At 35.7% G+C, this 72089-nt stretch overlaps 4 protein-coding genes across 4 annotated transcripts; 2 read left to right on the forward strand and 2 right to left on the reverse strand.

Annotated features, from left to right (window-relative positions):
- The first annotated feature begins 1998 nt into the window (after positions 1-1998).
- Positions 1999-6882, forward strand: LOC109007638 (probable anion transporter 1, chloroplastic). Its single transcript, XM_035690289.1, has 10 exons — positions 1999-2022; positions 2175-2282; positions 2682-2837; positions 3019-3234; positions 3363-3572; positions 4344-4481; positions 4801-4902; positions 5226-5329; positions 5394-5455; positions 6785-6882. Exons 1-10 carry the CDS (start codon positions 2014-2016, stop codon positions 6880-6882), a joined length of 1203 nt encoding a protein of 400 aa, XP_035546182.1. The 5' UTR covers positions 1999-2013.
- Positions 6883-24545: 17663 nt separating this feature from the next.
- On the forward strand, positions 24546-26889 carry LOC109007640 (50S ribosomal protein L4, chloroplastic). Its single transcript, XM_018987398.2, has 2 exons — positions 24546-25513; positions 26551-26889. Exons 1-2 carry the CDS (start codon positions 24667-24669, stop codon positions 26586-26588), a joined length of 885 nt encoding a protein of 294 aa, XP_018842943.1. The 5' UTR covers positions 24546-24666; the 3' UTR covers positions 26589-26889.
- Positions 26890-31094: 4205 nt separating this feature from the next.
- Positions 31095-37913, reverse strand: LOC109007642 (ATP-dependent zinc metalloprotease FTSH 9, chloroplastic-like). Its single transcript, XM_018987399.2, has 13 exons — positions 36917-37913; positions 35974-36039; positions 35753-35887; positions 35521-35586; positions 35115-35300; positions 34894-34980; positions 34699-34812; positions 34465-34589; positions 34259-34367; positions 33460-33585; positions 32709-33032; positions 32508-32631; positions 31095-31677 (listed from the first exon to the last, which is right to left on the reverse strand). Exons 1-13 carry the CDS (start codon positions 37787-37789, stop codon positions 31553-31555), a joined length of 2460 nt encoding a protein of 819 aa, XP_018842944.2. The 5' UTR covers positions 37790-37913; the 3' UTR covers positions 31095-31552.
- A 30478-nt stretch (positions 37914-68391) lies between these two features.
- On the reverse strand, positions 68392-71423 carry LOC109007643 (sugar transport protein 8-like). Its single transcript, XM_018987400.2, has 4 exons — positions 71152-71423; positions 70685-71004; positions 69354-69980; positions 68392-69056 (listed from the first exon to the last, which is right to left on the reverse strand). Exons 1-4 carry the CDS (start codon positions 71282-71284, stop codon positions 68598-68600), a joined length of 1539 nt encoding a protein of 512 aa, XP_018842945.1. The 5' UTR covers positions 71285-71423; the 3' UTR covers positions 68392-68597.
- Between the last annotated feature and the right edge of the window lie 666 nt (positions 71424-72089).

A 72089-nucleotide genomic window follows, 5' to 3' on the forward strand; every position in this document is an offset into this window, starting at 1 on the left:
TGATATCGACGGATCAGTGGTACATAAAACAATGGAAAAAAAAAATAGAAGGAAAAAGAAATATTCACAATGACAACGACAGACAAACATTGGCGCTGAGTTTTTTCTGAGCTGTTAATTCATTATCACGGGATTTCCTTTTGGAAAGAATAATAATATATGTAATTCAACTGTCTAGGATACGACAGGGACGTGGGTCTGCAATTCTGCATGCATGTGCGGGTTCCACGTCGATCGGACGATCCATTTTAAAACGGGTGATGGGATACTCTCTCTCAAAACTTATTTGATTGTGTATATAAGTACGTACGTAGTGCCGTTTCTCCCCGCATTTCATGCAGAATCCAAAGCCTTCTCTTCTGTACGTTTATTATTTTTGAGTCCACTTGTTTTGTTCTTTGATATATATGAATGGGTGTTAAATTGTCATATGATGTTGCTAATTGCTCATTAATAGTTGGATGGCTTTCATCTGTCACTTATCAACAATTAAAGAAGTGCTACAGTTATAAAAAAAATTTACAAAAATAAATTTATAAGCTGATATGTATGATTTTATATGATATGTTAAATATATTTTATTATAAAAGTAATTTTATTATAAAAGTAATTTTATAATCTAACGTATCACATCAAATCATGTTAATTTATGAATTTATTTTTTTATAATTTTTTTGAGATTAAAACATTTCTCATAAAAGTTTACACTCGTCGCAACTATTATATGTTACATATTTTGGACCTAAAGTAGTACTTAATTGTCTCATTAATATAGGTGGGGACGAAATTCATTAAAAGTAGCATATAATATAAATTAATCCAAGACATAGCCTCCAATTTATAATTGCCATCCACCTTCCATGGACCATCATTAATATATTCATCTTGTTCTTAAGTAGCTAGGTGGCCGTTAGTGCCTGCTTTTAGAAGAATGCAGTTTTAATTTGGGCAGTGACATTTTAACTAAATATAGACAATACAGCTAATATATAATTACCAAGCAAATAACAAAGCAATTTAGGGTTCATGTATTTTACATATATATATATATATTTATATAAGAAGCGTTACAGTCACAAAAAAATCGTATAACTATAAAGAATTTATGTCATCACATAACAAAAACAAAAAGTAAAAAAAAAAAAATAATAATATTAGATATAGTTATAGAGTATGCAATTTTTTTTTTTTTAATGAATGAAACTTTTACAGTTTAAGATTGTAAATATCATTTTTCGTAAAAATTTATTAAAAAACAGAATAAAAAATCTTAACACGCCTAAGCACTCCTAAGTTGCGAAAGCCAGCCCAAGTATATATTTTGTGGGTTGCCCATCCAAGTCCAACCTAAATAAGCCCAACTCTTTCTTCGCTAGCCCAGAAGAGGGAATCACTCGAAAAGAAGTTTAATAACTAACTAAATTCCGTTTTCTGTTAATCGCCTTAACTAACAGATTCCCTTACCCATCCCAGTCCAATCCCCTCCGTGCAACCGACACGTGTTAAAACCAGAATCAATGCCCATAAATAGTTTCTGTCCCAAATATCTGTTTGGGAAAAGATCTCCTCTTCCCCCACTCTCTGTGCGCCATGAACTGTTCATTCTCTAACGCCATGGTAGCTAGAGCTCTTCTCTACTCTTCATCTCTCACGCCCAAAGCCCTTCCCGATGTTTCGTCGCAAATAAAATTTCCCGGTTCCGGTTCCAAACATAGTTGCCCATTTCATTTCCAGATTCGGATCCGCATATCCTCTTGAGAATGTTGTTCTGTACTTCGGGTCTCGGCGCTGCCAAGTTTCGGTAAGAGGGGAGGCGGGAAAGTCTGGGCTGATGTTAAATCCAAGCGTTACGATATACCAAGCTCCGGTTCGGATCCGGTGAAGTTGGAGGAGACTCTTGATAGTGTCGTGTTGGAGGAGGAAGAGTTGGACAGTTTAGTTGCCTGGTTGGATCAGTTTCCCAAACGATGGGTTATTGTCGTTTTATGTTTCTCGGCATTCCTGCTCTGTAATATGGATAGAGTAAGTTCTTTTACTAAGGAATGTCTATTCTCTTTGTTTTGTGTCCCTTTGTAGGATCATGAATGAAGTACCATAGCAATATTTATAAGAGCTTATTTGTGATATATAAATTGATATTCAGTGAGCAACTTTGAACAAACTATGTTTGGCAGGTAAATATGAGCATTGCCATACTTCCAATGTCAGCAGAGTTCAATTGGAACCCAGCGACAGTCGGCCTGATACAGTCTTCTTTTTTTTGGGGCTACCTTCTTACTCAGGTATGCTAACACAGCCTTCTCTTAATTGCATTATCTTTTAACTCGCATCTCTGAGTCTACTGTATATGTAACTGCGACGTTGAAGCCCGTCATCTAGAATTTGCAGAAACAACCACCTATACTTGTGATCAGAATTTGAGGCTAATCCATATTAGAATAAGGCTTAATGATTAGATTCACTGTAATTTAAGCTTTCCAGACAAGGAGTAATTTATCCTGGCAACAGAGAATGTGAAGCTGAATTAGTATCTGGACTATGCTCCATTCCATTTATACTTTCTTTGTTCATGGAAGGAAAAAAAATTTCCTATCGTGAATAGGGATGGAAGACCTTTGATACTTAATACATTGATCAAGATTGCTCTAGAGCTCCTTCTAACTTGTAATTTTATCTGGCAGGTTGCTGGTGGCATTTGGGCAGATACAGTAGGTGGCAAGCTGGTCCTGGGATTTGGTGTAGTTTGGTGGTCGATTGCTACAGCTCTCACTCCCATTGCTGCTAAACTTGGATTGCTTTTCCTTCTTGTTGTTCGTGCTTTCATGGGTATCGGTGAGGTTTGTGCTTCTCTGATTACTATTATTATCATTATTATTTTGTGGAAAGAAATGTCTTAAAATGTGTTTCCCATGAAGCGATCCATAGTGTATATATCATGACACTTTCCCTGTCTTGAATATGCCCATAAGTAATTTAAGATTCCCATGTTATGGCTTTGTTAATTTGGTTCTGTTTCAGGGTGTTGCTATGCCTGCCATGAATAACATTCTATCAAAATGGGTTCCAGTAGCAGAGAGAAGTAGATCATTAGCATTGGTGTACAGTGGAATGTACCTTGGATCAGTCACTGGCCTGGCCTTTTCACCGTTTTTAATCCACCAGTTTGGTTGGCCATCAGTCTTCTACTCCTTTGGTTCTCTAGGAACAGTTTGGATTTTTGTGTGGCTAAGTAAGGTAATGTTTGCTGCATTTATGGAAATATGTCTATGAACAGTGAAGTTTTGGATTCATTTGCTTGCTCTTAATATAGCTATATATGCTCATATGTCACCACTTCTCTTCCTTTGGGATTGTTCCTCCAGGCATATAGTTCTCCTCTTGAGGATCCTGAGCTGTTGTCTGAAAAGAAGAAGCTGATCCTTTCCAACAGCGTTTCCAAGGAACCTGTTAAAACAATACCTTGGGGACTAATTTTGTCAAAACCACCTGAATGGGCCCTAATAGTGTCTCACTTCTGTCACAATTGGGGAACATTTATTCTTCTGACATGGATGCCAACCTACTATAACCAAGTAAGTCTCTACTTATCTCTAGACCCCTACAATCGGGGCTGCTGGAACACCACGACTTCACTTTAGTGCATCATATCCAATATTTATTGCATTTAAAATTTCTAATGCAAACGTGGGCAATCAATAATCATGCCGGATGTGAGCAAATTATAAATATTGTGGCTTCAGGGTCCTTGTAGATAGGAATGAGGTGAGGACTCATAGGCCAACACATTTGACATTAATGAGAGAGGGAAAAGGAAGTCTTGTTGGTTTGTGTCATGTTGACTTGTCCATTGGCAAACAATGCGTATCTTTTGATATTAACCAAGTCATGTGCACTGGTATTTTTGTGAATGCTGTAAGAAAAATTGGGCAAGAGTTGCAGAAATAAAAACCTTGTTAACTTGAAATATTGCTTATATCAGTTAAAGGTCAGTCTCGAATTGGGCAAGATATAGTGAAGATGCTTACATGGGACTTCCTTAATGCACCATCGATAGCCTTAATCTTGCATTTTATTTTCTAGATGCTGGTTTTCTTGTTATACACTTGTAAAACAATGCTTGTTTGTTATGGATTGTGGTAGTCTTTAGCTTCACCAACTTGATGCTTGGATCTATGGGCGACTGCTTACTATTTAATTTTGGTAGTAAGTTGTTGAGACTTGGAACAACCGATATTATTCAAAGTTTGCAAAATTGAATAATCTTGTGGGTATCTTGGAGAAGGTATTTGCCGTTTGAATTCCTTGTAATGACGGAGAATATATTCCGTTTCTTGTCTGTATAGGTCCTGAAGTTCAATCTTACAGAATCAGGCCTTATTTGTGTTTTGCCTTGGCTTACAATGGCATTTTCTGCAAATCTTGGAGGCTGGATTGCAGACACGCTAGTTAGCAAAGGTTTATCTGTGACAAGGGTTCGTAAAGTATGAATCTTTTTTCCCGACAGTTAAATGCAATAGATTATTATGTCAAATAATTTTTTGATAAGTATCATTATGCCAAATATTACATCAATATTTACCATGATGTTTCTACGGGAATCACATTTTATTGAGATTAAAACAGAAAAAAAGGAACTGCTTCCCCAATTAGAGATTTTGAACAATTTTCCTGTTTGAGTCATCTTCCCTGTTCCCCTTCTCTTTCCTCTGAGTTATCTGCTTTGGTGTAGCATTTATAAACATAGTTTAGATTCACTTTTCTGTACTGATAATAAAAGGCTTTTTATGTTCTTCTCTGCAGATCATGCAAACAATTGGATTTCTTGGTCCTGCTTTCTTCCTAACTCAGTTGAGCCATGTTAATTCTCCTGCAATGGCTGTTTTGTGTATGGCACGCAGCCAGGTTTGCTTCTCATTATATTTTCAAACGGCAAATAAATATTATTTCCACTTGCTATTTCAGAAGGCTGCAGAATTCTGAATTCCATTTGGTCCACGCATTTTTCCTTTTCAAATTCCAATTTTCAACTTCACAACACTATTGTTTCCATTAATTTATATGGCTTGCTTGCTTGCTTGTACTTTATGTTCTCTTTAGTTTGTTTGATAATTGATAGAGCAACATGACTACTAAGCATAGTTATGTTCTATTTTTCTCTTCAGAAATTTTAATTCTATATTTCCTCTATTTTTTTTTCGACAAAGATCAGTTTCTTTCATTAATAGGGTACTGATGCATTCTCACAGTCTGGTTTATATTCAAATCATCAAGATATTGCCCCTCGATATTCCGTGAGTATTAATTCTTTAGTCTCAGATTTTGTTTGTATGTGCTTTCATTTTTGGAATTTGAATGGTGTTATATGATGGTGTAAATACGATGAAAAACAGAAGTACTGCCGGAGTACTGGCAGGTATGTTTGGAACTGCAGCAACGGGCTACATCTTGCAACATGGTTAGAACTTCTCTCTTGCACTCTTTTAGTAACTGTCAAGCCAATTTTGGAGAATATGGTAAAAAAATCAGAAGTAAAACATATTGATTTTGGTTCTTGGTACCAAAATAAATAAATAAATAAAAGATGTAGACCTTATTTAAAACTTTCAGACCATGTTGATTTCTAATTTGGGGTTAACTTGCAGTGGGATGTTTGGGGAATGAGATGAGATGAGAAATCTGTAAATAGTATTGAAATGGTTTGAATTAAGATGTTTTATTAGATTTTGGAAAATGAGAGAAAAAAAAGTTGAATAAAAATATTATAAAGTTAAAATATTGTTAGAATATAATTTTTTAATATTACTTTTGTTTTGAGATTTGAGAAAGTGTATGGTTTTTTGTGTTTTGTTTAGAAGTTTGAGAAAGTTATAATGATTAGGTAGTTATAATGATTAGGTACTGATTAGATGAAAAAGTTAAAAAGTTAAAAATTTGAAATTGAAAAGTGTTTGTGTTTTGAATGATGTTTGGGAAGGAAATTATGATAAATTTTGAGATGAGATGAGACGATTTGTGTTCCCAAACAAGCTGTATATATGGACACACCATGGCCAAAAATTTGTTGAATCAGGTCTACCTATTGAAAAAAAAAGAACTTGTTGAATCAGGTATGAAATCTGCTTATCTGATTGTGATTCTACAAATCTATTAATAACTCAAAGCTGGGTAGCTGGTCCTATCTCCCAAACTTTTTTTTTTTTTTTGAGAGACAAACTTGAGGTGTTTTAGCATAGTGAAGATTGAGTTTCTTAAGATTAGCTAAGAGTAAAAGAAAAAAAAAAAAGGATCTATGGCTTATTTATACTTTCATTTACTTACCCACAAGTAAATAGGATTGCTCTTTTTATTTATGAATTGTCATCTTCACGTAGTGGATGGTGTAAGTATGAGTTAATCATCATTGAAAATACCGATCAATGTCTGATATCATTAAAAGCAATCAAGTCACTTGAAGACGCAACATCTGAAAACTGAAGAATGATACTTTCCCAAACATGTTAAGTATTCTGGGAGTACGAGCACATGATTATCTCACAATATCACATTATGCATATAACTAGAAATTGTTGGTTCTATAGACAATTTTAATGATATATCAACATGTGATAGGGTGGTAGTATTACTTCGTCCGTACTCCGATACTACCTATTAATTAGTACTCTAACACATCACTTTCTTCTATTTCTGTGGCCTGGTCTACTCTCACCGGCCTTGTGTTTTTATTCAAGATACTGAACTTATTCTTATGCGTCTCCATGCGCTTTTCAATATTGACAATTCTCAGGTTCATGGGACGATGAATTCAAGGTTTCTGTTGGGCTATACTTAGTTGGCACTGTAGTTTGGAACCTTTTTTCAACTGGGGAGAAGATCTTGGATTAACTCAGATATTGAGATCCTTCACATGCGGCAGTTCAATCCTGAGATTATATAGAAGAGTTCAACTATAGGGAATAGTGGAAAGATGAAAAAGCAAGAGATATATAAATCATTTTTTCTGATATTCTTGGGACTAGGAGATTTTGCCCATTTTTTTTCCCATATGGAGCATGAAGCTTGAATTTAGTAGAACTAATGCCTCCCATCTCTTGTAATTAAGATAACTGGGCACACTTCGAGGCCATCTCAGTAGAGAAAGGATACATACATAATTGTAAATGCCGTATTTAGACTAACATATCAATGCAGAGATTATATTGCACAAAAAACTGTTCAACAATTGTTTTTTTGGATCGTTATAGCTCTAATGCTTTCATCATTACATTTGTTTCTTTCCAATATAAATGTTCTTCCACTAATATTATTTTTGTACATCATTACAACACTGTAAGAGACAAATTCAGAATCAATTGGGTTCAAGAGAAGCTAACATAATTGTTTCTCCAAGTCATATTTCCTCTTGAAATTCTCTCTCCGAGTTCCACAACAGGGTTAGATCCCGTTTGGATGGTGAGATTGTCACTAATGTAGTATTTAATCTGAGTTATTCTAACACCAGTTATTGTAAATAAACATAAAACCAGGAAACCTGGAGACATGGAACCAGGAAATCTGGCTCTGTAGTGTAAAAGCCAGGAAATCTAGAGACTGTTGCGTAAAAGTTTTTCTATATAATGGTATACAATCCCTATGGAAAGAGTATTCAGAGCAACTTTGACATGGTATCAGAGCTACTATGATTATCATTCTTCTGTAGTCTTAATCCTTGAGAGTTTCTGGGTTGCGACGATAAGAAATTTTTTTTCTCTGTTCTCGCACATTGGTGAGTGTCTGCATTCATAGTGTTCCCTGAGTGTTCTTCGCACGTCTGTGGGGTTCGGACTTGTGGGCTCGTCATCTTGGTGGCTGTCAGCAGTTGCGAGTGGTGTTCTGTGCCAGTCGGCACTTTCTGTGGTGGTTGCGGGCGTCTGTGGGGAGTTTTAAGGTGGTCGGCAGTTTCTGTGCAAGGCTGAGTGGTGCTCGACAGGCCACTTCTATTTTCGACGGTGGTGGCCGACGAAGGTGTTTGTGGTGTCTGTCGGCATTTCTCCGTTGTTCTCGGAGTTGTCTGTGTGTCTGTGCTGTTTTACCATGTGGGTTCGACCTTTGGTGTCTGTCGGCATCTTCTGAGGCCGTCGGAGTCGTCTGTAGGTGGCTTTGTGGCTGTCGGCAAATTCTGGTGGTGACCGGGTGGTGGTCGACCACTTCTGTGGTGGCTGACGTTCGTGAAGAACGTTTGCTGATTTTCTTCCTGCGTGATTCTGGTTGCCGAGTGTTTCTCTTGGAGCTTGCGCGGTGGTGGCGGCTCTCTCTTTGGCAGACGGCAAGTTCTGTGCCGTGATCTGTGGTGGTTCCGTAGAGACTTGGGATTTGTTCTCCTGGCACGGCTGGTAATTGTAATCACCGAAGGGAGCAACTTGGTGGTGCTATTGATCTGAGCAGGTATCTCTCGTGGGCCTTTCTATTTGGGATTAATTTGTTTGGGCTCATATTTCTCAATTGGGGCTTGTGTTACGTGACCTAGGCCTTCTTGTTTATGCTGGTGAATATTTATTGTGCTGCTTATTGACCGTGAGTCGTGCTGCTTATTAACCTGTGATATTAAGTGCCTTTTCATCATGTCTAACGAAAGTACTATTATTCGTTTAACTGAAAAGAATATTTTTACGTAAAAATTTCAATTTAAAATATTTTTGAAATGAAAAGAATTATCAAATCATATTAATAGTTTTGCTAAGATTTCTATTGAAGAAAAGAAATTTGCTCAATAAGAAGTTAAGGATGCTAAGATGATCTTTTGGCTGTTTGGGACAATTGAGTCTTACCTTATAACCACTATTTGTTGCTTTCCTATGGCTCAGGCTATGTGAGATTATCTTCATTGTATTTACCATCAAGATCACAGTGCTCGAAAGTTCCAATTAGAGTTGGAAATGAATAATTACAGTCAAGGTAATTTACCTATTGAACAATTTTATTTTGGTTTTATTAATCTTTGGAACGAATATTTTGCTATTGTTCATGCTAAGTTTCCCTCTGCAGCACTCGCGGCTCTTCAAGAGGTTCATGCTGAGAGTCAACACGATCAATTTTTGATAAAGCTTCGATATGAATTTGAGCATGTTCGAGCCGGTTTATTAAACCGTAACCCACTTCATTTTTTGGATATTTGTCTGGGAGAATTATTGTGTTAAGAATAGCGGTTATCTACTCAGATGTGTATGACTTCTGAGAACATCTTTTCTGAGACTGTGAATGTAGCCTATGCAACACAAGAGAGAGGGAGAAACAGGTTACAATGTTTTAGTTGTAAGGAGTTTGGTCATATTGCTCACAACTATTCTAAGAAAGTTTGTAACTATTTCAAGAAAGCAGACTATATCATTAAAGACTGTCGAGTGCGGCCTCAAAATCGTCAATCCCAAGCTTTTCAGGCTGTTGTTCAGCCCTCTTCTCCTTCTTCTTTCGCGCCACCCACTATAAGCTCTGATTCATCTATTCTCATACCAGCATTAGTCTAGCATATGATTATGTTTGCTTTTACTACCTTGGGCCTGCAAGGTACAAGTATTAACTCAACTTCTTAGATCGTTGATTTGGACGCTTCTAATCATATGACTGGTGATACGACGGGTCTCCAAGGTGTTCGTAAGTATAGAGGGACGCAAAATATTCAGATTGCTGATGTTAATACTCTTTCTATTATTGTTGTTGGTAATTTGGGCTCTTCATTTCGCGATTTTTTTGTCTCTCCTGACTTGTCTATCAATTTGATTTCTGTTGGACAATTGGTGGATAATAACTGTGATATTCATTTTTCTTGTGGTGGTTGACTTTTGCAGGATCAAGTGTCGGGGACGATAATCGCGAAGGGGCCTAAAGTCGGAGCTTTATTTCTTTTACAGTTTTCTATTTCTAATGTTATTTCTCTTGCTTATACGGTTACTGCCAATAAGGATGAAGTCTGGCATAAGAAATTGGATCATCCTAATTCTGTTGTCTTGACTCACCTTATGAAACACGATTTTTTGGGCAATACAGATTCCTTTTCTTCTTCTTCTACATCTTTTGATTGTGCTATTTGTCGTCTTAGTAAAAGTAAAACTTTATATTTTCCTGCGTATGGTAGTCGTATTTCTAATTGCTTTGACATTGTGCATACTGATGTTTGGGGTGAGTCATGTTATTTCTCATGGCCAGTATTGTTATTTTGTGACCTTTATCGATGACTATAGTCGGTTCACTTGGAAATATTTTCTTCGTTCTAAAACTGACGTGTCTTTTGTCTTTCAAGTCTTTGTTGCGCTTGTCAAGACATAGTTTAGTACCTATATCAAAATATTACGCTCCGACTAGGGGGGAGTACATGTCTATTATTTTCAGACTTTTCTTCAGCAAAAGGGAGGATTTGTTTGTTATGATGCTCATGCAAATAAATTCCGGATCTCCAGGAATGTGATTTTTTTTTAAATCAATATTTCTTTCAATCTCAAGTTGTTTATGATCCTTCTATTACTCTTCTACTCGTGTTTGATGATGTGAAGAATGTCTTCTTCTATTGAGCGATTTAAATAAGGTATGGTGTATCATTGACGCTGTCTCCCTTCTTCAATATCCCTTCTAGACACTGATCCGTCATCTGATTATGCAGTTCTCGTACCTCGGTGTTCCATGCGGGTTACACATCCACTGGATATGTATGGTTTTTCTCATACCTCGCTTACTACCACTCTCGATATTGTTTTTGTTCCTCACTCCTATACCTAGGTAGCCATCCAAGCATATTGGTAGCAGACCATGCAAGAAGAAGTCCAAACACTTCAAGAAAATCACACTTGGGATTTTGTGACTTATCCCTCTGGCGTCAAACCTATTAGTTGTAAATGGGTGTACTCTGTCAAGTTTCGATCTGATGGCTCACTGGACAGATATAAGGCTCATCTCGTGGCTTTTGGGAATCGGCAGAAGTATGATTTTGATTATGAAGAGACATTTGCACATGTTGCCAAAATGACTACCACAAAGAATATTTTGGCAATTGCTGCGTCACAAAGGTGGTCTCTCCGGCAGATGAATGTGAATAATGATTTTTTACATGGGGATCTGAATGAAGAAATCTATATCTCTCCATCTCCCAGCATGTTTGCTACACCTTCCTCAGAGGTTTGATAAATTTTGCTCTACACTGCTTGCTTTTCATTTTACTCAGAGTCAATTTGATTCCTCTATTTTTCTTCTCAAGACTTCTGCATGAATTGTATTGCTTTTGGTATATCTTGAAGACATTGTAATCACTGGCTCTAATACTGAATTAATTCAAAAAGTACAGCAAAATCTCAAGGCCTCTTTTCACACTTGGTCCTTTGCAGTACTTTCTTAGCCTTGAGGTGCAGATTACTCCGGTTGGTACATTGCTACACCAGCACAAATACACGTAGGAGGTGATTTTATTGGCTGGTCTCTAATCGGGTAACTCTGTTCTTACTCCATCGGAGGTAAATCTCAAGTTTCATCAGAAGAATGACAAGCTTATCTCATATCCATCCTTGTATCGACAGCTCGTTGGGAGTTTGAACTACCTGATGATTACTCGTCCTGACATTTCTTTTGTTGTGCAACAGGTTAATCAATTTATGCAAATCCCCCGAAATCTTCATTTAGCTGTTGTCTGATGTATTATCTTTTGTCTGAAGGGCACCTCTACACGTGAGTTGTTCTTTCCTAAAGAATATTCCTTACAGTTGGCAAGATATAATGATGTTGATTAGGCTAGATGTGCGGATACTCGTCATTCTATTACTGGGTGATGTATGTTTTTAGGCGATGCCCTCATTTCTTGGAAGAGTAAGAAGCAAGACAGAGTTTCCAAGTCCTCCATTAAGTCTGAGTATCATGCTATGTCTTCCGCTTGTTCTGAAATCACATGGCTTCGTGGATTATTCGGAGAACTTGGCTTTCCTCAATTTCATTGCACTCCTCTCCATGCTGATAATACCAGTGCTATCCAGATTGTTGCTAATCATGTTTTCCATGAATGCACAAAACAAATCGAAGTTGATTGTCATTCCATCTTTGAAGCTTTTGACAAGCATGTGATTACTTTTCCTCACATTTCAACCACACTTCAAACGATTGACATCTTCACTAAAACTATTTCTTGTCATAGACATCAGTTCTTGATTGACAAATTGATACTTCTAGATTTTTCTAGCATCAACTTAAGGGGGATGTCACTAAAATAGGATTTAATCTGAATTATTCTAACACTAGTTGTTGTAAATAAACATAAAACTAGAAACCTGGAGACATGGAACCAAGAAATAGGCCAGAAAACCTAGAGACGTAGAACCAGGAAATAGGTAAGGAAATCTAGCACTTTAGTGTAAAAGCCAAGAAATCTAGAGACCGTTGTGTAAAAGGTTTTTTTATATAATAGTATACAATCCCTATGGGAATGGAATTCAAACCAATTTTGATAGTGATGAGATTAGGTGATTTTAAATAAAAATTAAAAATTGAATAAATTATTATTAGAATATTATTTTTATTTTTATTTTTATTTTAAAATTTAAAAAAATTAAATTATTTATTATATTTTATATAAAAATTTTAAAAAATTATAATAACAAGATGAGATGAGAGAAAATAATTTTTATATTCAAATTTTATGTTAGAAAAACACAATATGTGAGTCCTGCTGCAAAATCTCTTTACAAGAGCTGCCACTCCTAGACTTCTTATTTTTGAAAAAAGAAAACCACTTATTATTTTTAATTTTGTTTTATTTAGATCATGCGGTTAAAGTGATGCCAAGTGTGAAATTCACAGCCAAACATGTCTGCCCAGTATGAGCCCCTCATCTTTTTATACACAATTTTCGTCGTAAAATTATACAGGAAAAATCAAATACAAGACAATCAGGATAAGCCACTTGTGGAGAGCTCGTGCAACGAGCACTTCCCATTTTCTCATTCACATCCAACGCCTCATATTCAGTCCCATCAAAGGGATATACCCAACACACTTTGCCACCCTTGCTGATCTGATCGGCTCCATATCTCTGACACACTGAGCAAATTAAGAGGAGGGACTACTATGGCTTCTATAACGATGTCATTTGCTCCGGTGGCAGCTGCAGGAAGAGTGTTTGCGGCAACGGCGGCAAAGGGTGCCGGCGGAAGCAAGGAGGAGAAAGGGATTCTGGACTGGATTCTGGGAGGTTTACAGAAGGAGGATCAGCTGCTTGAGACCGACCCAATCCTTAAGAAGGCAGAGGAGAAGAATGGTGGCGGCGCTGCCGCTGGGGGCAAGAACTCTGTGGCAATCCCGCAGAAGAAGAAGGGTGGCTTTGGAGGGCTCTTTGCTAAGAACGATTAAGAATCTTTCTGGCATGCATTTCTTCACGTAATCATGCGATCCATGCATGTTCATGTCTCTCTTTTTTGCTTTCAAAACTCTGGTGATTATGGAATGCTGAAGTTGTAACTTGTGTTTACTTCTTGGTATTCTGTATCTAAGGATCATTAATATTAATTATTAATTCATTTTGGGTCAGCTACCAGCTGCTAATTAATCTGTTTTTTATAATTAATTAATTAATCCCTGATCTTGATTCTTAAATATGGTGCTTTTCACTGATTATGAGAATCCATGAAATGGGAATTAAGAGTGATAAGGTCCCCAGAGCACTACCGTACCCAGTATATCTCACCAATAACCTCGTGTATATATATATATATATATATATAAAATAAATTTACAAATTAACGTGGTAGATTAAATTGTAAAATAGTTCTCTTTTTACAAAATCGAGTATATATAATAAAATAAAATCATGTCAATTTATAAATTTATTTTTATAAGATCTCTTTTTTAACTAACACTTCTCCGCACTTATATTCTGGAGGGTATATCTACTGCCTAGATTCAGATTATATCATTGGTGAATGGAAGGAAATGGATAAAAAAACATGGCCTATCAGCACCATATAATCAACATATTAAGCCATAGTGCCATTTAATTAGGATATTAGACTGCATATTTACTGTTTTCATGCTCACATTGATGAACTATACGAGCAACAATAATTTTATTTTACTATATATATATATATATATATATATATATATATTAACGTTCGAGTAACAGGAGTTTTCAACCTGAGAAAGTATCACCTTACAGTAAGACCATAACACCTTACATAAAAACTAGACGAGATGGCTGCCTTGTCTCTTCTTTTTGCCACGAAGAATAAAGGGCTGGCTAAATTCTTTCAATAGTCTGATCAGTACTCTTCAGGAGAAAGTTCTACGCTTTGCAGAACCCAATGAAAATGCTATTTGGAACATAAAAGGAGCACGCTATTAGAAAGAAACAGAATTCAGATAAACTAGGAGGCCCATAACATTAAATTCTTGAACAGAATGCTAAAATTTTGCAATATCAAGAGTTTGTAGTTACAGAATTTGATCTTGACAAAGAAGAATTGATAAACTCGATGCAATCCTCAATGGCTTCTGTTCTGTGAGAATCAACCGGAGCTACGTATGGCTTTGATCTTACTGATGAATAATCTTTAGGTGAGCGCCTCTTCCTCATAGACACTGAACGTAGAGCTCTTACTACCTTATCAGCAAGATCCTTGAGAAATCTGATAGGTGATTCAGACCCCTTAGGCAGTTTGAATCTGTAATGTCTAGTGAACCCACTGTTTCCAGAAACTCTTTTGCTGTAATTTTGTTTGTAATAAGAGTAAGGGTATGTGTTATCCATGGGAGAGAGAGAGAGAGAGAGAGAGAGAGATTTGCAAGCGGTATTGTAATAAATGTTGAGAGCTGCAGGAGAGAGGTGGTATCAAGCTGTGGGTGTAGTAGATGAAAGAGTGTGGAATAAATATATAGAAAACTAAGAAAAGTGCCTAAAGAATATGCCAAAAAGGTCGATCAGGGCGGTTAGAAAAGAGGGCATAAGCAGGAAAAGTAAATACTGCTTGCTTTCTCTACTTTCTGATGCGCTCCCGGCTACAACCTTGACTACATTTTTCTTTTCTTTTCTTTTCTTTTCTTGCATGTAGTGCAAGCGTAGAAAAGTGGGTACAACCAAACAAATAGAAATAAGAAGGGATAGATTTTGGTCGATTAGGTACTACTAAGTACTATCACCATCAATAATCATTCTAAACTAAAACAACAGAAAACATTATGCAGTAAGGAAAGACCATCACCAAGCTCTAAGTGATCATGCCATTTTGTCATTCTCACACAGGAAAATCATCCATGTTTAGTCCTCACTCTGAAGTTAAACAAACATGGTGCCCCTTTTTGTCCACGACTTCAATTTCATCTTCATCAATCATCACCACCATCAACAGAACTATAAGAACTTACTATAGTTCATTATCTGTAGAGATTGTATTGAAGATGTCTCCATCAAATTAAGGAACACTCATACTTTTATTATGGGGAAATGAAATCCCAAAACTGGTCTTGGTCCTGGTCCTGGTCCTAGGGTGGACAAGTCGAAGGAGTTGGCTTATCCACGGTTTTTGACTAAACTAAGAGAAAGTGAATGTGCTCAGCAGAGAGACAGAGAGGACAATAAAAAAAGGGGTAAAAGTTGACTCCAGAAACAGATAAAGAGGTGCAGAGGATCACTTTTACAGAAAAGAAGAAAAACCAAGCAGAATTCAATCATGCTTCTTGCTTTCCAAAGTGATTTTGGTTCTCTTTTAGAAATACTAGGAGATACAAAGGGGAGAGAAAAGTGGACAGGGAAGTGGACTGTGTATTTACTTTATTAAATTTCAATCATTAATCAAACTTTCGGTAATCTGTTGGTAATCCGTACCAAAACTTTACAGATTTTCCAAATGAACACAGAGGATCTTTAGTGAGGAATGCATCAGTATCTAACTAAAAATTCATACCACAAGAAGGGAATTAATACAAGTATTAACCATTAACTACAAAACTAAGTCAAGTCATGATATTATGAACCTGAACATTAATTCCAAACCATTATGAACATTTTTTCTTCCTTTTTGTATACAAAGAAGATATGAAAGAATTATCGGACAAGATACAGAAAAATTATCAATATGATGACAGATCTTATGCACCCAACCAAAGAAAGACGTACATGATGTAGTTGTTACATGAGACAGACAGATTACTTTGTTGGTAAAATTCAATATGATTATATGGCCTCAGTGTATTGATCACATCTTGATTCTGAGTTAGGTGCAACTTTTATCAGTAAGTAGTAGGTTAAAAGTTTCCAAATAAAATAAGGATTACTTGGAATTAAGAAAAACATGAGTGGGTTTAGATGCTCCACCAAGATGTTGCTCTTCTTCTGGAAAGGGGTCAAGCATAATATTTACTTGACCACAAAGGAAGACCAATATGTTGTAAATAAAGCCAAAGTCTTGGATCAACTGCTCCTTGTTGTAAATCATGCCACTTTCCATGCCATAAGACAACATCAGTAGCCAACTCCACTTCCAAGGTTAATGAAAGAAAGCCTTTAGGGAATCTAAAATCAACTCTGCACTTAAATTATGGTAAAATTTAGCTAAGATCATTACATTGAATACATAATTCTTCCGTCATAGCAGAAAGAAGCTTGTAAAGCAAAAGACCTGCGAAAAAGATCACAAATACATCATTCTCTGCATATTATCTTTTAAGCTAAATAAATGAAAATGAATTCCGTATGCAACATTGGAAGTTTGATATGCAAATGAATTTCTCTACAGCTTTCAGATGTATATTCATTCAAGGTCAGCACTGTATATAGAACCCAACACCCTCTTATATGTTATCAGATCAGATTGACATGTAAATCAGTCTATATGCTCACCTATTACCACATTTTTTTTTTCTCTTTTCATGCATGTTTAGCATGGTTTGGATTTTGTGAAATTCACTTATCCCAAAAGCTTAAGCTAATGCGAAAAAGTAGATTTAATTATTTGTATTATATTCTTAACACTCTTCCTCACTTATGCCAGACTCTCATTATAGAGTGTAGAGTTAGGATTTGAATTCAGGACCTCTGACATTGATGCTATGTAAAATCACCACTTGTCCCAAAAGCTTAAACTGATGGGAAAATGTAGATTTAATTATTTATATTTTATCTTTACACTCTCCCTCACATGTGGGCTAGACTCTCTCTCAATAAGTTGTTCTAACAAGTAAAATATTTAATTAAATAAAATAGAATGTAGAGTCAGGATTATTTTAACCGAGAATAATATAACAATTTTAGATTACGAAGTCTTGCCCAGTATGTCCTAGTTCTCTTGAGCAGTATTGACAACAATGCAAAAATTGAAACTCACAAGAACCATATTAACCCATCTCATTTCGTCTTATCTCATTATTACAATTTTTACAAATTTTCACATAAAATATAATAAACAATTCAACTTTTTCAAATCTCAAAATAATAATAATATTAAAAAATAATATTCTAACAATATTTTATTTAACTTTCAACTTTCATCTAAAACCATCTCATCTCACTATCCAAACCCTACCTAAGTTTTGTTTGGTACAACATATTGTCCTCACAAATTCGAAGTTCTATCAAAGAACTTGATTATGAGCAAACAAAGCTCATTGTTTATCATTAAACCTCCCCACCAAGGTCAATGATGTGATCTAAAAAACTCCCCAACTTTCTTCAGTATCTTTAGAAGTATCAAGAGCAACAAAATCACTCTCCAAATTATACAAAACCCCATCAATCCTTTTCAACTAGTACCAAAATGTTGGCTGTGATCTGATTTATGTATAAATAGTATATTTTTTGTGGGAAATTTTTAATCTCGAAAACACTGTTAGTCAAAGATCCCAACAACCCCAATTTTCAAAGACTTTCTGCGTAACTTTTTTAAAATTAATTATGAACAATCATGGCGTCATGTTTGATAGTTTTCCAAGTTCATGAGTATACCTACAATTCCTGATGCTAATATTAAAGCTGAAATTTTTGGTCAGAGGTAGGTGTTTTCGTTTTCAATTTCTTATACGTATTTGTTGTATGGTACCAAAGCTGTTTTTTAGTAATGAAATGATATTAAAAGATACGGCTCCGTCATTCAGTCGACCTTCTAACTAACCAATAGTAAATATGCAAAATCTAAATCAACTTTGCTGGGATGACTTCTGAAAGCATTTTATAAATCACGTTGTTTAGCAACACCTGATCTCGATTCCAAGTTCATGAGAAATTGGATTTGTTTTCCAAAATGATGGAAATTCATCTTTTGGTAGATGTTTTTGGGTCTCAACTTAAATTGATTTTTTTTTTCTTTTTTCTTGGGCGAAGCTTGATTTACCTTATATTGATAGTTTTGGGTATATCATTTGGAAATTTTGACCCTTTGATAAGATCATTTTGTAAGATTAGACAAGAAGTCATTGGATGGAAGGCAAAGATGAAGCCACCCAAGCCTTCTACATTGATTTCACCTACCTGGTATGATACATATTGGTCTTCGGAATATGTCATTGTGTCCGATATTTCTATTTATTTAATGTATTATTTATTTGTGTATTATATAGATATTATGGTCCCGAAAATTCATACAACCTGCCACATATGATGCTTCCAAATATATATCTAAATCCATATATGTACCATTGGGGTAGCTAGGTAGATGTCTTAAATTTTTTTAAAAAAGTTTTTTCATACGTGCATTTGAGTCTTTCTAACATCGTGCCTAGTGCAGCATCCACCAACTATGTCCTACCTTCCGGTCAGTAATTTGGAGGAGTCGAGACGATTTCGAGAGACTATTTAGGTAGATGCCTTTTATTTTTTAAAAAAGTTTTTTCATATGTGCAGTTTTGTCTTTCTAACATCTTTCCTAATTACAGCATCAGCCAACCATGCCCTACCCCCTAGTCAGTAATCCAGAGGAATTGAGACAATTTCAAGAGACTCTCCAGGTAGATGCCTTTATTTTTTTTAAAAAAAATTTCGTACGTGTAGTTGAGTCTTTTTAACACCGTTTCTAACTAAAGCATCTATCAACTATGCCCTACCCTCCAGTTAGTAATCTGGAGGAGTTGAGACAATTTCAAGAGACTATCTAGGTCGATGCCTTTAATTTTTTTTAAAAGATTTTCGTACGTACAGTTGAGTCTTTCTAATACTGTACCTAATTACAACATCCACCAACTATGCCCTACCCTTCATTCAGTAATCTGGAGGAGTTGAGACAATTTCAAGAGACCACCAACACGTAATTAATTCATCAACTAGAGGTACATCCCACACGACCGATTAAAGCTATCATATTACTAACGGTATTAGACTTTTAACCCAATGAGTTAACATCCAGGGTATACAATATAAATGATAATCCTAACCATATATTTGCATTTTCAGAAACTTCGAAGGCAGAGGAGACTAATGAAGTATTAAATGATGATGAACGAGTCGAAAAGCCAAAATCTGGTATAGAGTTTGCCACGGAAAAAGAGCTTCCAGCCTATTACAAATGATATGCCAAGCAATAAGATTTTGGTGTGAAGACATTTAAGACAAAGAAAGAGGCAGATGAGAGTGCTAAATATGTGACAATCGAGTGTGCGTGTGGCGACAAGTACCATCCTAGCTATAGTAATGTCTCGAGGCCAAGACCAACAATCATAATAGATTGTAAGGAGAAGATAAATGCTCACTTGGTGAATGAGGTATGAGTTTAGACCACTATTGAGGTTGCTCACAATCATAGTACTGTCAAACCTCATAAGTCCAGAGTTTTTAGATCTCACAAGTGTTTAGAGTAATACAGTCAAATGATGCTTAATTTGAATGACAGAGCAGGTATTCGAATGAACAAGAATTTCAATGCACTAGTTGTTGACATAGGGGGTTTGAGAATCTTGAATTTCAAGAGAAATATGCTTGAAATTTATTGACAAAGCAAGACGCTTAAGGCTAGGTAAAAGAGGTGGCAAAGCACTAATGAGTACTTTGAGAGAATGAGGGAGATGAATGATGGCTTTGTTTCTGTCATGGATGTGGATGACAAGTTTGAGTCAGAAATGTGTTATGGGCTGACGCATGAAGTCAAGCGGCATATGAGTATTTTGTAGATCTTATCACATTTGATAAGACGTGCCTAACAAATAGGTACGATATGCCTTTTGCTCCCTTTATTGGTGTAAACCATCATGGGCAATCCATACCATTAGATGCTAGCTTGATTTCAAGTGAGGATACAAGTAATTTTATCTAGTTGTTTCGAGTATGGTTGAGGTGCATGAATGGTTGAAATCCCAAAGCCATCATAATAGACCAAGATCGAGTAATGAAGAGTGTTATTGTCATTATATTCCTTGACAGCCGCCATAGAAATTGTTTCTGGCATATCATGTGGAAATTGCCAAAGAAATTGGGATTACACTCCCAATTCAATGCAGGGTTGAAGACTTTCATTCATTGTGTTTTATATGATTTACAGACTTGCACGGAATTTGAGGATAACTACTTCGAAAGTATAACTTTGGTGATAATGCATGGCTGCTAAGGTTGTACAATGAGAGGTCTTTTTAGGTATCAACTTACTTGAGGAGTGTATTTTAGACTGGTATGAGTACTACATAGCGGTCTGAAAGCACGAATGCTTTCTTCGACTAGTTTGTGCATTCAGATATGATATTAAAGAAATTTTTCGATCCATTTGACAATGCTCTAAAGAAGAAGGTCGAGATCTAGACGACATTTGATTTCAATTCTTGAAACTAGACCATCCCATGCATATCTCCATTCAGCATTGAGAAGCAATTTCAAATGTTGCATACAAATGCAAAGTTTAAACAGGTCCAAAGAGAGGTGTGGGAGATGATTTTATATAATTGCACACTTGTTAGCATGAATGGTTGCATTTCCACCTTCAATTTTTTGGATGAAATTTCCACTGATGACCATGTCAAAACCGTCTAGTACTCAATTTACTATAACGAGGAGGAATGCAAAGTTAATGCACCAATGCATTGTTTGAGATGAGGGAGATTCTCCGTAAGCATGCATTTAAAGTCTGTCAGATTATGAACATTCATGTGCCGCCAAAGAAATATGTCTTGGATCTATGGATAAAGGATTTAAATAGGAGATGCACACTGGTCAAAAGTAGTTATGATGACTTGCAGGACAATGCGAGTGCACGAATGTATGAGGATGTGGTGAAAAGATCTTTGAAATTAGCGACACATAAATCCCCAAGTAATGACCATGTCAATGCCTTCCTGAGCATTTTGGATGAGTTTGAGCACAAATTTAAGGATATTTGAGTCTAATTCAACCAAATTCAAAGAGAATATGGTTGCAGACAATAATAAGAAAATATTAAGCTTTCACGTTGTCTGAGGGAAAGAGAGACCTCCAACAAAAAGAAATATTTCAACTATGGAGAAGGCTTCAACCAAGAGAAAGAAGAAATAGGTAGTAAGTTTTTTTTTTCTAATAATTGTATATATATTGGAATACATACATATTCCTTTCTAATAGATGTGTTTTTGTATTTTGAAATTTAGACTTTTAGGAAAATATTTGATAAGGAATCACAATGAGGGGAGGGCCTGGATCCTCAACTTGGTGCTAGTGTTGACAATTTTATTATTGAAATCCAATATAGTTCTGTTACACAACCAAGGCCATTGGAGGATGAGGAGGTGTTAGCCTGTTAGTTTTCAAAACGATTTTCTTATTTAATTGCTACTGGTCAATTCTTAGTAAATTACTAACTATTGATCTGCTCATATTGTTTTCAGGGATGTGATGGTAATGATCCTATACAACTAAAGACATGTATGCAGGCTTGTTGTGTGTCATTCCATGGAGGATGAGAGACTCTGGTTCTAGACAACTTTGTAGCCCGGCGAAGCACTTAGTTTGTTTGTAATTGCGGGTTTTGAGGCCTTGTATGGGGATGTTGTGGTTGCAAAGACTGTTTGTAGCTTGTATTAATTGTTGTGAAAATTTGGTTTTGAGGCCATGTATAGGGAAGAAGTTGTGGAGATCCCATTGTGTAGCTTTTTGTAAATGTTTGGTGTGGATGTATGAGGATGAAATTATGTAGCCTATTCAAGATTATGTAAAATATTATATGCATGGTATAGTGATTATGGTATCAAGTCTTCATTTCCCAATATTTCTCAAATTGATAATTATATTTATGCCCACTTCATGTTGCACAAAGCAAAGTGAAATGTGACATGTCTTGTTTTTGTGCAAATTAATTAAGATAGACCTTAAAAGGGCATATTACCAATCATTGCCAACATGACATAGATTTGTGCCAGATAAAACCAAACACATCTAGTACCATTATCAACCATCTTAAAAGATTTAACATTCATTACCATACACTTCATAAAGAATTTAGCGTTACAATTAGGGTCCAAACAATCCATTTACAATTAATAGTAACACCATATATCTATAGTATGAACAAACTAAAAACTATTACAATAGATAACAACCAGTATAGACACAATAATATATGTGCACATCTATTCTCTCTGATCCACAAGAACATGTCTTCAACCCTTGGTGAAGATTTTGGAGTTGCCTTTTCAAATGTACAACTCGAGATTGTGACTGTGACACATGATTCGCCAAAGCAGTCCACACTTGCTTGGAGGTGTTGAGTCCATAGACAGTGGATAACACACTCTCAGACAAGGTGACATTAATCTAGCTAAGGATGCATTGATCCTTTTTGTTCCAAATGAGGTAAGCAGGATTAATGATGGTCTTCTCCTGATCATCAGGTAAGAATTTTGGAAGGCAGGACTTAGAACCGTCAACAATGCCCATGAGATCATTAGCCTGCAATATAGGCAAAAACTGAGAGAATCGAATGAGATAATTTTGACCTTCAAGTTTCATGGAAATGAGTTTAGAGGTTGAGTATTGAAAAGGTAGGACATGTAGTGGAGTTGGAGGAAGATATAGAAGCTATAGGGAAAGGATTAGCGTGAGCTAGGGCCTCTGGTATCATGAAAGAAATTTGAGTGAAATAGTATGGCAGACGGCCCAAAATTGGATAAATGAACACCAATCTTGGATATTTGTTGCTTTATGAGCTTTCAACAAACCCATGTTAGGAAAATTAATAAGGGATCTGACTCTGACTCCGATTTAATTAGAGTTCGATACCAACCTCTGACTTTGTGTCCAACAAGTACAAAAATCGATCCGACTCTGACTCCATTAAAATAGAGTAGAGTCAGATCGGATGTCAAATTTAGGCTAGACATGTTTTGAGCTTTTTTTAGTGGGCTCTGTTTTAAACTATGATCCAACCAATTTCCTAATCACAATTTTTTTTGCTGATACAATGGGCTTCATACAAAGTCCATATTTTGGGCCGAACCATTAGAAATGTTTTAAATATTTAAAGCCTATTTAGTTTTTAAGCTCTTACCTTTAGGCTTGTGCTCTATTTAAAGCCCATCTTTTGGGCTTAATTTATTATTTTTTGAACGTTAAACTTAATTGTTAGTATTGATTATTAACAATTGTTAATTTATTAATGACTAGTTACATGTTATTATATAATAATATTACATGTTATTATATTAGACTATCATCTAATTTTTATAATTACATATTATAATGCTAGACTATTATATTACTTATTATTAGTTAGTCAAGTAAATTATTTCTATACTTGACTATGTATGATAGTAATATTAGGATGTATATAGATATTAGCCTATTAGTTCTATTTATATTATAGTACAAACATATTATTCTATAATAATGAACATATACTATTATAGTATTGAATTTACTATATAAATTCTAGACTTCTTATATGAATATATGGTATTAAAATATAGATAATACATATAAGTTATAGACTTTTTATATTATATGAGTATATATGGATAAAATGAAAATTACCAAAACATGAAAAATATTTTTTATAATGCAATAAAAGAAATTAAAAAAAGGAAGAGAAAGACGAATGACATTGTATTTATTTTGTATTTATTTATTCAACTTCAAATGTTTCCAAAGATAATGGTTATAGAAAATCATGATTCTCCTAATTTGAAAAAACAAATCTCGATTTTCTTTCATTTTGGTTTAATTAAAGATGACGAGAATTACCAATTATCTTCACCTTGATAATTTTTTGATACAAGGGAATGAAGGGTTTTGAACTAGATTTTTTTATTCGAAAATTGAATCATATATTATCTGAATATTAGATTCTTGACTCTTTACATTGGTATCAACTCATTAGGTCTCGTTTGTTTTCAAAAAATATCTTATCTTATCTAATCATTACAACTTTCCTAAGTTCTAATATAAAATAAAATAAACAATTACACTTTTTTAAATCTTAAAATAAAAAATAATATTAAAAAATATATTTTAACAATACTTTATTTAATTTTTTAACTCTAATTTCATCTTATCTCAAAAAACAAACTAGCCTTAACTCTTATAAACCTTTTTTTAAAAGAAAAATAGGACTAATTTTTCGATTATTATTCATTTTATTTTATATTCTTGTTTTTATTATGAGTACATTTTTCAGGTTTATGAGGCTGAAGGAAATGAGAAAGGGATGCTTCCCAAAAGCCCAGGATAGGCTACTGGATAACACTCCCTCTGTCCTCTCTCTCTCTCTCTCTCTCTCTCTCTGAGACATGGCAACGTCCACAGCACTCCCATTGTTCTCATTCTTTTCCTCCTCGATATTCCTCTCCTCCTCCCACCAAACCCCAAAGCTGTCTTCTTTAACCTTCAGACCCACTTCGCTCAAAACCTCAACGAAACCCCTCTCGGTTACCTCCGAGCTCGCCACCCTCCCAGTCCTCTCCTTCAATGGCGAGAAGATTGGAGAGACCCACCTCGACCTCAGGTCTGCCCCACCTGACACCGCCAGAGCGGTTGTTCACAGAGCAATCGTCACGGACCTTCAGAACAAGCGTCGCGGCACAGCCTCCACGCTCACTCGCAGTGAGGTTAGAGGCGGCGGCAAGAAACCCTACCCACAGAAGAAGACGGGACGGGCCCGACGTGGGTCCACGCGGACCCCTCTAATGCCCGGTGGAGGCGTGGCCTTCGGGCCCAAGCCCAGAGACTGGAGCATCAAGATCAATCGGAAGGAGAAGAGGCTGGCAATATCGACGGCTATGTCGACCGCTGCTATTAACACGGTTGTGGTGGAAGATTTCGGGGACAAGTTCGAGTCGCCGAAGACGAAGGATTTCATCGCGGCGATGAAGAGGTGGGGAATCGACCCAAAGGAGAAATCGATGTTCTTGATGACCGAGGTCTCCGATAATCTGAGGCTTTCGAGCCGGAATATCGGTACGTTGAAGATGTTGACGCCGAGGACCTTGAATTTGTACGACATTCTGAATTCCGATAAGCTAGTGCTGACTCCGGCGGCGGTGGATTATTTGAACTCGAGATACGGTGTTGATGCATATGAGGGCGAGGGTGAGGATGAAGAGGACTATGAAGGAGATGAAGGAGAAGAAGGACGAGGTTAGTCAGTTATTATTTTATTATTAATGAAGAGACTGCGTTACAAAATCCTACTCCTAAGTCCTAACTCAGGCGGAAACACTGCGTAATACATGTGACAGGCACTTAAGCTAATATTCTACTCCTAACATATGTTATATTTGGTTTTATAAGTAGCATTATCTTTTGTGTTCTTCAAGTTTTGTTTGATTTTTGTGTAATTGAAATAACTATGATGTACGGTTATATTGATATGTTACATTGTCGACTAATGCGTCCCATTTTGGGAGGATTATTAGGTATGGTCAGTGAAAGGATGAACTATGGCTTTCAACTAGGGGGTTTGGATGTATATTGTTTTGCTTTTCTTCTTGGTTCTTTTTTCTTTCTTCAGTTGATGCACAGTGGTTGATAAGTTTGAGAGTGTATGCGCGGTATTGGGATTTTGGGCTTGAAATTTAGCTTGTTATGGAAGTTTCTGAGCTAGTGACATAGCGTGCTGAATAATTTGGATGAGCATTGTCAAACATTAAGGTGGGAGTTGTATTAATTTTTTGGTTTTGGTTGGGGGGGGGGGTCAGAGGCATTTAACGGTATTAAGAGCCGTAGCCTGTAGATTTTGAAGACCTATGCTACTTCATCAAATGCAAGATATTGGTGTAATTGATACGCCCTTAATTATGCGGTTTAAGGAGTGCATTGTGCTCTTTTGTGTTATTTTCTGCCACATTTGGTCATTCTCACTATAGGGATCTATCTAGTTCCACTCGGTAGATAATGACAGAATAGTTGGCCAAGGAATTCCGTATTAATGTTATTAATACCATGCCTGCGTGAAATATGTTTTCACATGTTCTGTGTTTCTTTTTGTTGCACTCGATTCTATTGATCCTTAGATCCCATTGGAATGATTATTAGTGGGTTATTGTATCAAGTGACCTGGGAATTTCCTTTTGCTGTGTCATATGTATAAGATCTTGTGGGTTTGTTACTTATATAAAAAAAAAGAATCTTGTGGGTCTCTGTTAGTCATTCTTTTCTTTCAATTTGGAATACAGGAACTGAGGCAGATACGAATTCTGATGCAACAGAGTGATGGTGCTGATTGTTTTGACTGTCTTATCAATTGATCGATCTAGGATCTATAACTAAGGGGGTTTCCTGTCATGCATAACCAACAGCCATATTATTTTGTTGCTCCAATCTTATCATGTTGCTGGCTGGTTTTGGTAAATTTTCTATGCATCATTTTTGTATCAATTTGGACATTTGTTTAATACAATTATATCTGTTGGATCACATTGTTGTAGAATGTTACTTCCTGGTTCAACTCTTCTCCCTTTGCAGGATGTAGTTTTCCTACATGTACTCCTTTTGGAGATGTAGCTTGTTTGGTAGTGGGTATTGTGGCTTTTATTTCTGGGACATCTTTCTGTAGGTTATTAGGGTTACCGATAATTGATTTGTTGTAATTAATAATACTCTGTAGTATTATGCCTCTGACTCTCTCTGTGTCATCCTCTCTCTTTCCCCACTCCCATCTCCCTTAAACAAACAAAGACCGGCTCATATTTATCTCTGGGAGGAAATTCCCGGAGTTGTTTGATGTTTTCAAATCCAATGGTTGTAGGATCAGGTTGCAGGGAGTTGTTATTTTACATTCTCTATGTTGTCACTTCTACATGACAGATCCTTTGAGTTGATTCTATTAGGTGAGGATGGATTTCATGGGGGTGATGAAGTGATGGTGTTGATTCCATGCATATTGAAAACAATGAGCAGAGGTGAACCAAAGATGTTTAGTGATATGATAAGGTTAATAACTTGTCTACATGTGGTTTATGTCACAAGTTTGATCCACTGCGAATTTGTAGGTATTGCTTAACTGTGTAGAAAATGAATAGGTATGGGTTATATAGTGATTTGAGTTTATAAACATCAGTTCTATGGGCCAACAATAGTGAAAGCACGAGTTGAATTTAGTTAATCTTAATCATATTAGTTGAAACTTGAGTATGGCTTAAATACTTATATTTGGCTGGCCCGTTCCAACTTTATGATAAGTTTTCACCCATTTTATAATATATCGCAAAAATTGTAATGTTAGGTATAAGTCTTAAATAGACAAGTTTCGTGCAAATCTTTTATAAAAAAGTGGGTCTCAAGTTGGGGTTTTTTTTTTTATAAAGATTTACACAGAGCTTGTCTATTTGAAGCTTGTATAAATAACTTCTCCTCGCTAAAGAAGGTTTTAGAGTTGCATTCATTATCAAATATGACCTTTTATCCATGTCATATCAACTTAGATAATGAAACTTGAGGGTGTATACCAAGAGCCATGTGCCTTTAATGACATTAGATGTCTGAAACTTACCACATGAATCCTAAAATTAAAAACAACAATAAGATAGAATTCAACTCTCCTAAATAGGGAGGGGGTTGGAGGGGAAACGTTGTGTGTTCGATTGTTGTGTAAAAGTTATGTGTATCAGTGAGATGTATAATGTATATATAATTGAAATTTTGCCTTGGAATCTCTACTGATTTGGGATTGGAGAGCCCTTTACTAGATATGCATCATGAGCCTTGTTATCATGGATTGCCCCCACCTTTATGGGAAATTAAGGTACTAAAAATGCTCTTCCTAATCTTGGAATTTTTCATCTCTAGTTACATAAGTTGATCGAGGCATATTTTAAGTGGTTTTCTATTTAAGTGGTGACATAACAAGTTATTTAAATCGTGTCGCATCAACTAGCGTGATTAAATATAACATATTCATGATAATGAGTAGAACTAAAGTACGGTTCCCATTTCTTCAAGTGCAACAACACAACTCAAAACACATCTACAAAGACAAATGCTAGATATTAGTACTTTGAATTCATGATAGGCTTTTCATGGACTACATCAAGCCGAAAGAAATTTGAGCTTGACGACAAAAATAAGAAGAAGAAGAAAAACATTGTCTTCATCTTAAATTTTATCATGCCCAATCATACATGTCATGAGGTACATTTTAAATGTATTGCATCAGTAGCAATATTTTTTTGATATGAAACATCAACTTCTCATTAGTGAAATAAAACAACCCAAATTGGCTGCTGAATACATGTTGAAAAACTATCTCACCAAACATTAATATCTTGAACATTTGACTCTCTAAAAGCGTGAAGGATTGAACAACTTGGAAACCTGTTCATGAGGTGTTGAATATCTTTGACAATATGACCCATCATTGTAGAGGAATCTGTTTGATCTTGAATATTAGAGAATCAAACTCAATTTGTAACTCTTGTAAACCCAATGGAATGCAAAGCTGGAGGCCCCTCAACACTGCTATATGGAATGTAAATCTCAATTTGCCATGATCAATATACCTTGCTATTTGGAGAGTAGCAATATTAAAAACATAGTACTACCACAAACATCCTGCAAGTCGAATGATCAAATGCAATGTGTCGAGGCCAAACACCATAGTGACAGTCGTTGGCAATGGCCAAGCTTAAAAGTAAATTGATTATAGAGAGGGCATCAACACTGAGGAAACACCCTCCCTCCCTCCCTCCCCCTACTTGCAGCACATTAAGGTTATCTTTTGCTTTATGGTCGTAAGGTGTCATCACCGGACATGAGGCAGCATAAGCAACTCTCCTGTTAGGATGGCGAGGTGGCGCTGCAAATATGGCCAATTCCACCCATTCCAAAGCCAACGATGAACCCCCATGATCTGAAACTAAATCTAGATTTTTTGCAGAGACTGCAACTGGAACTTCATTTTGTGATGGGTGAGCTCTGAATTGGCATGTTGGTGGGAGACTGGTGATGTTTTTCTTTTATATGCTCAGTTATTCCAAAGCTCTTCTAGCACGTAAGGGAAGGAATAACCTAGAGGCAAAGATATCTGATTCTATTTGTAGATTCTTTTAATTAATTCAAAAAAGTAAAGGGTAGGCAAGCAAAGAATATTTTCTTTTCTTTTATTTTATTTAAAAAAAAAAGAATCCAATTGCATATGAAAAGGGTTTTTCTCATAGAAATAAAATGTTCACATTATCTTCCATGATGCACAAACCGATCACTGTTAAGAGTTGAGATGAAATATTTGCTCGTGGAAAGTGCTAGTTAATACAAGTCATCTGTCTTCGAAGTTTAAAATTATTTTTGAAAAAATGATTGTTTGTACGTATACAAAATTATTCTATGTCCTAGAGTCCTAGAAAATCTATATCTTTAATTGAGACATGGTCTCCATGAAACCAGCCGATCGACTCTAAATAATGCTGCATAAGCGCCAATATTATAAGAACATTAGTAGTAGACTCAGCAAAATTATATTTTGACTAAAGTTTAACTAGATTATATAAAAACTCACTGTAGTGGACTCAACAAAGCTACAATATTTTTAACCTTGATCATTTTCACTATCCAAATCTGTTGAGTCCAAATTGCTGGCCAAATATTATTTTGACAAAAAAATCCCTCTCCCGCGGGCTATTCATTTCGTGCAAGCTCACAACTCTAGAAAATTCATCTTCATCTCAAAAGCATCATCTTGCTGGAGTGCTTCAAGCTCTAGTTCTGCAATATTATGATTAGTTGACGCCAATTTTTTCTTTTAAAAACTAATATCAACTTTAGAAAATTAATGTGTACTTTTTTAATAACGAATAAATACTCAAGTTACAATTAGAATTAAAATAAATGAAAATGTCAATATCATTATTTTAATAGAATAACGATAGATTTGGAGTGTTATTTGGTGCTGTTAAAAAGTGGTTAGCTAAATTTATAAAAGTGAATTCTCTATCCAAATTTTGGTCAAATTTGTTAAATCCACTACTAATACTCTAAGGAGGCCCATTCATCAGTAACTCCAAAGTCAAGTGCATTGTTAATGTCACCGAGACTACAAAGATGGAGTACTAGTAGTAGTATCCAATTTTCAGAATCAGAAAGCCTCCTCCAAATAAGAAAGCATTGTTACAAGAGCCAGTGAACAATAGAAGAGCTCGGGTACCAATGTGTGCGATTTCCAGAACCCATTTGAAGGTAATACATGCCAACAGTATTGCCACACACTTCAATGATCGATGTGTAATACTAGGTTTTAAGGAATGTAACGCAAAATGGAAACTTATTGATCAGAGAACGAACCAAAATGTTCGATGAACATAAAGGCAAGCAAGGCATAACAGAAGAAAATAAAAAGTGGATTATTCCAAGTATTCCCTACATTTCACTTAATCCTAAACGGAAACATTTAAGCAAATAAAAGGTTACAGCCTAAATTAACATTTGACAGTACCCGAGCACAATGATACAGGCATTACACGTATGTCTAGCTCCCATGACTGACATCTTGGTGTAAAAATGAGTGAAGAGTACCCATTACTCCAAAAAAACTAATAAACACCAAACGATTAATGAATAAAATGAAGTATTTAATTGGCTTAGAATAGTTGTGAATTTTCAAATACGTCCTCAACAAAAGGTGGATGGGTCTGTTTCAATTTTCTAATCCCATGAGATATGGTCCACAATAATGCCCCTATGGGTAAAATAAACCCTTTGCAATTCCCAGAACCATGTTCATCAAGACTTTCTGAACTAAAATATATATGTGGAGTGGTATGTAACTTCACAGAACCATACCATATACAAATGAATAGCAATTACAAGTGCAGATACTGACATTCTTTTTATCAATTCCAGATTCTGTGTCAAGTTACAATAAAAGCCAATGTACAACGGATTCCAGAGACACAAATGTATGGTGTTAACATGGGACACTAGATATTAGAGCAGCTCTGACCAAGATAAATCTTTGGTCCTTTCACCATATCTGGGTTTGAGCCGGTAAAGTGTGAAATATGGAACATGATGGTAAATGCTGATGAACTAAGCCAGAATTTACCTCACTGAAATATATGACCAGGTAAGGGTGAGTCGTGGCCAATCAGGAGGATGAGTTCACCGACGCAATGATGCCATCAATAGCTAGAAGCTTGGTCACTCACTCTTTAACTAAAAAACAAGAAGAATAAGCAGTAGCTGTTATCAAGAGCCCGTCTGCAGTGAAAGAAGAGACTCTTGCTTGCCTGCAATAAAACCTTTAAGTTCTGTTGGGGCAACAACCAAACGCAACCACTCTTGTAGCTCTTCACCTTCGACTTTCTCTTTCTCTGAACAAGAAACGCTATCAGAACATCATGGCCAACTGTAGGCAGACTTATTATCATATAGGCAACACTTATTTAACATATCAATCTGTATATTAAAGGTCAACTTATGAGACCGCCCCTAGACTCATGCTGAGTGTATCCTGAACCAAATTTCTTATTTCCACCAAACAAATTACTGGAAATAAGCTGGGAGAGAGCTTTCTACAAGTTTCCAACACTTAAATGTGTTTTCTCAGACTTTGAGCTAATCTAAGTGGTTGATTAGGCAGTTTCAATTCTGGTTAAATCAGGTCTTATATCTATGGTTCCTACATTGCTTGATTTGGGTAATGGAGATGTTTTTCTTAACAAGCTTTGGTTAGACTTTAGCATCTATGAAGAGGTCAAAACGATGCCAAACAAATTTAAGTTTTCAAATTTCAATCGTTAAAAAGATTCGAGAGTTTTTCACTCGATCAGGGACCTTTTTTTCTTCCTTTCCTAATTCTTAAATTGCCCTTGTGATAAAAATTTTCCCTCTCTCTACAATTATCTGCTCTGCTATGTTCTTTGAGAAATTAAAAACTGACCTAGTTTATATACTTTCTAAGCCTTGTGGTTTTCATAATCACGAAAATCTTCCGACAATTTTTCTTTGCTAGACAGACCCAGATTTTAAGATTGTAGGTCATGTCAGTGTCTAGAAACTTGTGTGAAGCCAACTTGTGTAGGGCAGAAAGATATTACCAAGGAAGCAGCAAACAATATGGACAATGGTGTGCATAAATATATATATATATATATATACACGTATATGTATGAAGAAGAATATAGGATTAGCTAAGTATCACCTTCTAAATGGGCACCAAGACCCTCCAAAACAGTAGGATTAGCACGCACAACTGAAAGCGCTACATCCAAAGCAGATTGCAACAATACTTTCACCTCTCTTTGAACAAGATCCACAAGATGGCTCTGTTAATGGTCATTCTACATCAGTGTCTATAGCAAATATAATAGGAGCCTAGAAATAAAACAAAAACTCACAGGACCTGATCCCTTCCCCAAGGAACAGCACCTCCAGACTCATCAATCCCACCACCTGACAGTGTGGCTATAGACACAGGGCCTATGGTCTGATTAAGACCATATTCAGCTACTGCCTTGTATGCCATGTCAGTTGCTCGACGTATATCGTCAAGTGCACCAGTTGAGACACGACCTGAATAAACCACTTCTTCAGCTGCGCGCCCTCCAAGAAGAGTAACCAAGCGGCCTCGTAACTCATCAATGAACAACAAATATCTATCTTCATGTGTTGGAGGCATATAAGTAAAGCCTAGTGCTCCTCCTGACCTTGGCAATATGCTTAACTTCTGATAACATAAGAACATTTAGCAATAAGTTTTTTTAACAAGTAGAACACTTAGCAATTACTATATGATCTGTTATGTGGACATCAATAAAAGGGTGAATACGGCAATAATTCATGGCATATTTTGGATTCTGACAACTCGATATTTCTTCCAAAAGATTTCTAAAATTGTTCTCTTCATTTGTACATTATTATTTAGAACCTACCTTATAAGTTTTGTAGCGTAAGAAAATAATAAAATACAAATATTAGCTTGTCTAAAATGGTAAAAAAGGGAAAAAGAAAGAAGGACCTCACAGGGAGAGAGACATATGCTTAAATGGATAATCACAAGCGGGAAAAGGAAAAAGTAATTCCAATTGATAACAAGAGGGAATGAGGAAAAGTGCAAACTGAAAATATTCTAGTGAAAAACTCCTATTATTTACCTCGACACGCGGCTGTCCAGAAAGAAGATTTGCAACAGCAGTGCCCACTACCGCATGGCCAGCTTCATGCCGTGCAACTACAGCTTTTTCACTTCCTTGCAGCTTAGCAGTCTTCTTCTCTATGCCCTACAACAAGAAATTACATTTGTTTTCTCCATTAGTTAATCCAAGTAAAAGTCTACTCATCATGATTCATCCTAACAGATTTTTAACTAGCACCGAAAATTGTGTTCCGTAAAACCTCAAGTACCTAAATGCACAAAACGATGGAAATCAAATGTGTAATTAAAAAATAAAATCTCCCAAGCTAAATATCTATTGGAGGACATACTCATTAGAAATGGCAGCATATTTTCACTTTTATGTCCTATAAGTGCATTCAAGATAACATACAAACTTGGGAACTCCTTCACTTATACATCCTAGACGGCTAATACAGACACAAGCAGATCCGCTAGAAACATTTTTTTCTAATAAGGTTATATTTGGTATTCAAGAGGAGAAAGACAAGTAGATGCAGTTGTATCAAAGTAAAAGGCAAAGTTAGAAGGTATCAGCCATAGAAACCAGACCAAGAAAAGCACTAATGTCGGGATCCGACTTGGAACTAGGAGGAGAGAGAAACAGCGAAAGCAGAATTAGGGGTGTTCTAGCCATAATTCAGAGAGCCACAACTACATAACTATTTAGCTTTAGACAAAAAAGATGAATGTGATTGAAAAATAAGCCCACCAAGGAAAGAACAATTCTCTCTCTCTCTCTCTCTAGCAGACAGTCACACACAGACCTAGAGACTTACAGCTATTGATCTTTCCACTGCATGAATGAAATCAATTTTCTCCACGACAAGTTTCTTTTGTCTTCCAGCCAACAGAGCAGCTTCATTTACTAAGTTTGCAAGATCAGCCCTGAAAAACAGTTGAAAACAATTATTCACTCAATCAGGATTTTGGAAAGACGGAAGGTGCAGCTTCTAGATGAATTTGGAGAAAGGAGGGCAAGTACCCAGTGAAACCAGTAGTCATACAGGCAATGTCACCAAGGTCAACATTCTCCGCAAGAGGAAGTTCTTTCTTGGAAACATGTACGTTTAAAATGGCTTCTCTTCCACGCCTATCGGGCGTTTCCACCTAAAAGAAGATGAAGGAACCATTTGAGCATTATTTCAGGATGCTGCTAAGGAGCACTTGCTTTGTCAGACTTCAACATTAAGAGTGATAAGATAACATGAATACAAACCATAACCACTCGATCAAATCTCCCTGGACGGCGAAGTGCAGGGTCTAAAACATCTGAGCGATTAGTTGCTCCAAGAACAATGACAGCAGAGTTGCTGTCAAACCCATCCATCTCCTGAAATGCATTTTAACACACATCAGCATGACTAAAATAAAATGTTAAAGAAACTGAAAAACTATGTCCAAGAAAGCGTACGGTGAGCAACTGATTCAAGGTCTGCTCTCGCTCATCATTGCTAACAATTCGATATTTTCCATCACGGCTTTTTGCAACAGCATCAATCTGCATAAAAGAAAAGATATGACCAGAAATGTATTGGCACCTTCCGAGATTGGACATAATAATCTAGCACATATTGACACCTTTAGAAATTGAACATAATTATACAAGAGAATAAGATATTCCTAGATCCTAACCTCGTCTATAAAGATTATTGATGGTGCCTCCTTCTTTGCCCGTGCAAATAGATCTCTCACACGGGAGGCACCCATGCCCACATACAACTCCACAAACTCACTGGCAGAACAACTAATAAAGGGGACTTCAGCTTCTCCAGCCACAGCCTTTGCTAGAAGAGTCTTACCTGTCCCGGGAAGACCCACCTGTAAGATGAACAGTGTCACATTTACGAATTATATATAAAACTTATGTCACAGGTAACAACGGAGGTTCAGCTAGATATCCTCCACTATAGCATTACATAATCTACCTACATGGAATGGCATACAAGCAATGGATGACAGGCAATCAAGAGTAAAACTAAGGAAAGTTTCAAGTCCAAAGAGATATCTGGCCAATAACTAACTTCTGGATAAAACTTACCAAGAGAACACCTCTAGGAGGACGGGCACCAAGTCGTATATACCTATCAGGATTCCGAAGAAATTCCTGGCAAATAAACATCATCACAAAAATAAAATAATTTTACAAATCCCAAGCAAGAAATTTTTTTAAACGAAAAATATAATAATGAATGAGTAGGAAGCATTTAGGACTACATACTTTGTCAACTTTTTTATTGATAAAATAATAATATGAGCAGTCCCTAGCATACCACAATCTCTTCTAGCTCCTCTTTGGCCTCATCGACACCAGCAACATCAGCAAAGGTGATTATCTCACCTTGTTCAGATGCTTTTGCACCACCAGAACCCCCAGATTTCCGATTCCTAATCTGGCCAGCTGAATGCTGTAGACATGCAAATATTCATCAAAGAGCATGTAGCATTAGTTTCAACTATCAAAGGTATAAGAAATGAAGCATGTGATTTGTACCTGAGAAAAGCTTACTGGAAACCGATGGAGAAGCCCAGCAAGCACAGCAACATAAAACATAGCTATCTGCAGATCAAAGCCCAAAGCCAATATATAAAACTTCAAGTTCACAATAAACAAACTACAATACAAAATGCAATACAGAAGAGATTTTTTTTTTTTAAATATCAGGTCTGAATTCCGTAGTGTAGAAATGAATTTCCTAATAAAATAATAAAGCACTTTGTTCAATAAATAAGATTATTTTCAGTTTATTTGCAGTTTCATGTATTATGTATTCTCAAAAATTAAATTCTCTGTTAGGTTGAGCTTCTTTTTTAACTTTTTTGCTCTGAGCTGCATTTAACGTCTTATATTACAATAGCCTTTTTCTACATAGTAACAATGGGAGGGTGGGCTGCCCCTTTTTTTCGAAAAATTTATACTTTTTTCCTGAAAAAAAGAGGATGATCTTTCTTTTAAGTATTAGAAACATCTAATATCAGGGGAATCATGATAGCCAAAAACTAGTTGACCAACCATCAGTAGATAAAGAGTATGAGTCAAAAAGATTGTGCTGGCAAAATTGAAGCGGCAGAAAAGAACTTGTCACACTTATGCCATACAACAGCTCCTAGAAGATTACTTGTTATTATAGGTCTAGAATCCATTGGAGGAAAAGTGATAAACTTTTAGGCCTTTTTGCAAGCTGATATTTTTTAAGACTGTGAATGTGAGATGAAACGTAATTTATGATTCTACATAAAGAGATCGTCTAGGACTGTATTTACCAGCGTAGATAAACAAAGTATGATATGCTGGTGATGAGTCATGTCACAACCTTTCGAAGCCAAGATAGCGGCATCATATTAGTAAGCACGAAATAAGATTTGTTAGCCGTAAAAGATACTTTCTTAACATAGCGTAACATATAGGAGGAAATGTGACAAAAGAAAAACCGTACCAATGCAGAGTTCAAGAATCCACCCGACCGCTTATCGGGCGACCCAAACTCCACTGCATTCTCGAGCATCTTCTCGTATGGGGCTTTTATATCGCTTGGCCGAGTCGTCGTGTAAACGATCCTCTTCGTCGGCGCTACAGTCCTAAGCAGAGACTCGGATTCCGGCAGCTTACTACTTGCTCCCCCAACTTCAATTTCTTGACTCCCGGGCTCGGACTTCAATTTAAACATGATATGAACCCCATCAACCTCAACCTTCTGCACCTGATTGCTATTTATCTTACTCAAAAACTCGCTATATGGCACGCTTACGAAAGTAGTCGGAGTCCTCGGCTCCGAACCCGGTAGAGGAATCCCTGGTCGGAGCAACCGCATTACAAAAATCACAATCCCCAGCTGCAAAAGCAAAACCCCAATCTCCTGAGCCTGAACTATAGGCTGCCACTGCCACTTCTTTCCCTTTGACCACCACCAATTCCCTTTCCCTTGCTTGTCTCTCCGCCGATTCGGCGTCGAAGAACCCGAATTCGGTGGATTCTTATCGTCCTCGCCTTCGCTCGTCCCACTAGAACCGGCCGCCGAATCGCTGTCCTGACTACTGGCTCCAATCCGATTCTTTCTGAACCCGCAGTCCCTGACAAAAGCTCCCCAAAGATTAAACCTCTCCGTATTCTCCGAAGCACCAAGAGCTTGTCCGTCGAGGTTGGTGGGCGGGAAACGTAGAGAACTTGGGATAAAACGGTTGGCGTTCTGATGAAAAACCCTAGATTGACCGCGAACGAAGCGCAATCCATGACAATGATAGAGCTTCCTATACGAATTCAAATGGATATTTTGGTGAAATATAGGAGATAGAGACTCGACCGATGACATTTCAAACCCTAAAAAGCAAAACTAATTTCAAAATAAAATATAATATGTATATGCTGGTCTGTGAGCCTGTGCTCGAGAGAGAGAGATTGACACCACCAATGGAGGCTAAGGTCTCTGAAACGAGACAGACAGAGAGGAGACAGACGAATTGAACTTGGATTACGGGCCTTACGATTAAGTTAAATCTCAAATCTTGACCGTCAATTACTTGGTTATCGTTATCAGGCAGCCACGTCGGACTTTGGAACGCAGCAAAGTAAAAAGAAAAAAAGAAAAACAAAAGAAAACAAAGTAAGATCTCAAGCAGATTGTCTGTGCCGATGACCACGTGTGTTTATGTTCGGAGTTTTGATAAGGAACAACGTGTAATTTTGCACACTCTATGTCACAATTTTTTTTTTTATTTTTTTAAAAAAAACTGAAGCATTTCAGACTTGAGCTCCTCTCCCTTACCCTATTCTCTCTCTCAACTCACCCAACTCCGTCGTGCGCCACCTGCAATCATCAGCCACCACCATCATCAGCCTTCAGCCCCACTGTCGGTACTGCTAATGCTCATGTACTCCTCCTTCGCCGTGCCGTGTACTCCTCCATCGCTATGCCGCGTACTCCTTCCTCGCCAAGCAACCGCATCACATTCGAACTCCGTCCGCCATTGTCGGCTACCTAACAGCACCACCGACCACCTCACTAGCTTTCCCTCACACCGGTGACCCTCCAGCCACCTTTGAGCCTCCACGCCAGCCCCCACGCGTAGCCTTCTCTCCACTCCCAAAATGGGTCTCGCAAGGATTTAGTCTCGAAATGCCGCCGCTCGCCGCCGTAAGCCAGCCCAGCCACCACCACCGAGCCCCGCGACCTCCCAGCAACCTTTACTGTCGAACCTAAGTCACGGCAACCCCGCTCTCCCTCTCCATCACAGCTCAGATCAGCTTAACCCGAAATGGGTCTCCCCCTCTCTCGCCATCATGCCGCCACTGTACACCAGCCCAGCCGCCACCACCGAGCCCCACGACCTCCCAGCAACCCCCATAGTCGAACCTCAGTCACGACAACCCCTCCTCCCTCTCCATCGCATCTCAAATCAGCCCCCGGTAGTTGTTTTCCTTTGTTGGATTTCGAATTCGAGAGAATGGGAAGGCGAGGGACTTGGGACAAATTTGTCAATTTGCTTAGTCGCGTAAGGTGTGTGTTTTGGCTGATGCCAATATTTTTTCTTATGTTCTGATATCGTTGTCATACAAACACATGTAGTAAACCGAAGCTAGATGTTCTACAAATATTTCCGTACCTTTAAGGTCAATGGTTTTTCAAAAGAATAAATCCATTTTTTGGATTGCAATAGAAAATATAACTTATAATTTTAGGACTTATAATTTAATTAATAAGTTATCGGGCTTCTCTCCTCTTGTGAGGATAGGGTGTTTTCTCCCTAGTTCCTTGGAAACATAGAGTATAGTCTCTTAGACTGCAGGTCTGAAGAGAGTGTGAGAAATGAGAGTGAGATTTCTAAACTATGTGAGGGACTGAAACTCACTAACGAAGAAAAACAAGAGGTGGATGTGTTAGAGGAAGATATTGAGATGTCATACGAGAAGAGTAGGAGATGTTTGGTGGCTTTCATTGTTTCTGACAAGGAGGTGAATATAGGGGCCTTTAAATCAACAATGACAAAACTTTGGCAAGCTGAGGGTTGTGCTGCTTTCAAAGAAGTTGGATGGAATAGTTTTCTGATTGAATTCTGAGGGGAAGATGAGAAGAATAAGATCTTGTTGGGGCGTCCATGGTCTTTCGATAAATTCTTAGTGAGTCTTATTGAATGTGATGGAGTTACTGCACCTAAAGATATCCAGATTTCATATGAGCCTCTCTAGATTCAATTTCATGATATGCCTTTTGCTGGCATGAACAAACATACGGGTGAGAATTTTGGTGCCACTATAGGAAAATTCTTAATGGTTGACACAGATGAACGTGGATCAGGATAGGGCAAGTTCTTTAGAGTGAAAGTTATGGTGGATATCACGAAACCTCTATCAAGAGGAAGATTTTTAAACATTAGTGATAAAAGGTTTTGGATTACTTTCAAATATGAAAGGCTTCCAAACTTTTCTTTCCATTGTGGTATTATTAAGCATGCAAATCAGAAGTGTTCTGAGATGGGTGACCAAAGGAAATATGTTGATAGTCTACTGAATCAATATGGCCCTTAGTTACGGGCGAGTCCATTGTTCAAGTCAACTGGAGTTTATAGGAAGTAGGAAGGTACAAAACTGATGAATAGGTTCGACGAGATAGGGCAGGGAAATTCCAATGAGATGTTGCTTGGATTTGACAAAAATAGATAGGATCCTATGATCGATGAAAAAATGGATGCAGTTTCACATGATCCCTTAAAATTAGAAAGTGTTGATTTGGTAGAATCTAGTTTTGGAAAAAAGATAAATGAAGCAAGGAGTAATAGTGCTGACTTATCACAATTGGAATATGATGCAAATAAGAAAAACTATCCAAAGATGCTTCTGCAGGATAATGTTGGAGGATTATGCTCCGAGAAGTCAGGTAACAAAAAGGCAGTTGACATTCCTATGTAGAATGAACATTTATTTGAATTTATGGCTAGTGATAGACAGGATAAGGTTGGAGATTTATGCTCCGAGATATCAGGTGATCAACATAAAGATGAAATTCCTATACAGAAGGGCCTCTCTTATGATTTTACTGCGAGGGATAAGCAGGTATGTTCTCAACCTATTTCTCTCACACCAAAAGCTGTTAAGACTGGTAGGCAGAAAACTTTATCCAATTGGAAGAGAAAAGTTAGGAGCGATATTTTGGATAAATCCAATGACACTCTGGATACAACAATATCTTTGGAAGATCATAGTGGTCTGAAGAAAAGGAGTTTGGAGGAAAATGAAGGGAAGGTTCATTACAACAAAAAATCAAAATACCAGGTGCTTACTAATGTGAGTAACCAAAATGAATTGGCAGTGATTGAGTATCAATGAATCTATTAAGCTAGAACTGCCGAGAGCTTGAGAACCCTCGGATAGTTTGTGAGCTTCACCTATTGGTGAAGGAGAAGTTCCCTAGAGTGGTTTTCCTCATGGAGACCAAAAGTAAAAGAAATCAGAGAGAGCTCATTCGTAATAAGTTGAACTTTGAGCATAGTTTTGTGGTGGATTGTATTGGTAGAGGGGGTGGTATTGCTTTGATGTGGAAAAGGGAGCTACAGGCTAGGCTTCAGTCATACTCTCAATGATTATTACTGAAGCTGACTTGAACCAGAAATGGATGTTGACTGGGTTTTATGGGAGTCCTATGCTCAAACCTTCCTTGCCTTTACCTTGGTTATGTATAAGGGACTTTAATGAAATATTGTCACAAGAGGAAAAATCAGGAGCTGTTTCAAGACCTTATAAACAGATGGAATTGTTTCGAGAAGCCTTGGAGGTTTGTGCCTGAAGTGACTTGGGTTATAAGGGTTCAAGGTTTACATGGTGTAACAATAGAGGAGGAAGGGAGTTCACTAAAGAAAGGCTGGATAGAGTTGTAAGGAATAGAGAGTGGAATATGTTATTTGGCACCTCTAAAGTTCATGTACTCCTTGTAATGAATTCTAATCAATGTCATTTATTCATTACTTGTTACAATGTTAACATGACTACCAGTAGAGAGAAATGTTTTTAGATATGAAGTCAACTGGTCAAGACATGAGGATTGCTAAAAAATCGTTAAGCATGCTTGGAGATCCACAGTTAATTATGCCAGCATAATGGATTTCATTAAAAAAAGGTTTGAACAGTTGCAAAGACCATCTAGTCAGGTGGAGTAAAGGTTTTCATGGTGATAGAAGTTAGAGGTAGCAATATGTGACACGACTCGTTAACCCAACACGAACACGACACAATAAAAACGGGTTTGGGTTTTGCCTTAACGAGTTCGGGTCAAAACAGTTAACCTGTTAAGACATGATTGCTTAACGGGTTACTAACGAGTCAACCTTTTATGATCCTTTAAGAAAGTTGAATTTATATTTATACCCTTAGACCTAAGATTGTAATATTAATATTTTACAATGTGTGTTTATCATATTTGGTATTGTTGGAATTTTAATGTCGGTATTTTTATTGTTTGGATTGTAATTTTGGACTTATAATTGCTTTTTTATTTTTTGTAGATATTGTTTATATTTTAATATTTATATAAAATCAATCAGGTCAAAATGATTGAAACGAGTCTGTTCAACCTATTAACATAAACAAGTTGAAACGGGTCGAGTCATGCATGTCGTATTGTGTCAATCTATTTCGTATTCACTAATGAGTCAAAATGGGTCGTGTCGTGTCAATCCATTATCTTAATAGGTCGTGTTAGGGTTTGAGATTTTGACACAAAATCCTTAACGGGTCGTGTTCAGGTTGACCTATTAAATATAATGTACATGTGTTGACATGATACAAACACGACCCGTTACCACGATTTAACACTCCAAGATCATAGAAAGAAGACAATAACACAGAAGAGAGACTTGATTAAAGAGATGCAGATACTGAATCAAGATGACTTTAATAAGACAATTAGAGGCTTACAGAAAGAAGTAAAATAATTGCCTTGAAGATGAGGATCTAAAATGGCGCCAAAGAGCTAAACTGAAGTGGTTGAAAGAAGGTAATAGAAATACCATATACTTTCACTCATGTGCTAACTAGAGAAAACAGTCAAATACCATTCACTCTATCTCTAATGGAGAACGTTTGTGGGCTAGAAGTCAAGAAGAAATTAGCAAATTTTTCCAGCAATTTTATTAGGAACTCTTTTCCACTTCCTATCCGACTGGGATAACAAACAGCCTTGATCATCTTAGTAAGTCAGTGACTGATGATATAAACAAGCAACTGATTAGAGAACTTTCAACTGAGGAGATTGCTATTGCTATTTTTTAGATGAATTCTTTGAGTTCCCCAGGACCTAATGGGTTCCCGGGCTGCTTTTTATCAAGACCATTTGAATATTTTTGGCAGTGATGTGATTCAGGTTGTCAAGACCATTCTAAACTCAAATTGTGTTTTGAAGAAATGAATGAGACTTTTATAACCTTGATCCCAAAAAAGCAAAGTCCTAAGCTGGTCTCAGATTATCACTCAATAAGCTTATGCAATGTTTTTTACAAAATAATTGCAAAGATTTTTGCTAATAGACTGAAGGTTATTCTTCCATATTTGATTGCTCTAACACAAAGTGCTTTCATCCCAGGTAGGCTTATTTCAGATAATGTAATTGTTGCCTATGAAACCTTGCACACTATGCAAACTCGAATGACAGGAAGGAAGGAAGGTTATATGGCACTTGAACTCGATATGAGCAAAGCATACTGTTACAATTATGTCACCTTTGTCTCGCTACCAAAGTTGAATTTCTTTTATCCAAGTTTGCCAAGAATTTCACAAGAAATAAACAAGATAAAACAGAAAGTAAAGTACACAAAAAATATAGAAGAATTACGTGGTTCGATCCTAATGATCTACATCCACAGCAGGAACAACTAGGAGCTTTATTTCTTATTTATCAAGATGAACAATACAATTTGTATACAAGTTCACAACCTCACAAATTCTTTATCACAAAGACTATTTGTCGAGTCTTTTCTTTTACTTGCACTCATGTATTCCTCTCTCTATTTCATGCCTTAAAACAATTACAGAGCCTCACATTTATACACTAGTATAGACTACAAAAATAAAATGGCCTTGCAGCCCTTCACCTCAAAGTAATATAATTACCCAGAGTCTTGATTCTTGGCAGCAGGCTTTAATTCATTTTGACATGAGTAAGAATCTAATTGTTTGACATCTTATTCAACAATCTTCACCTTGGCAAGCACTTAGTCCTTGCAAGCTGTCTTCATCCTCCCAGGTGTTCCTGCAGGTTCCCCCTAGCGGGTACTAGCGATTTCCCATGTTAATCAAGTTAAGACAATATCTAAACTTGATTGTAGGTAATGATTTTGTCATCATATCAGCGGGGTTGTCTTCAGTAGGAATTTTTTCAACCCCAATCTCCCCAGCAGATATAATGTCCCTCACGAAATGAAGCCTGATATCTATATGCTTGGATCTCTCATAATATATATTATTTTTGGCAAGATATATGGTGCTCTGATTGTCACAGTGAACTATAACACTGCCTTTGTACATGCTTAGTTCATGAGAGACCCCTTTTAGCCATATAGCCTCCTTTATTGCCTCAGTCATTGCCATATATTTAGCCTCAGTTGTTGATAAGGCTACCACTGACTATAGGTTTGCCTTCCAACTGACAGCTCCTCCAAAAATGGTAAACACAAAACCAATTAGTGATTTTCTCGTGTCTATATTTTCAGCATAATCTAAGTCAACAAAGCCTTGTTGGTCTGATCCTATTTGCACATTTTCACCAAATTTTAGTCCTAAGCACTTAGTACCAGATAAATATTGGAACACACACTTAAGAGCATACCAATGTGGTTTTCTTGGATTGCTCATAAATCTACTTACAATGCTGACAGCATAGGTTAAATCTGGCCTAGAGCAGACCATGACATACATGATGCTCCCAACCATGCTAGCATATGGAATTTTATTCATAAATTCTTTTTCCTCATCAGTTTCTGGTGCTTGAGTGATTGACAATTCAGAATGCTGCCCAATAGTAGTGCTTACAGGTTTTACTTAGTCCATACCAAATTTGTTTAGAACTTTTGAAATTTATGATTTTTGAGATAAGTAGAGAAACCTTTTATTCCTTTCTCTTATTGTCTCCATTCCCAGAATTCTCTTAGTTGGACCTAATTCCTTCATTTCAAATTCTGACTTAAGCATGCACTAGACTTAGTCAATATGAATTATGTCCTTACATGCAACAAGCATGTCATCCACATATAACAATAGGTATATTGAATTTTCATAGACTTACTTGTAGTATACACAGCTATCATAATTGCTCCTACTGAAACCATTGTGAATCATGTGGTTGCCAAATCTTTTATACTACTGTCTTGGGAATTGTTTAAGTCCATACAATGATTTCTTTAATAAACACACTGGATCCCTTGTGGTTTCAGTAGAGAAGCCTTCGGGTGGTTGCATGTATAGAACTTCTTCAAGTTCACCATGCAAGAATGTTGTCTTGACATCCAATTGTTCCAAATGCATGTCTTGGTAAGCTACATAAGAGAGTAAAAGTCTTATGGAGTTGTGTTCAACCACAGGGGAGAAGATTTCATTATAATCCACTCCTTCCTTTTGTGTAAACCCCTTAGCAACTAACCTAGCTTTGTACCAAGGTAGTTCAACCCCTCTTTTCTTTTGAAGATCCATTTGGACCCTATCAGCTTCTGATTTTCTGGTTTTGGAACCATTTCCCATGTTTTATTTTTATTTAGAGACTCAATTTCCTCTTACATTGGAATCATCCACTTTTCTGCCTCTTTGCTTAGCCATAGCTTTCTTGAATGATTTAGGTTCCATTTCAATTATTTCCTCAGCAACATTAAGTGCAAAAGCTATCAACTCAGCTTGCCCATACCTTTGTGGGGGTCTTATGACCCTTCTTTCCCTATCTCGAGCTAATTGATAAGTGTTCTCTCCACCTTGAAGTATAACCTCTGAACTTGAGTCCTCAATTTTTCTACTAAAGTTTCATGGTTACAAGGTAAATTCATTGATTGCTCCACCTCAAGGTGCATATTAACAGCAGTAGGTAATTGTTCTAGTCCTTCTGAATTTTCTTTCTTTCCTGCCATTTGCTTCTCATTAAATATTACATCTCTATTAAATATACATTTCTACCTACCAGGTTCATTTATCCACAACTTATACCCTTTCACACCCTCTGGATATCCCACAAAAATGTGTTTAAGTGCACGTGGTTCCAGTTTATCTGTTTTGGAGTGTGCATATGCAACACATCCAAAAGTTTTAAGGTGATCATACCTAGATGGTGTTCCAGACCACATTTCTTGTGGGGTTTTGAAATTTAAGGCTGAGGAGGGACATCTATTTATGAGGTACATTGTTGTAACAGCAACCTCAGCTCAAAAACTTTTTGGTAACCCTGATGTTGATAGCATGCATCTCACCCTTTCCAAAATGGTTTTATTCATCCTTTCAGCCAAACCATGTTGTTGAGAGGTTTTCCACACTATTATGTGCTTAGCCACCCCCTCATTTTTACAAAAATTGTTAAAATCATTTGACAGAAATTCCAAACCATTATCAGTTCTCAACCTTTTTATTTTTCTGTTAGCCTGATTTTCAACTAGTATTTTCTATTCTTTGAACTTAGCAAATGTGTCACTTTTATTTTTCAGAATATATATCCATACCTTCATTGAGTAGTCATCAATAATGGACAGAAAATACCTAGATCCTCCATGTGAGTTTACATTTGCTGGCTCCCATAGATCCGAGTGAATGTAGTCCAAAATATGCTTAGTTTGATGTGTTGCTTTCCTAAAGCTTGCTCTTGCAGACTTCCTAAACACACACTCCTCACAGAAGGGTAGTTCCTCAAGCTTTCCTTCCCCCAGTAAACCTTGTTTCTCAAGTTCTTGAAGTCCTTGTTGACTGACATGTCCCAGTCTTTTGTGTCATGTGAGAGCCTTGTTTCCCATCTTGTGCAGAACTGGAGATACCTCACTAATTACAGTCTTGCCAATTAGAGTGTAGAGTCCATTCTTGATCACTCCCTTCATCATTACAAGAGCCCCTCTCGAAACCTTTAAAGTACCAAATTCTGATTTAAAGGTGCAGCCAGATTGATCCAGCATTCCCAAAGAGATTAAGTTCATCTTTAAGTTAGGTATGTATCTCACCTCTTTAAGTACTCTCTCCATACCATCATACAATTTTAATCTCACTGACCCTATTCCCAAAATTTTACAAGATTTGTTGTTTCCAAGAATCACATGACCCCCATCCAAAGCTGTAAAATTCTCAAACCAAGACCTCAAGGGGCACATATGAAATGAGCACCCTGAGTTTAGGATCCATTCTTTTCCAGAATCCACCTCTGAGACATTTAAAACTTTTGCATTGTCATAACCCTTTAGAACAACAGCTGCCTTGCCCTTTTTAGGTTTGTTCCTCATATGTTGTTCCCTCTTGGGACAATCCCTTTTAAAATGTCCTTCATTGTGACAAATAAAGCATTTTAATTGCTTTCCTTTTGATTTTGATCTTGTTTTACTGTTCTTTCCCTTGTGACTTGATTTTTCAGACCTATCCCTTATATTCAAACCTTTTCCAGATTTTGTTTTGACCTCAATCTTGTTTTGCAGCTCTCTTAAGTGCAAAATAGATTGTACTGCTTCTAATGACAGACTCTCTCTACCATACATCATGGTATCTTTAAGATTTGCATAAGAAGAATCTAACGAGCTTAACAACAGAATAACTTGATCCTCATCATCAACTTTTATGTCTATGTTTGCAAGATCCATGATGATCTTGTTAAATTCATCAAGATTTTCTTCCCTAGACATACCTAGAGTCATCTTGAAAGTGTAGAGCTTGGTCTTCTTATGGAGTCGATTTGCCAAAGATTTGGTCATGTACAAGCTTTCCAATTTTAACCAAACTCTTGCTGCAATGTCTTCTTTGACAACTTCCCTCAAGACTTTGTCACCAAGGGAAAGAATGATGGTACTGTGAGCCTTCTGCAAGACTTGTGTTTTTTCTTTTTCTGGTAAGGAACTCAGATTCTTTTCACTAGGAAGTGCATCTTGAAGACTATGTTGAATCAGTAGTACTTTCATCTTAATTCTCCACAGACCAAAATCATTATTTCTAGTGAATTTCTCAACATCAAACTTGGTTGTCCCCATTGAACCTGGGCTCTTGATACCACTTGTTACAATTCTGTCACCTCTATCTCGCTACCAGAGTTGAATTTCTTTTATCCAAGTTTGCCAAGAATTTCACAAGAAATAAACAAGATAAAACAGAAAGTAAAGTACACAAGAAACACAGAAGAAATATGTGGTTCGATCCTAATGATCTACATCCATGATAGGAACAATTAGGAGCTTTATTTCTTATGTATCAAGATGAACAATACAATTTGTATACAAGTTCACAACCTTACAAATTCTTTATCATAAAGACTATCTGTCGAGTCTTTTCTTTTACTTGCACTCATGTATTCCTCTCTCTATTTCATGCCTTAAAACAATTACAAAGTCTCACATTTATACACTTGTATAGACTACAAAAATAAAATGACTCTGCAGCCCTTCACCTCAAAGTAATATAATTACCTAGAGTTTTGATTCTTGATTCTTGGCAGCAGGCTTTAATTCATTTTGACATGAGTAATGTTCTAATTGTTTGACATCTTATTCAACACATACAATAAAGTGAAATGGTCTTTTTTTAAAGCATTTATGGAGAAGATGGGCTTTGATAGAATGTGGATTGCACTTATTATGCAGTGTGTTAGTACTGATAGCTATTCCATTCTAATAAATGGGGTTCCACAGAGCAGTTTTAAACCTTCGAGAGGAATTAGACAATGGGATCCTCTTTCCCTTTATCTTTTTATTTTTTGTTCTGAAGTGATTAGTTCAATATTGAATAATGCAAAGGAAAAAAGATTGATCTCAGGGATACCAATTGAAGAGGTTATTTACATATTAATCACCTTTTTTTTGCTGATGAGAGTTTACTATTCTGTAAAGCTAATAGTCTAGAGTGGAGTAGACTCTTCCATCTTCTTCAATCTTATGAACAAGCTTCGAGTCAAAGGTTGAATTTGTAGAAAACCTCAATCTTTTTTAGTAGAAATACTAGATCAGAAGTGAAGGATCTTATGTTGGCTGCAGCAAGAGTTAGAGCATCATATGAGAAATACCTAGGCTTTCCCTCATATGTGGGTAGGAACAAATCCAAAGCTCTCAACAGGACTTTATGAGAGATCTAAAATACATTGGCTAAGCTGGCAGCAATTAGAGAAAGCTAAAAATGTTGGTGGTTTGGGCTTTTGAGATTCCGAAAATTTCAACTTAGCCTTACTAGCAAAGCAGGGATGGAGAATCCTTCAGTAGCCTACTTCACTGGCTTCTATGGTTCTTAAGGCAAAGTATTTTTCTCAAACTGATTTTCTCAATGTTAAACCTTGCAACAATGTATCCTTCATTTGGAAGAGCATAATGGCAGCAAAATATCTGTTATCTGAAGGACTGATATGAAAGATAGGGAATGGATATTCATTGAAGATATGGCATGACAAATGGGTTCCTACACCAACTTCATTCAGGGTCCAATCACCAGTGAGATTATTAGATGAGGATGCAAGGGTCAAAGACTTAGCCTCATTTGTTTTGAGACTTAGCCTCGTTTGTTTTGAGAAAACATCTCATCTCATCTCATCTAAATCATTACAACTTTCCCAACTTCTAATACAAAATAAAATAAGCAATTCAATTTTTTCAAATTTTAAAACAAAAATAATATTAAAAAATATATTCTAACAATATTTTATTCAACTTTTTAACTTTAATCTCATCTCATATTCGAAAACAAACGAGCCCTTAATTGACCCTAACACAAAGCATTGGAACTTGGCCCTACTAAAGAAAATATATGAGACTCTCTCAAGAATCCCCATTAGTGTTTGCAACAATCTAGATAGGTTGGGATGGAGGTGTACTGCAGATGGCAAGTTCTTAGTAAAAAGTGCTTACCACCTTGAAGGTGAATTGTTGGCAAGAAGGAGGGGACAATCATCGAATACCATGTTGAATGCAGGAATCTGGTCTAAGCTATGGAAACTAAAAGTGACAAATGCTGTAAAAAAATTTCTTTGGAGAGCCAGTCTTGATTCCGTTCCAACAAAGCTCAATCTGTTTAAGCGAAAGGTAGTGGAATCCTCTAATTTTCCTATTTGTTTAGCTGAACCTGAATCTGTTATTCATGCTTTATGGAGTTGTAGATCTGCTCAGGATGTTTGGGCCTCATGTTCAAGGAGATTACAAAAGTGTTGTGTGGAAGTGACTTCATTCCAAATTCTATTATCCCATTTTTCCTCTTCAATGCCAATTGAGGTCTTAGATGAAGTAGCAATGAATGCATATCAACTGTGGAGGATAATGAATGATTTTGTATTTTAGGGTAAGTTTTTATCTCCTGATAAGTTGTCTTCAGTTTCTTCAAGCAATAGAGGATTACAGAAATTCAGTGAAGGAGTTTCAGGCCCGAGCAGAAGATAGTTCAACATATGTTCAAATATAGGAAGCTCCACCTCCAAATACCTTCAAGATCAACTGGGATACAGTCATTGATAAACTTCAGTGCAAAGTGGGAGTATGAGTGATTGTTAGAGACTGTGGAGGTCGAGTGGTTGCTACACTAAGATCATCAATAGGGATATTTCCATATGCTCAGCTAGGAGAGTCAATAGCAGTACTTAAAGCTACCTTATTATGTATTGAACTGGGGATGCAACAAGTAATCTTCGAAGGTGATGCTCTCTCAGTTGTTAAAGCTATAAACAGTTCAGAAAAGAAGTGGAGCTCAGATGGATTGATTATCAAGGATGTTAAATTTCTCTTACATAAAATTCATAAGTGGTATGTTAGGCATGTTCCTAGGGGCATTAATAGTGTTGCCCAGGTTTTAGCCAGGAATGCACTGCTACTCTCTTAGGAGTGTATTGAACTGGAGGATATTCCTCCTTGTATTCGTGCTATGGTTTGATATTTCTAATAAGATCAGTTTTCTTAAAACAAAAAAATATATTTACTGTTTGGTAAGCATATGTTTAAAATACTTCCAAACATGTTACATTTGTTTGGAAACAAATTTAAAAAGTGTTTTTCAGAAGTAGAAATGACAATTATTTGGTGTGCATTAAAAATTATGATCATATTTTTTAAAGTTTGAAAGTTTTAATTATCTAGTTGTATGGATATTTTTTTTTTCATTAACAGTCTTTTTAAAATTCGAATTACCTTCCGCATTATCCAAAAAATACGTTTAAAATTAAGTGCATGTTTGGGATTGCGGTGAGAAATTTAACTTATAACTTTAGAACTTATAGCTTATAACTTAATTAATAAGTTCTACTATTAAAAAGTTATTTACTTTTTGGTAACTATATGTTTAAAACACTTTCAAACATGTTACGTTTGTTTGGAAACAAATTAAAAAAATGTTTTATGATGTAGAAATTACAATTATTTGAATTTTTAAAGATTATGACAATATCCTTGAAAGTTTAAAAGTTGTAATTATCTAAAAATTGTATGAGTATTTTTGTCCATTAATTGTCTTTTTAAAATTCAAATTACGTTATGCAATATACGAAAAAACATTTTTGAGGAAAACTTTTAGCTTATTTGAGATTAAAAGTGCTTTAATATGTAACATCCAAATAACCTATATAATTTTTTCATTAAATAGCTTTTAAGACTATTTAAGAACTTTTTAAGACTCATACAACAACCCAAAACAGACCCTAAACGTAGTTTTTAGATTATTTGAGATTTAAAATAATTTTAATATGTAACACCTAAACAACCTAATTTTTTCATTAAAGAAATTTTAAAGTTATTTAAATACTTTTTATGATTCCTAACGTAACCCCTATCCTAAATTATAACCTTTTTTTAAAAAAAATTGGTACATAGAGTACATGATTTATATCATTTAAATTGTAAAATTTGATTTGTAAAATTTAGATTTTAAAGTTTATTTTCCAAATCAAATACCACGTAAGTAGTGTGTGATATAGAGACTTTAGAATAGCAATACTCCTTTTACAAAGAGTAGGTTTACACACTTAAGACTTTTTTTTTTTGAAGAAGAGGACGGTACCTCAATTTTATTGATAAGCCCTCACTTGTGGCGGAGGAAAATCGTGGTTACATCAAGACACCTGGGGCTACAATAATAATAAAAAAAAAAACCAAACCCAGATATCAAAATGACAAAAACATCCTAAAAAGAAAAAACACAACAAAGTCCACATAAAAAAGATACAAGAGGCCACAACGATAGTAAAAATCTTCAATCCTAGACAAACAATAATACCTGCAAAACAAACACTCACAGATAATAGAATGGGACAAGTGAAACAGAAAAAGAAAAACGTACCAGGAAGAACCCTAGGAGATCTGCAAATAAGAAAGACCAATTATGTCCAGACGAAGAAGACCTCTGAGAGTAATAGGTAGCAATTGATCGCCAGACCAGTCCATATTAGAGCCACTAGCTCCCCACTTGGCAGGGAGGTTAGCCACAGCATTACATTCCCGAAAAACATATTTTATTCTATAATCCATGCAATTCCCGAAAAACTTGTATGTAGCGTTACTCTTATCAAATTTTAATCTAAATATGAAATCATTTAAGAGTATTTGTATAAACTTCTAGCTTTAATAAAAATTTGAGTTGGATTAAAGAGCTTTGTTACTCATCATCCTCACACACCACACACCATTCTTTTATTTTATTTTTATTTTTATTTTTATTTTTGCATTATTCTTCCTAAACCAATTGAATTCTTATATTCATCATCCATATACCATACATTTGGTAAGATAAAAAAAATAAAAAATTATATGTGGTGTGTGGTGTGAAGATAATGAGTAGAATTTTTCTGGATTAAAATTGTATAAATGGTTTCTAAAAAAAAAAAAAGATGTATAAAGGGAGAGCTTGCGATTTCTCGTTATCTAAATCTCTTATATCTAATTAAAGATAAGATAAATAATACTATGACCGTATCTAAACAGATCAAATACTTCCGATTACACTATACTTCTTTAGAAGTATTTGTATCAACCTTTAACACTTTACACTACTATAATTTTGAACTGGATTAAAATTCTATCAAAGAGCTAGCGAGACTTCTCGTCATATCTTTGACTTTGAGGCAATACTATCATGATAAATTTTAAATAAAGAAAACACTTTAATTCATATATGATATTTACAGCATTAGTATTAGAATGTAGTTTCGTGCATTTAGAGTGGAGAAGAACGTTTGGGGAAAGTAGAGTGGAGTGTTTAGCAGCTAGTATTTCTGATCACCTTCCTTTAGTTTTGACTTGTAAAGGGAGGTGGCAGGAGTGGAGAAGGAAAAAAAAAAAGATTTTTTAAATTTGAAGCTAACTGGTTAAAAGATGAGGAGTGTGCTGCTATTCTTGAGAGAGAGTGGAGGATCAAAGGGAGAGAAGGGGTTGGTTTGCTGGATGTTCAAAATTTTTTGCAGTAGTTCAATAAATCTGCCACTGTGTGGAGCAAAAAGAGATTGAGTGCTAGTGAGAGTGTTATTAAGAGTAAGACTAATGAGTTAAAAAATTTGCTAGAGTTGGGTGGAGGGGAGAATGTGGAAAAAATTAAAGAGGTACAAGGGGTTGTAGGGAAACTTTTAGAGGAAGAACATATGAAGTGGAGACAGAGAGCTAAGAATAATTGATATAAGTAGGGTGACAGAAATAGTAAATACCTTCATGCATGCGCTTCTCAGATGAGGAGGGTCAATAGAATTTCAAAAATTCGAGATGCTGAAAATCAACTATGAACAAGGGAAGAAGGGATTAAGGAAGCTTTTATGAACCATTACAAGCAGGTTTACAGCTCTTCAGTTCCAGGGGAGGGGGAGATTGAAGAATGTTTAAAAGAAGGTATTCCTAAGGTGTCAGAGGAGATGAATACTCAGCTGCTGAGATCTTTTACTAGATGTAAGGTGGAGGCAGCTTTAAATGAGATGGGGCCTCTTAAATCTCTAGGACCAGATGGGTTTGAAGCGTGCTTCTAGCTACCATAATTATTGGGGTACAGTGGGCGATGAGGTTAGTAAAGTAGTTTTAGATTTCTTAAATTTTGGGGTTTTTAACAGTTCCTTAGATGAGACTTACATTGTTTTAATCCTGAAAAATAAGAATCCTGAGGGGGTGGGTAATTATAGGTCGCTTATGTAATGTTTTGTATAAAATTATCGCAAAAACATTAGCTAATAGGTTGAAGTGTGTGCTGCCTGGGGTGATTTCTCCAAATCAGAGCGCTTTTATTCAAGGAAGGCTTATCACTGATAACATAGTTGCTGCATATGAGGTGTTACATTCTATGAAGGTAAGAAAGAATGGGAGGGTGGGATGTATGACCATAAAATTAGATATGGCTAAAGCTTATGATCGGATTGAGTGGATTTTTTTCAGAAGAATTATGGAGAAATTGGGTTTTGGGGAGAGGTGAGTTAATTTAATAATGGAATGTGTCTGCTCTATTAAGTATTCTATTTTGATTAATGGGCAGCCATGAGAGCCTATTATTCCTTCTAGGGGTTTGAGGCAAGGGGATTCACTCTCCCGCTATTTATTTGTTTTATGTGTTTAAGGTTTTATTGCTTTTATTAATAATGCAGAAAAGAAGGAATGGATTAAAGGGACAGTTGTAGCAAGGGGTGGAACCAGGTTGAATCATTTGTTTTTTGCAGATGATTGTATTTTGGTTTCTAAAGCCACTTTGGAGGATTGGATTTGTTTGAGAAGTTTGCTGAATATTTATGAAGGGCCTCTAGGCAAAAATTAAATATTCATAAAACTTTTATTGTTTTTAGTGGGAATATTAGGATTGAAACTAGAGAATTGTTGCTGAGAGTTTCAGATGCTAGAGCTTGTGGGGATTTGGAGAAGTATTTGGGTTTGTCCACTATAGTTGGGAGATCTAAGTACAATTCTTTTCAAGGCATAAAAGAAAGGATTTAGAATAAGATTCAAAGTTAGAAAACTGTATTTCTTTCCCAAGCTGGGAAAGAGGTACTCATTAAGACTAGTTTGCAATCTATTCCCACTTATGCCATGAGTGTGTTCTGTTTTCCTAAAAGGTTATGTGCTGAGATATCTTCTTTAGTTGCTAATTTCTGGTGGACTAGTGTGGAACAGGGTAAACGAATGCAGTGAGTTACATGGGATAAGGTAGGGGAGTCTAAAAGCATTGGGGATTCATGGATTTTTTATATTTTAACAAAGTCTTGTTAGCTAAACAAGTGTGGAGGTTAATTTATAACCCTTGTTCTTTGACTGCTACTATATTAAAAGAAAAATACTATCGGTAGGGGGATCTTTTGTCTGCAAAATTGGGACAATTTCCTTCATATATATGGAGGAATTTTAGGGGGCAGTATCTTTGTGAGAGATGGGTTGAGATGGATGGTTGGAAATGGGGAAAAAGTGCATATCTGGAAGGATAATTGGTTGCCCACTCAAACTACTTTTAAAGTGCAGTCTCCTGTTAAATTGTTGAGGCAAGATGACTTAGTGTGTGCATTGATTGATGCTGAAGAAAATGTGTGGAAAATAGATTTAGTTTACCAGATTATGAGTGAGGAAGAGGCAAGTGTTATGTGCAGTCTTCCTTTGAGTAAGTTGGGAAAAGAGAATAAGTTGATTTGGGGTATGAGTAGAGATGGTAAATTTAGTGTCAAAAGTGCTTATTTTCTTGTTGTTCAATAGAAGAGGCAGTTTAGTGGGGAGCATTCAAATAAAGATGAGATTAAAGGGGGTTTTCAGCATATACGGAAGATGGAAGTCCCCTGTGAATACTTTTATCTAGAAAACTATTCACGAAGGGCTACCTACAAGGAAGAATTTGGCTAGGCATGGGGTTGTTGATTCAACTCTGTGTCCCATCTGCAAATAGGTTGAAGAGACTAGTCATGTGGTATGGAGTTGTATGGCTACCTCTAATGTATGGGCAGATCAGTTTAGTGTGGTTCAGAAGTGGGATAGTAGAGCTATGGATTTTTGCATTTTGTGGGAGTTGTTAAATATAAGTTTATGTCTAAAAAAACTTGAACAAGTTGCATGTGTGATGAGGAGGATTTGGCTTAGGCAAAATCAGTTTATTTTTTAAGGAAATTTTGTTGACTCCAAGACTGTTTATAGCAGTGGTTTGAGGGAGATGGAGGAATTTCAGCAAGCACAAATAGAGTCTCCTAAAGCAAATGATAGTTTCACCAATCCAGTTGTGAGGATAAACTCTTGGAGGGTACCTATTGTTGGCAGTTTGAAGATTAATTGGGATGCTGGTATAGAGGCGGAAGCTGGTCGAATGAGTGTAGGTATTCTGGTTAGGGATTCGATGGGTGAGGTGATTGCTATTATGGCAAAGGTTCAAGATTCAGTATTTCAACCAGTTTTAGCAGTTGTTAGCTTTGTGGAAAGTTGTAATTTTCTGTTTGGAACTTGGACTCACAGTTGTAGTGTTTGAAGGGGATGCCCAGAGTTTAATCAAGGAGATTAATAGCTCAGATGAAAACTGCAAACGGTATGGACAGATTTTGGAAGATGTTAAAAGCATTCTTATGGACAAATCTTCATGGAAAGTACAATATGTGTTTGGAGAAAGTAATCAAGCTGCTCACCATTTAAGAAAATTTGCTTTAAAGTATGTTGAAGATCAAATAGTGTGGATGGAAGAGGTTCTGGATTGTATTTATTCTTTTATTGCTGCTAATAGACAATGTAATGCTTGAGATTTGATGAATGAGATTTTTATGAGGTTATTTTCATTAAAAAAAAAAATTCGTGCATTCTTTTTAAAAAATTAGGTAAATCTGAAATCCAATTTATGAATTTACTTTTTCATAATCTCTTTATATCTATTGCACTTCTCTTTTGATAAATATCTTGTATAATAAAAATCATGCCTTTTATTTCACTACAAGGGGAATCATTTTTCCTGGCGATTTAATTTCCCTGGGAAAAATAATAAAATCACCGCCTATCACATTTTCCAACGATTTATAAATTGCTGGAGGTTCGCCAATATTAAAGCTCCATTTCTGATCTACTCCAATGAAAGTTAAAATTTCCGAGAAAGGTTTTCTTTACTAACGAATTGAATAGTACATTATATCGCCGCAATTGTAATCAACGATTCAGATGGTAATTGTTGGGAAAGATTAATTCCGGCGATTTACTACCGTCGCTAAAAGACATAAAATCGCCGGAACTAGTTTTTTCCAGCAATTTAAGAAAATCGCCGAAATTGACTAAACGGTTTTGAAATGACAATTTCGGCAATAAAACTTCGCCACTATTAACCAATTGAGTTATTGGTTTGGTGAACTCAATTACAGCGATTTATAAATCGCTGGTATAGGTCAATAGCAGCGAATTTTGCTAAAACTTGTTGACCCAGTGTTCTTACTCTGCCTCTTTTTGGTTGTTCCTAAATGCAACATTCAACCAACTTCTGCTTCATTCATTCAAACTGAACATTGAAACCACATGTAGCAAATAAAATCCATCAACCCATCCAAACTCATATGTATTTATACACTAGGGTGATGCATTATATTCTCATATCAAGTTACACGAGTTATCATACACTATTGGAAAACATTACTAGGAACCCACAAGTTATATTTGGATTAGGAAATTTGAAATTCAAATCTAAGTTACACAAGTTTTAGGTGACCCATAATGTCTGATGTTATCATTGTTACTATTGAACACCAAGAGTTAAAATTATAGAAGTTCAATGGTGCAAAAACCATGTACTAGGTAATTAAAAGTGGGTGATATCAATTCGTTGTGGTTATTAGGTTGAGAATGCCAATAAGCTTGACATCTTATGTGAATTATAACATAAATGTACACATTTCAACAACAATTCTTTTGGTTAGTCAAAGAATGGTGGAAAGAAAAGTGTAACTCATTGAGTTAAAACTCCAAGCACTAAAAGCCACTAAAAGCGGTGCCCTGCCCTAAACTATAAGTCACTAAGAGCCAAAAAGAAAACTATGCTAATTTTCGAAAGGCAACTCTGCTAAGTTAGGAAAAATCATACTCAATGCCAAAATCCTGCCCTAATGTAATACCCACATCAACATGTGCAGAAAATCCCGAGATACAAAAAAATATTGTGCAAGAAAGGACATGCTTTTAGATTTAGACATCTAGAAATTAGTCTACAAACAAAAATGCCAATTTTTGTAAAGTAACTAGCGCGGATGAAGGGGGAGAGAACAGCAAATGAGTTGCAGAGATACCTGTGGTGAGAGAAGGTATACTCGAGAGTCTCGATCGACTATCTAGACCGCCAATCCAATGGAAAATTGTTGAAAGCAAATCACACCGAGATGAATGATGGAGGCATGCAATTTTGTATGGAGAGGAAATGACAACCCTAGCTTCCGCGGAAGGAAAATTAAGTGGAGGAGTATAAGCTTTGGGCCCTGATGTCAAAAATGGAGATCAAGATGTGTGGGGGGTGGATTTGCAAGTAGGCGAAAATGGGGAAGAGCGTTGAAGTGGAGAAGGGTGGAAACGAAGACCCTAGCTTCCGCGGAAGGGAAATGAAGTGGAGGAGATCATAGCTTTGTGCCTTGACGTCGAAAATGGAGATGAAGCCGTGTGGGTGTGGGTGGATTTGCAGGTAGGCGAAAATGGAGAAGAGTATCGAAGTGGAGAAGGGACTTGCACTCTGGGGGGGGGGACAAAACACGTTTTGGCGCCCCTAGATTAGACATTTGCAACAATTTTCCTCCGTTGCAATACATTTTTTCTCATTGCGTCGATTTTTTTCGCTGCAATAAGATGATAAATCGCTGCAATTAACAAAGTGACTGGACCACCGAGTTTAAATTACAAGTCGATGTTTCTAAGCTGCGACGATTTTATTTTCGTTGCAAATAATTACTTATTGCGACGATTTTTTTTGCAACAAAACAAAAATCATTGCAAAATGTCATTTCTCTTGTAGTGTTTTCCCAATAAAAAAGCATTAATGGATTGATCCTTTATTTTTCTAGTAGAATAATTGTGTATGAAGTAGGATTCAATATCTTACAATCAACCAATATTTTGGATCTGTATTATAGTGGAAAAAAGGTTTGCCCATTTGTTCGGAAGTCATCAATAAGAGTGATTAAAAGAATTACTAATCAGTTTTTGGAACTGATCATGTTGGTCAAGCCACCTCTCTTACTGCATTAACATGGAATAGTTTTAAATAGAGATTTAGGGGATGCTCACGGAATGAGATGAGATGAGAAATATATGAATAGTAGTAAAATAATTTGAAATTATGATGTTTTTTGAAAGTTTAGGAAATGAGAGATAAAATATTGAATAATATTATTATAAAATTAAAATATTGCTATAATATATTTTTTTAATATTATTTTTATTTTGAGATTTGAGAATGTTGAATTATTTTTGTGTTTTGTTTGGAAGTTTGAAAATTTTGTAATAATTAAGTAATGATTAGATGAAAAAAATTAAAATTTGAAATTGAAAAGTGTATATTTGAGTAGTGATTGGATGTTGAGATGAGATGTGATGATGGAATGAAAACATCTCAACATCCAAACAACCCCTAAATCATGCGTAACAATAACTTCCTAAATTGTTAGATGAGGTTTGGATAGTGAGTTGAGATGAGATAAAAGTTAAGAGTTAAATAAATTATTGTTAGAATGTTATTTTTTAATATTATTTTTACTTTGAGATTTGAAAATTTTGAATTATTTATTATATTTTATTTAAAAATTTGATAAAATTAGATGAATTGAGATATTTTTTAATCCAAACAAGACATAAGAATGGGCGTAGGAACTAAGGCTGGAAGAAAAATGATTGAGGCAACCGCTTGGTGAAATCGACGTGCAACCGGCTTGTCCACGTCATTTAAGAGTTTTTCACCCGTTTCGTTTTCTTCTTCTCTCCCTTTCCATTTCGTTCCCCCTCTCTCCTTTGAAATTTCATTTCTCCCTCCCTCTCCCTCCCCATTTTGTTTTCTCCTCCCTCTTCCACTCCATGTAAAATCAAAATCCATTACTGTGAAAAAAAGCAAATCCAAAGAAAAATAAGAGTTGAGATTGGATAGAGAGATCAGAGGAAAAGTAATCGAAAGAAGGTGCAAAATTGGAAGAGGAAGAAGAAGAACCAAGGAGTCTGCCGTTGCAATCACCACCAAGTCTCAAGCTCAGCATTGTCGGATCAGCCTGCTGCATACCTCAGATCTTTCGCTCAGATATGTTGGGTTTGCTCCTTTGGAGTACCACACCGGTGGGTGAAAAGTAAGGAGTAGGTACTTGGCCTCTTAGTTAATTACACCAAATCATAAGCTTATTTAGTAACTTGTGACTCAAGTAAAATTCCTCTATTAGCCTTTTCTTGTAAAAGGGAAAGAGGTGAGAGTTAAAGTTTTACTAGTGTGGAAGCTTTGTGGGTGTCATTTGGGGTGAGGAAAAAAATTGTGTGATTGTAATAATTTTTCACATAGTGTATTTTCTTCTCTGGGTCTGGTGGTTTTTTCTCTTGTTTTTGGGAGTTTCCACTTAAATTCTTGTGTTGTTATTATTTCTCTATTTTTCTTCATATTTCATCAAAGGGTGGATCCTAGGGGTGAATTTGGGAGGTCCAAATTCCTAACAAGTGGTATCAGAGCCACTAGCTTCTTTTTGGTGGGTGGAGCTTTGGTGTGGTAGTGTGAATACGTACAGTCTAAGGAGGTTCTGTTTAGGAGATTGGTATTTAAGTGGTCCAGTGTGACCCTCCAATCTTTCCTGGAAACTTTGAAGTTCTGTCTAGGAAAGAATAATCTTTCCTAGGAACTTACTTAGTGAGTACCATTCATTTCTACGGTAAAATTCATCGAGGCAATGTCAGGAAGTAAGGCTTCAAATTCTATCAGATATGAGGTGGAGAAATTTGATGGGAGAATCAATTTTGACTTGTGGCAAGTTCAAGTCAATGATGTTTTGATTCAATCAGAATTACACAAGGCGTTGAAGGGCAGACCAACCCCTTAAGTCAGCAGTGATACTAGCATGACTGATGAAACAAAGAACAGATTTGTAATGAGCGATGAAGATTTGAAAACTCTGGATTTGAGAGCAGCAAATGCGATACGTCTGTGCTTGGCAAAGAATGTTCTTGCAAATATACATGGAATATTTACGGCAAAAGAACTCTGGGAAAAGCTCGAAGAGTTGTATAAGACGAAATGCGTCTCAAATCGGGTGTACCTAAATGAGCAGTTTCATACACTGCAGATGAGTGAAGGTACAACTATTTCAGATCATTTAAGTGTTCTCAATGGCATTGTCTCTGAGTTAGAATCTATTGGAGCTAAAATTGATGATGCGGATCAAGCCTTGAGGCTCATCTGGTCTCTTTCACCTTCCTATGAGCATATGAAGCTTATTTTGATACATGAGAAGGAGAAAATAAGTTTTTCAGAGGTTAACAGTAAACTTTTTTCTGAAGAAAGAAGATTATGTGGTGGAAGAAATGGTCCACCTGAAAACTTAGCATTGGTAGTAGCTGGTAATGGAAAAAAGAATAATTCCATGAAGATGAAAGTAGTCTGCTGGAGGTGTGGACAATCTGGGCACGTAAAGAAAAATTGTCTAAGAGCATGAGCAGGTTCGGCAAGTGGTTCCAAGTCAGTAAATTGAGATACTGGTAATGAAACTAATGTTGTGTCTCTCTCCATGGAAGACGATATCTGTTAAAGGGACATATATATCTTCATGGCATGCTGCTAATTTCCAAAGTTACCATGATAGAGGATGTGTTAATGTTAGCGGGTCCACAAGTTTGCACACAGGCATTGGTTTGGCATTAATGCAGGGTGTGTGGTGGAAATTTATGTTGATGGCTGATGAACTTCCAGGAAAGCCAAACGTGGAAGTTGCACCATAATTTTTCAGCAAGGTTATTTTCGACATGGGCCAAAATTGAAATGCTTGGAATTGGTTTATTCTGAGTGGGTATACTTTTATGATGGAGCATGATATCGGAAGTTATGAAGATCTTCATTGCGGTAGAGCATGGTTATGGGATCAGCCAAAGTCGCAAGGTGGAGATTGTTGGGTTTGCTCCTTTGGAGTCCCACACCGATGGGTGAAAAGTAAGGAGTAGGCCTCAAGGCCTATAAATAGGGATACTTGGCCTCTTAGTTAATTACACCAAATCATAAACTTATTTAGTAACTTATGACTCTAGTAAAATTCTTCTATTAGCCTTTTCTTGTAAAAGGGAAAGAGGTAAGAGTTAAAGTTTTGCTAGTGGGGAAGCTTTGTGGGTGTCATTTGGGGTGAGGAGAAAAATTGTGTGATTGTAATAATTTTTTATATAGTGTATTTTCTTATCTGGGTCTGGTTGTTTTTTCTCCTGTTTTTGAAAATTTCCACGTAAATTTTTGTGTTGTAATTATTTCTCTGTCTTTCTTCATATTTCATCAAAGGGTGGATCCTAGGGGGTGAATTTGGGAGGTCCAAGTTCCTAACAAGATAAAATATGAAAACAATCTTAGCCGCCCGATTCAAACCTTGAAGAAGAAAGCGAAGGAGATTCAGCTACGCAATACGCTGAATCAGAAGGAATATATATCAAAATGAGATAGAGATAGAGAAGAAAAGATAAGCTTCTTATATGTATTGTGAGAGATACAATCCATCCCTCTCCATCTCCATGGGGACATTATTGTGAGTTGCCTAAAGTAGGATCGTTTTGTGTAATGGAAAGAGAAATTTGATTTCATTGTTGAATCCGCCGATCTTACATTGGCTTGAAAATTTTGTTGCTTCGCCAGAATTTTTTCTTCTTTTTTTTCTTTGGTGGAAAAATGTTTTCAACGTCAAATTTCGTGGATTTTGTTTCACGGATTTGTTGAAATTTCGGTTTTTGTTGTGGGTTTGATCGTAAAGACGAGGTTAGCTCTCTTGAACATTGAGTTTAATATCTAAGAAATCATGCAAAATTGAACAAGAAACTTCTATTATGACGCGCACTTAACCTCAAAAACCTTATACGCACACAAAGTTCATTCTTTTTTCTTGAAATTTATCCGTCAAATGGGTTCGTTGTTTTCACTTCTATGAATTGTTTTCTCAATTTCCTTACCCTTTTGCTAATTAATGTGCAACGATTGGTGTTGATGCAAAAGAATTTCTGGTTTGTTTTCTTCTACTGTGTCCATACCTTCAGAGAATCCAGGACGAGATGAACAATCTAATCTCTAAGAACTACTTTTCTTAGGCTACAAATTGCCAGGAAATCGGTTATGCTCCAAGATGACGTCCAGATAAAGAAGCTTTGGAATCTAAGAGAAGAAAGTCTACTTGCACAAATAAAAGATCCCAACCCCGAGATCGTGCAATTGCTTATGTTTTAGTCAGACTTTTTTTTTTAATATATCTCGACTAACGTGTAATTATGTCACATCAATCGATTTTCTAGAGTTTTCGACAAGAGCAATGCTATACAATCTCTTCAACTTCTACGCATTATATTTTTTTAAAATTTAATTTTTTAAAATTTTTTTTGAGTTTATTATTTTTTAAACTAATTCAATTTTTTTATTTATTATTTATATATTAAATATTTGATAAAATAATAAAATAATAAAAATTAAAAAAAATATAATGTATAGAAGTTGTGTGAATAATAAAAAATTGTATGGATTTTTTCTTCCCACCCCAGTTGAGGCGTAGCTGGAGCCAGGTTGAAATGATACGGCCCACTTGTTCCTTTCAGGGCAGGTTTGGGGGGTGAGATGAGAATTTTGTGTTTTGTTTTATTGTTTAACATATTATGTTTTAGTATTATTATTATATTGAGATTTGAAAAAGTTGAATTGGGATTTGAAAAAATTGATTTGTTTATTATATTTTGTATGTGGATTTGAAAAAGGTGTAATGATGAGATGAGACGAGATGATAATTTTGTGTCTCATCCCACCCCCCAAACCTGCCCATATCTATATTGACTAAAGATGGCAGAAGATTTGTTTCCATACCCCTACAATCAAATGATCACCTTCTGCAACATACAGTGCGCAGTTGATTCTGCATTATTAAGATAGAGGACTACATTGATGCTTAGAAGCAATTTGAGTTTCACAATGCTGGATAGCCAAATTTACATAAATATTATAAAATTATCATTTATCTTAAAAATTTAAACTGATGAAAAGATGTATATTTAATTATTTATATTATATTTTTAATATTTTTCCTCATGTCAGTCACATGTGGGCTAAACTCTTAATCAATGAATGACCCAATACGTGGAATATTTAATTAAGGATAATATTAGGGTGCACACAAAATGTGCATCCCAAATATGCACACCAGTGCAAATGAGTTTTTTTTTTCTTTTTCTTTAAGTATTTTTTAAACATATTTTATCATTAAGAAAAAATAAATAAATAATAAATTCACTAATAGTCACTTCGGCCTTAACCATTAAGAAAAAAAATAAAAAATAAAAATATATGTGTGATCATATCTGGTGGACATATTTAGAAGTTACACTATCATTTTCCTTTAATTAAATGAGGTAGAATGTAGAGTTAGGGTTCGAACTTAAGATTTCTGCTCTAATACTATGTAAAATCACAACTTGTCAAAAAAAAATTAAACTAATAGAAAGAGATAGATTTAATTACTTGTATTATATTCTTAACAAATACCATTCATGATGGCTTTCGAACCGAAAATAATAGATTTCTTAGTGGGAATCAATTTACTCCATTATTGATTATGATAAGGAAAATAAGGATTATACACCCTTGTTTTGTCCCGTGTTGATTTTGTGGAAAACTCCATCATTAATTCTTATAAGTAGAAGTAAAATTTCCAAAGAATTTATTTGCTAACATCTCTAGGCTTTTAAAATGAGTTATTCAATTTAGCGCTTTACAATAAACACCTACTGACGTGAGTTTTTATTTTTTGAAAAATTTTACTTAGCAACTTTACGTCACACACCTGTTTTTATTTTTTATCTTCTTATTTTTTTCTCAACAGATGTGTGATGTAAGGCTATTGAGTAGATAAATTCTTATTTATTTATTTTTATCTTTTTATATTTTGAAAAACTCTATTCACCAGCCCCACATCACACACATACTTTTTTCCCCTCTGTAAGTGTGTAGTGTACATGTGTACAGCTGCTGAGTAGAATAACTATTTTTTATTTTCCTCACAGCAAGTATGTAATGTAGAATTGCTGAATAAAATTTTTTATTTTAAAATTTATCAAATTACTCATTTTATTTATATGCCTCTCAAAAGTTTGACACATGATTTTATCTTTTTTTACATTCATTTAAAATAAAATAAAAACTCCTATATCTTCGCTCTTGATTTGTCATTCATTTTATACTGATGTAATTGAAGACAAAGTTAATTTTTCAATATTTACACAATTTATAAATAAATTATACTTATTTTCTAAACTTATTTAAATCTTATTTTATCTTGAAGGGTTTGAATTCAAAGAATAATAATATTTTATTGGATAATTATATTTATATCATTTTATAATTTAAAAAAAAAAAATGAGAGAGCCATACCAAACAGACTTTTTTGGTCCATGGTTATCGGTTGACCAGGTCAATGGAATTTATTTGTTTGTTTTTCTTCAGATTACTCGACCAGGCTGCCCCATAGCCAGTGACCTTTATTGACGGGAAAATATGTCATTATACGTATGACCAGGAAGACCAATGCAGGTTTGAAAAATGATAGAGCCACCGCTGTCCAGTTGAGAGTTATCGTTGATTCTATCATGTGTTTTTTAATATATTTTTTTTTATAATTATTTTTATATAAATTTTTTTAATAATTTTAAATATTTAAAAAAATAAAAATAAAAATAATAATATTATTAAAAAATATTTCTTTAATCAGGAAATAATTTTTTTTACTTCGTGATTAAGAAAATATTTTTTAATAATTTTTTTTTACTTCATGATTAAGAAAGTATTTTTTAATAATATTATAAATTTTTTTAACTTTTTTAAAATATTTAAAAATATTAAAAAAATTTTATAAAACATAATTATAAAAAAAAATACATAAAAAAATATATGCTAGAGCTAGTGGTGGCTTTAGCAGTACTCGTGCAGGTTTATGTCATGGTCAAGGTCTACTAGCCAATAATTATTAATTGATATAAAATAATAATAACTGACTGCTACAGCCGCGAGAGTGACCACCGACGTGTACTTTTTATTTTTTGATTTTTTAAAAATATTTTTAAAAATATGAATTTATTAAAAAACATTTCTTTAATCATTAAATTAAAAAAAATAAAAAAATCAGTAGCTTTTATCTATGGGTATCTTCAGTGGATACAACATTTTCCATAATAATAAGTATGTGTTTGATAAGTGAAGTAATCTCATACTATTTCACTGTTATTAATTATTAATTTACAAATATTTTACTATTTTTTTATTATTATTTATTATTTTTTTAATATTATTTACAAATCATTTAAAATTACCCTAGCATCCAAACGTAGGCTAAAATTATTGGAAAGGGCTTTCTATTTGCAGCTCGGGTGTAGATAACATCATCTGCATTACTTAGAGTATTCTCATTAAATTAGGTAAATGCAAAGTCAAATTTTGGCTAATTTCATATGTTTTGCCTTTTGCTCATTTCATTTAAATCTTATCCATATATTGGATTATCTATATATAATCTATATAATAATAAAATATTAATAATTTAATATTTTTATTATTATTTTTTATCTAATTTATTTGTTATTGTAAATGATAAAATATAACAGACCCATTGTATTTCCTAGGCCCAGCCCAAAGGAAGGGTCTCATCAAGAGGGAAAAATGAGAAGAAAGAAGGAAATGATAAAAGGCTCAGGGGGTGCAGAGTGTCAAGAGGAAGATGGGGTAAGTGGCATAAAGTAAAGAGGAAGTGACATAAAGAAAGGGTGAAGGGATGCAAAGCAAGGGGAAGAAGATAAATGAGGATGGAACCAGATGACCTGGGGGGACTTTTGGCCAGGCTTCTTGGAGACTTCACATTCTTTAATCTCACCACAGAAACTCCAACGAGAGGATGAAAACCAGATGATAGAACTTAGCAAGTCAAATGGAATTACAACATCTTTAGCTTCAAGTTTCTCTGCACAGGCATTCAAGCCATATGGATCATTGACAACAACACAAATTGCATAATCAATATTTTTTATATAGTTATAGATGTTCCCTTATATTGGCATACATTAGTACATTATAAACCAACAAGTTCACCACAAAAACAAAGAGAAAACCCGGTCCTCGCATTATATGTCAGACTTTCAATTCAAAATCCATTACAAATCACACAGAATTAATTAATAAAATTGATAAGAATAATACTATATATCATACTCTCATTCCACTATATAAGATATGGTATATTTATCACTATTGGATGATAAAGAATCTTCTAATAAAGGATAATCTAACGATGACAAATGTGTCATCTAGTGAAATAAAAATAAGATAATAATATAGTGTATAGAAGTTTTCAATTGATCAACATCCATTACAAAATCATCACTAGACCAACCAACAAGTCCATTACAACAGATGCTGCTTCATTACATTTGTACTTCCATTAACAAAGACCCAAGTCAAAAAAGCAATCCCAGTAGCAAGTCCGCCAGCAACGTCCAACAAGTACATTACAATAAAGCAAGTTCACCAGCAAGTCGAAAAAGAAGCCACTAGCAAAAATCAGATGCTCCCTCATTACATTTATAGTTCCATTACAAAAGACTCCACTAGCAAGTCAAAAAAACAATTCAGCAGCACTAGAATGTACATGAAGAGAAAATACAAGACTGAAAAACATGTCATGAACGAATAACAAATGAAGGTATGCCAGGGACAAATGAAGAATATGTCATGAACACAAGGCTGGCTTTGAATTGCTGCATTTGCTTTGCATTTTTCAGAGAATAGGGTGATGGAGTATAACAAAGAAGCATATAATACTTATCAATTTTCGAGAGAATTTACAATTTACAATACCTATCAATTTTCTCAAAACCTGTAAGCATAAAATTGAGGTTTGGTTTAGAAAATTAAGATAAGATGAGATGAGAATAGGGTGACAGAGTATCACAAAGAAGCATGTAATACTTATCAATTTGCAAGCTGCTTGTCTTGTAATTCAATCACAATGCTGAAGACAAACATTTTCCGTTTCATAAAGATAATTTGCTATTTAAATGTCATACTCAATTTCCTAGTAAACTTTCTTTACACTGGTTAACGTACCATTTATAATACAACCCAATATAATTAAAAAAAAAAATCAAAATGCCAATTATTTTTTAAAAAGAAATAATATTTCTAGTCATGGAGTACAGCGCAAGCGTTGCACAATTCTTTTGAAAAAGTAAGTAAATACGAGATCCAGATAAAAAAACTAATTTTCTCATTGTGGATCTTACTATTTTTTAAAATGATTGTGCGACGTTTGTACATTCTACGACTATATCCAATATTATTCTTTTTAAAAAGTGTTAGAAACAAAAAAAATCCCATAAAATAAAATTCACAAACTGATAATTACATGTCTTCTATATGATGCGCCATTTTTATTTTACAATAAAAGTAATAAAAATAACTTTAGAATATCATGTCAGTTTATAAGTTTATTTTTGTATAAACTTTCACATCAGTGATGTGGTGGGTGTATAAAAAATAAGGCTTATATATATATTTTCTATTTAATTTCTTCTTATAAATCAAGTTCTGTATGTACATGCAATGTCCTCCACATTGACTCGCAAGTAATATAAATACTTTTCAATTTTAATAGTAATTCCGATAAAATTATTGTCAACTATATATATATATATGAATTTAGATCATGATCAAGCACAAATATTTAGCAGAAAATATGTACTGATTTTAAAAATCATCCCAAACTAATTAATAATGACGACGTACACATAAGTCTGTACTAAATTAAGGGAGCAAAAAAAGAATAATCTTGATCAAGCCAGTTGCTTTTCCTCTGCTTTAGCTTGCATCTCTCTGTCGTCGTCATCAAAGTACCTCTTCCAGAACCAATGCTTCTTCCACACTCTTTCATTCATTTCATCAATGGGAACTCCCTTTGTTTCAGGCAGGAAGAAGATGGCAAAGGAACCCATCAAAACAATCCATGCCACGAAGAAGAAGAAGATCCCAGACCGCATATGGCACAGCATTGTGAGGAACGCTTGAGCAATGAGGAAGGTGAAAAGCATGTTGGTGCTGACAGCAAAGAAGAACCCAGCACTTCGAGTCTCGAGTGGGAAGATTTCACTAGGAATTAGCCAGCCCAAAGGACCCCAAGACCATGCAAAACCGGACACGAAAAGACAGACCAAGAACACCACGAACAGTGCATAATTGCTTGGCATCTCGTTTGAAGCTTTCAAATGGACTGCAAGTATCGCTCCCATTACAGACTGCAAAAACACAAAACATGCACAATTTAGTAACACGTAAAAACATGCATGCTAGAGACTTATCGTCTCGGGCAACACTTCATGTGTCTAGCTCTCGTTGAAATTGGACCCATTAAACGTGAGACACGAGTCTCACATCAATGGGTCCAGTTCCAAGTATGTCACATCCCCATGAATAAGAAACTCTTCACAAAACAAAATGAGAAACAAATCTAGAAAAAAACTGAATGGATCGATGAGTAAATATTCAAGATATTAATTATATATACCTTTCTGTGCTTCTAATTTTTTCCTTACCTGGGCTACAAGCATTTGAACGGCAGCTTCGATGAGCAATTTCCTCCTCCCGATTCTGTCAACCGAGAAAACTGCAACCAATGTGGATAACACGTTAACCAAACCGGTAACGACGGCAGATAACAACGATCCATCGCTCTTGAATCCCATGGTCTGAAACAGTACTGGTGCATAAAACATGATGACGTTGATTCCTGTAAGCTGCTGGAAGACCTGAAGAAGCGCAGAACAAATGAGCTGAGGCCTGCTGTTGCGTTTCATGAGACTTCTGTAGGCGTGCTTGGCTTGGTTAGCCACTTCAGTGGCGTGCACTAGTTCGTTGAATTCTTTCTCTACATCTTCCACGCCCCTAATCTTCCTCAGAGTTTTCAAGCCTTGGTCTTCCTTCCCACGCTCGATTAGGCTGGTGGGCGTCTCGACGATGACGATGGATCCGACGAGAAGAATTATGGCGGGCACCGCGGCACCCCCTAGCGACACTCTCCAGCCGTATGGGTGCATGTTTGACGTGAAATAATTAATCACGTTTGCGCACAGAATGCCGACTGTGATAAGCAACTGAAAGCAGATGTTCAGGCCTCCCCTGTACTTGGCCGGAGCAATTTCTGATATGAACAACGGTACTGCCTGTTCATGCATTGAAAACATCAGGATCAGCGATTGAGAAACCTACTGTATTCTTTTAATTAAATAACACAGGGTGCAATATGATGATCATAACTGGGATATATTCTCTCATGCGTTCAAGCGGTTAAACTATTAGCACGTGGCCGGTCGGCATTAAATAAAACTTATCCACAAAAATCAAGACAATTTTGAATATAATATTAAATAATTGTTTGAATTTTTAATATTAAAAACACAAAAAATTAATTTTTTATAATATTTTTATTCAAATCTTCTCTCTAATTTTTCAAACTCCATTAAAATATCACAATCTAAACATTTTTACTACTATTCAAAAAATTATGAAATACTCCATGGAGTGTCCAATTGAATCCTAAGTCTTAGATTCTAATTTGAAAAAGAATTTATCTCATATATACTACTTACAGTCTCCATTTAGAGACTACGTGCATGTGCAAGCCTAATTAATTTAGTCTTTAAAATTTTTTAAAATTATAATAATATATTTCTTAAAATGATATTTTTTTCTATTTAATGAATTAAGGTTTGCACATATCATCTCTATTTGAAGACTGCAAACAAGATTTCTCTATAATTAGCATGTGACGCCCAAATAAAAATACCTTATTTGATTGTATGCTCTACCTAATTTAATTGTTAAGAAAAGAAATGGAAAATAATTATGCCCGTGATGATATTGATACCTGGTTACCAAACCCAACTCCAGCGCCAAGACACAACCTGCCTAAGATCAACATCAGTAGATCTTTGGCAACAGTGTTTAAAATGGCTCCGGCAACAAAGAAAACAGAGGCGGCTTGGATTACTGGTTTCCGGCCAAACTTCTTGCAAGCCATGGATGCGAAAAACGAAGCCACGATGGCTGCAAGATAAAGTGAAGAAGTAAAGAGCTGGAGATACTGATTATCGTACTTGCAGTAGTTGTTTTCCTGGGCTCGGTGCTTCTTTTCATAAACAGCAGGAAAGAATTTAATCAAGAAATCATCCATTGAAGTCACTCCCCCTGTAACAACGATAAAACAAAGCATTAAACCAAACTTCTCAGCCACGACATGCAAAACGTATAAAAAAAAAAAAAGACAGACGTACAGACAGACAGACAGACGAACAAACGTTCATGAAATCATGCTTGCTTGTATGCTTTACGTACCGGAGATGCCAATATCGTAGCCAAACATAAGGCCTCCAAAGGCGGCGATAACACTACAGACGACAACCTGCCCTGTAAGCTTGGCGGGGAAGTCTTGCCCACCTCCAGATTCTGAAATAACGATTGCAGGCATGGTTGCAGATTAGCCTTACTTTTCCCTGGCTGATCGATCGATCGGTCAATGATGTGTGATGGAAAGCCAGGAAGAGTTTGGCCGCGGCCTGAAGAACTGAAGGTAATGAATTATATATAAAAGCAAGTAGTAGTACTGTTCCCTACGTCTGTGAGTCCTTTTTATATATCTACTCCCGACGGCATAAGGGTAATCTTAATAACAGGAAGTTTGATCGTTTCAACTATCTTATCCTCGATCGATGATAATCTGTTCAAACCCTAAAATCTCTCCCAACTCCGATCCTTGGATTTTGGATATTATCAACAATTTTTGTTCGGATATACAGGAAAGGAAGTTAATTTAATTTTGATTTGTTATTTGACACGCTTTCTTTTGTGGGTTGAGTGTTGGATAGCTTGAATTTACGTATTATTAGGCCAATCCCAGCAAAAATAGTGGAAAAAAAACAGGCTGGAAATTAGTTTTTTGAAAAAAAGTAGGAGATCACATTAATGATTAGGTTACCCTTCAACTAATTATAGATCATGTAGTACTAAAACAGAAACATATGAATATTGGGTTGGAAATATTTTATAAACATGGCATGCCAAAACAAAATTTAGGACTTAATTTGATGCTGAAAATGAGTTTAATTTTCAATTTGAGAGCATCAAAATATGTCATGTCGACGGTCGTTTTGTATTTGTTGTACATGGTAATATTTTTTTTCCGAACAATGTTATTCTAATGTCTCTACACCACATGACATGATCATCGATCTACATGACATAATTGTATTTGAAAAATAAATTTTAAAATTTGA

The sequence above is a fragment of the Juglans regia genome, chromosome 5, assembly GCF_001411555.2.
Source record: "Juglans regia cultivar Chandler chromosome 5, Walnut 2.0, whole genome shotgun sequence".
NCBI classification, from domain to species: domain Eukaryota; kingdom Viridiplantae; phylum Streptophyta; class Magnoliopsida; order Fagales; family Juglandaceae; genus Juglans; species Juglans regia.

Excerpts from the sequence above, each read along its gene's own strand:
- LOC109007638 (XM_035690289.1), top strand. Across the intron at positions 3,235-3,362 it reads TTTTTGTGTGGCTAAGTAAG|GCATATAGTTCTCCTCTTGA; the intron begins GTAATGTTTGCT and ends TTGTTCCTCCAG. Across the intron at positions 5,330-5,393 it reads GTCTCAGATTTTGTTTGTAT|TACTGCCGGAGTACTGGCAG; the intron begins GTGCTTTCATTT and ends GAAAAACAGAAG.
- LOC109007640 (XM_018987398.2), top strand. The coding sequence starts at position 24,667 with ATGGCAACGTCCACAGCACTCCCATTGTTCTCATTCTTTTCCTCCTCG. Across the intron at positions 25,514-26,550 it reads TGAAGGAGAAGAAGGACGAG|GAACTGAGGCAGATACGAAT; the intron begins GTTAGTCAGTTA and ends TTTGGAATACAG.
- LOC109007642 (XM_018987399.2), bottom strand. The coding sequence starts at position 37,789 with ATGTCATCGGTCGAGTCTCTATCTCCTATATTTCACCAAAATATCCAT. Across the intron at positions 35,587-35,752 it reads AGGAGCTAGAAGAGATTGTG|GAATTTCTTCGGAATCCTGA; the intron begins GTATGCTAGGGA and ends TTTATTTGCCAG. Across the intron at positions 35,301-35,520 it reads CTCCTAGAGGTGTTCTCTTG|GTGGGTCTTCCCGGGACAGG; the intron begins GTAAGTTTTATC and ends TTCATCTTACAG.
- LOC109007643 (XM_018987400.2), bottom strand. The coding sequence starts at position 71,284 with ATGCCTGCAATCGTTATTTCAGAATCTGGAGGTGGGCAAGACTTCCCC. Across the intron at positions 69,981-70,684 it reads GAGTTGGGTTTGGTAACCAG|GCAGTACCGTTGTTCATATC; the intron begins GTATCAATATCA and ends ATGCATGAACAG. Across the intron at positions 69,057-69,353 it reads TTCAAATGCTTGTAGCCCAG|TCTGTAATGGGAGCGATACT; the intron begins GTAAGGAAAAAA and ends GTGTTTTTGCAG.